Genomic DNA, 70,879 nt, shown 5'->3' with positions numbered 1-70,879 from the left:
TGCTGGGATTACAGAGGTGAGCCACTGTGCCCAGCCTGAAATCTTTAATACTAGTAATTCCATTATTAGGTTTGATGTTTGCATATTCATTTGTGTAAAACACAAAGGTGGCTACAGATCCAGTTGAGCATTTGCGAGGTGTTTTCAAGGCACTTCTTTCTTGTATTGCTTTGAGAGAAAGGATGAGGGAATGAAAATAGCAGAATGAGCAATGGAAAAAGGAGTGAGTGGGGTTTTAACCTTGTCCCCCAAGAGGCAGCAAAGGAAAAGCAACACAAAGAGAATGAGAAATCTAGACAGTCATTGAAAGGAGAGGGAAATGCCTCAGGAAGTGCAAGAGAATGAGCAAAGGCTGAGAGGTAGGAAATAGAGACTGAGAGTCCCAAGCATGGGCACTAAAGGGACCAGGACAGTTTCAGTTGGAGATGGAAGCATTTTCCAGAAAGCCTAAAGCCCATTATTGCCTTTAGAAAGGAAAAGGACGTTGGAAGCAGAGAGCACAGTGGGGTGAGCTAGATGTGGCCCATGAGCTAGATGCCAGCTAAGGTAAAATTGTTGGAGTAAGAGCTGAGACGGGAAACATCCTCCACATGGGCAGATACATGCTGCAGAGTCTGGAAATCATCCCAAAGCAGATCCCTTTGAAAAAGCCCACAAAACAGTGCATGCAGGTACATTTCTAGCAATTGACTAGGGCTTCGTGGTTGCAGCTGCACTGAGTTGGGAGTCTCTACAGATTCAAATGGACCAAGCCTTTGACCACAAAGGAGAGGAGAATGCACATTTGTTGAGCACGGTAATGCTGTGAAGAGGGTGCTCTTACCTCATTTTGCAGGTGAGCAGAGATGGACTATACAGTGACAATACATTATTCTCCCTGTCCAAGGTCACACGCAAGAAAGTGTGAAGCTGGGATTCAAACCCCAACCTTTCTGTCCTCAAGCCTCACCACTTACGTCATGCTGGGCATCATTTCATATTCTGAAATCTCACCTTGGGCCAACTTCTTTATATACTTTCTCTGAGCTATAACAGGAACCAGCCATGCGCTTGAGTGTCAGCATGTCAGCATTTCAAAAACCTGCCACTTCCACATGACTCTAACACCTAGAGCTAAAATTGGACAGAATCTCAGGGCCCAGGCATCTCTTTCCTTTTCTGATGATTTCATACAGTGTGGGGCAGGGAGCCCTGAGTGGGTAGAGTCCCGATTAGGAAACATTTCCTTAACTGGTCCTTAGGCGTGTGCATGTATGTTTCTTTCCTTATATTCATAGACTTATTTAAGAAATACGGACCACAGAAGATGAACACATTCAATAGATTTTCCTCCTGTTATTTGGAGGAATTATGTAATATAATAATTGATTTCTATGTTTATTAAAACATTTAATTACATCTGAAAGATGTCATCTTAAATTATTTGAAAATAGAAGCATTTTTAACAAAAATGGCTGTTAGGGAAGGTAACTAAGATTCACTGTGAGCCTATTTGTGTCAGGTGCTTTAGTCTAGATGATTTCCTTTACTAGGGAAGGTATTACTATCCCCACGTCATAGAAAAGGAAGCTGAGTTTCAGAGACATTATCAAAATAGTAGCTGGTCAGAGCTGGGATTTGAACCCAAGGACACTTGAATCTTAATGAGGCAACATGTCAGGCTTTAAGAAGGAAGTCTTGGGATTAAAACAAATAAAATATTTAAGGAGCTTAGGACAATATCTGGAACATACTAAGCTTTAAATAAATGTTAAGTATTCTTACTGGTGTTATTATTATTAAAAGATAATCTGTAAGACCACCTTGAACTTTTTAAAAAAATTTTTTGAGACAGGGTCTGGCTCTGTCATCCAGGCTGAAGTGCAGTGGTGCAATCATGGTCAGTGAAGCCACAACCTCCTGGGCTCAAGTGATCCTCCCATCTCAGCCTCCTGAGTAGCTGGGACTACAGGTGCATATCATCAAGCCCAGCTAATTTTTAAAAAATGTTTTGTAGAGATGAGGTCTTGTTATGTTGCCCAGGCTGGTCTTGAACTCTTGGGCTGAAGTGATCCTGCTGCCTCTGCCTCCCAAAGTGCTAGGGTTACCAACCAAAGACCACATTTTAAAGAGAATCTCTGATGTATTAATTTTCAACCACATCTGGCAGATGAATGAATACCTGGAGATACAACGGTGATTGTTATTCTGATGGCAACACTGGCAGGTTATATTTACACAGTGATTTGGGCTTTGCAGTCTTTCCACGGTGTCCCCATTCTTCGTGGAAATGGACTGTCCTATAGGATTCCAGAAGGCTACTCACTTGTCTTTTGATAGTCAACAGCTGGAAGGAAAGATAGAGGGATGATATGAGTTCTGAGTGCTGGTGGCAGTTGTAAAAAACGCAAGCTCAGGCCTTCCTTGTCAATTAGCAGAAAACAGTCATAGGTCAGAGATAAGAGACAGAAGGGCTGAGTTTGTTGCAGGAAGCTTGCCTGGAACCCTGTCTGCTAAAGTATTCCCAAGGTTGGTGGAGAGGATCAGGGTGAGCTTCTTACTGAAGACTGTCTAAAAGATCAGAGGAACGGCTGATATTTAAGGAATATTTGTCTCCATTTTCCCTCTTGGAACTTGCTTCATGTGGGCTACTGGTTTGCTATTTCATTTTTCCCGTGTTTAGAAAAATAAGTTACATTTTGGTGACTATTTCCTTCCTCTGGCCCATGCTGTTTACCTTTTCTGCCTGAGCACCTCCTGCTTGCTCCTCAGGGCTTATGCAAGCATCTTAAGCCTCCCTGAACTGGCTGCTCCTCCTCCTCTCTCCCCTCACTCTTAGCAAAGTACCCCTCTCAAGGAGACCCCAGGCATGCTTCTCTACCTATATCATAGCCCGTATTACTATGAAGTGATCTCTCTTTCTGCATTGAAAATATTTGGCATGTGTCTGAATCTTCACTTAGAGAGAAACACCTGGGCCTTACAGCCTTCATCAGCAGAGCAACTGGTATGCAGTAAGTGCTTAGGAAAGAGGAGTCCAATGGAAGTACCTCCAAGAGAGAGTGGACCCAACTCTCAGGCCACCATGCAGGTGACAGTCAGAATCACATGTCTAAAAACAACCTATGTTCAGTATTATTTAGTTATTTTTCTTAGTGTTCTCAAATTGCCAAATCCTCTTTTGAGGGATAAAAAGCTGGAAAGGTGAATCTGAAAATCTAGGTATAAATATAGATGACAAAATGACCACGGATGACGAGGATGAAAGTGTGGGTGATGGGTCTTCTCTTTCCCAGAGATAGACTTCCTTGGGACTGCCTAATGTTGTCTCTATTCATTTAATGTCCCTCTAGGTCAACAGCCAGAAATGGAGACACATGCTGGCTTCCATAGCAGCAGGCTGCATCTAGCAGGTCTTTTTCTAGTTCTAAGCTGGGATCCAAGCCTGTTGTGGGCTACAGTCTGCAGGATTTGAACTTCCCTGGCACGTGGATAAAACATTATGATCCAACTGGTAGCTGGAATTCCGTGTTTATGCGGAAGAACATCTGTAGATTTTTGTCTCCAGCATAACCCGGTTACAGCCAGACTTGGTATTTAAAGAATGAAGCAAAGCAACCACAGAAAGAGATAAAATGGCAAGAACTCTCTGCCTGGACTTTCTGTAGTTGTTTCAAATATGAATAGACAGGAAAAGAAAATAGGAAGATAGAGGGTGGGGGTGGGGACAGAGATATGAGCATTAAGCTACCAGAGCTGGCATATGACCAGCCCTGTGTCAGCTTTGGAGTGGAGGGGACATAAACTATTTAGATCCAGAGAGATGTGGGCTCCTGGCTCTGGCATATGCATGATGACGCTGGCACAAGGTTATTCATTGCAACATTGTTTATAGTAGCAAAAGACAGGAAACAACCCTATGTCCACCAATGGAAGAATGTGCGATTAAATTATGGTATGTCTATACAATGGAATACTGTGCAGCTGCAAAATGAAAAGAATGAGGAAGCTGTTTATGTGCTGGTATGAAAAGACCTCAAAATATTTTGTTGATCTCAAGCTCTTTATGTGCTGAAAGAAAAAATAAGCAAGGCATGGAACAGTATGCAGAGTATGCCATGTTTTGTGTAAAAATGGAGAAAAAATAAGACTTTGTACTCTATTAACTGGAATATGCATAAGAAATGCTAAAAGTATACAAGGAACCAATGGTGGTTACCTGTGTTTGTGGCAAGGAGACAGGTGGGGGAAACTGGGGGTCAGTGGGACAGGAGACTTTGTATTGTGTTGTCTCACTCTGTTGCCCAGGCTGGAAAGCAGTGGTGCAATCTTGGCTCACTGCAACCTCCAGGGTTCAAGTGATTCTCCTGCCTCAGGCTCCCAAGTAGCTGGGATTATAGGTGTATACCACCATGCCCAGCTAATTTTCGTATTTTTAATAGAGACAGGATTTCACCATGTTGGCCATGCTGGTCTTGAACTCCTGACCTCAGGTGATCCACCCTCCTTGGCTTCCTAAAGCTGGGATTACAGGCATGAGCCACCACACCTGGCCCCCTTTCTACAGTTTTCATTTTTGAATCATATGACTATATTACCTACTTACAAACCAAATCAAATGAACACGTATCGTAGCTCTATCACTTTGTTACCAAGCTGACCCTGGCAAGTTACTTAACATCTTCCAGTCCCACTTTCCACATTAGGAAAATGGGGATATTTATATTTGCCCCACTGGGCTGTGAGGTCACTGAACAATGGAACATAGAAAGTACTAAACACCGAGCGAGCTGGGGCGGGGAATAGGTGCTCCCAAACGGCGGGTCATACCCCTTCCCTACAGCAATGCCAGCCTCTCTCAGGCATGGGCCTGATTGTGATGCGTTGGCTCACATTTCTCAAGAAGCACTTCAGGAGCCACTTTCTCCTGCTTGCCTTGTTATCAATCTGTCTGAGTCCTCACCCAGTTAAAAATGTCCAGTGACCTTAAGAGTTCAGGTACCTCTGAACCCTCCTCTTCTAGGTGGGGCAGCCTCCAGAAACTTCTGCTTCATTTTTCTGTTTGGCTGATTTCTCTCCACTCGGCTCCCCTTGCAGAGTCAAACCACTCACTGTCCCGGGGAGCAGTCCTGCCTCAGGTACCTCACTGTGACAAAAGCTGCTTCACTGAACACTGAATATTTGGACAGCATTTGAGTCCATTTTGTCTCCGTCTCGCTCAGTCGCACTCTCTCTGAATCAGTTCTCTGGGCTTCAGAATCCTAGTCAAGTAAGAGGACAGTTGTCTCTTCTCAGAGAACCAAAACTTTCTGCCCCAGCCAGTCCCCCATAGGAGGCCACCTGGCACATCCAGCCCTCCCTTGGTGACTTAGGGGCCCTGGGGTGCTCTAACTTCCAGGCTTGCCTGTGATTTCCTGCAGGGCTGTGCAGAGAGCCCAGTGGGGCAGGAGGATGAGAGGAAAGAACAGGGTGTTCCGGGCTGATGAAAGCCAGCTGCAGATTTGCTCAGGCCATTTTTCTTCTTCCACAATGAAACCAAGTGCAGCCTCTAGCGGCTGCTTCTCGACATGGTCCCCAGAGTCAGACTAGTGGGACTTGTGGGGCTTGTTCACCGTTGGCTGAGGCACTGCTCCTGAGCCCTGAGCAGGAGGCAGCAGGACTTTATGACGTTGTTCTCTGAAAACCTTCACCAGGCAGAGTTATGTTCCGCCATGCAGGTGAGTGTGTGAGTCAGACTGAACCTGTACGCAACGCAGCTCAGGTCCAGGGTTCATGACCAGGCCGAGATCTGCAGCGAGCCCAGCTTCCTAACCCAGAAGTGCACACAGAACAGCTGCTCCTTCCTGCAGCTGAGCCCTCGCCCTACCCTCCTCTTCCTCAGGTCTGTTCCCCTTCCCACCTCCATTGTCGAGGGCTGCCTGCCGCGATGGCAGGGGTTTGCAGCTGTGAGTGGCTGCTTTCCTGAAGTTCTTCGCACAGATCCCAAGACTTGATATTTGTTGAATAAACAAAATCAAGCCAATTTGCTTACGTTGAAAGCAGACCTGACATTGAAACTGACCCAGTTGCCTTAACCTATTTTCTAGGTTATTTCAAAACTTATAACATCAACTCTTCTTACAAATGTTGGTATTGTGGAGTGCTATGTTGGAAATACTAATCAAATAGATCTCTCTTATTTCATGGAAGACTGGTATAAATTCTCTGTTCCCTAATGAAAACAAGCAAGCCCCCAAACAAAAACACCAAGCTCTTATGATCCCATCGGGTACATGAAATTATTTCAGGGACTATATGCACAGCATTTCCTCTAACCCAAAGTCAGTTCCTTTAGGTCACTCAAAAGCCTGTAGCACAGCATTTACTTTCATTCACATACTCCTTCCAATTTCTGTTTTCTGTATTACCAGCTACCATCCACAGAGAGCCATAAACCCCCTGGAGGAGTCTATGTGACCCCACGTGATTAACTTTGCATCTGTTTTGCAGCTGTTCACTTTGCAGTTTTATTTTGCCTTTTGGAAACCTTAGAGCAGTGCTTCTCAAATGTTAAATGTGCATGCAACAAATCACGTGGGCATCTTATTAAAAATGCAGATTTTTGAGTCAAGGGTCTGGAAAGGGCTGAGATTGTATAGTTCTAAGGAGATGCCAGGTGTTGCCAATTCTGCTGCACTGGACACCACACTTAGAGTGGCAAGGTCACTAAATAATCAGAGCCAAAGGATTGTGAGAATACCCTGACATTAGGGAGAAGGAGGCTCACTGTAAAGACGATGGTAGGAGGAGTTTTCCTTGGTGATTCTGGTCTTCTCCTCCCTTCATCCTTTCACTTTCCCTTTCCTTGTAAATATCCCCACTGTGGTCTTTCTTTGATTAAGGAGAAACTATGTGAGCAGAGCCACAGGCCACATTGGGTAGCATCCATGCTACTTCAGGTCTTCTGGGCTTGAAGAAAACAAAAAAGTTCTGCAGCCAGTGGTAACTGAAATGAGTGAGACTTCTGCAGTCTGTGTGTGCGCAACCAGAAACAGACCCAAAGCCATGGTTTCACTTCCCTAACTTTATTTTACTAACGTGATAGAGAGGCAGCGAACATCTGTAAGGAACCATGATCTGCTTCTTCCTTTACATGTGCTATAATGTAAAACAATTTCTCAACCGTGGTGCTGCTGACATCTTGGGCTGTCTAACAGTTTGCTGAGGGGGAGGCCGAGTGTCCTGTGCATTGCAGGCTGTTTAGCAGCATCCCTGGACTCTACCCAGAGGATGCTAGCAGCACTCCCAAGCTGTGACAACCCAAAATATCTTCAGACATTGCCAGATGTCAACTTAAGGGGAAAAATTGCCCCCTGGTTGAGAACCATTGGTGCAGGATAGGATAAGGTATAATTGGTCAGTTCTACAGAAGGTCTGCCTTCTCCAGCATTACCTATCTGCCTTTTCAAATTCCATTTTTTTTCCACTTTCTTAGTGAAATGTTTCTTTTTTTTGTTTTGTTTTGAGACAGATGTCTCGCTCTGTCACCCAGGCTAGAGTGCAGCACAGTCTTCTTGGCTCACTGCAACTTCTACTCCCCTGAGTTTAAGAGATTCTCCTGCCTCAATTTCCCAAGGAACTGGGATTAAAGGCATGCACCACCACTCCTGGCTAATTTTTGTATTTTTAGTAGAGACGGGGCTTCACCATTTTTGTCCAGGCTGGTCTCAAACTTCTGACCTCAGGTGATCCATCCGCCTCCGCCTCCCAAAGCATTGGGATTACAGGCGTGAGCCACCACACCTGGCCCTTGGTGAAATGTTTCTCATTGAGACAACACCAAGTGTAATTTCCAGATAAGTGAAGCTAAGACTGTGGGTTTGTGTTCTGTGCCTCTTCTAACTAATTCATTCTGGCTTCTAGGGAAAAGATCTGAGGATGTTCATATGCAGCAGGAAAGAACATTGCCTATCATGGTTCTGGGTGTGGGGTGGAGGTGCCATCATGCTTGCTGTGGATTTGTCTTTTTTTTTTTTTTTTTTTGAGACAGTGTTTAATTCGTGTTGCCCAGGCTGGAGTGCAATGGCGTGATCTCGGCTCACTGCAACCTCCACCTCCCGGGTTCAAGGGATTCCCCTGCCTAGGCCTCCCAAGTAGCTGGGATTACAGGTATGTGCCACCATGCCCAGCTAATTTTGTATTTTTAGTAGAGACGAGGTTTCTCCATGTTGGTCAGGCTGGTCTGGAACTCCTGACCTCAGGTGATCCACTCTCCTTGGCCTCCCAAAGTGCTAGGATCACAGGCGTGAGCCACTGCACCTGACTGGATTTGTCTTTTTAAAAACCGAATTGACATCTTTCCTTGCACCCCAACATTCAGTTTGCTCTCAGTGGGGCAGTAGCTGTGGTCTAATGGAAAGTGTGTTGGCCTCGGGCCTAAAGATTTGGGTTGCAATCTCACCTATGCCACTTACTATGACCTTGAATGAGTGGGTCATTGACTCCCCTTCCTGAGCTTGGACTTCAGTCTATTCATTCCCAGCTCATAAGGTGTGCATGAGGATTAGAGGAGATGACAGATGAAAGCATCCACTTAGCACTTGGCTTATGGGGAGTGCTCAATCATTTATATGCGTTTATACAACCCTTATTGATGTATCCATCCAATAAGTAGGTGACACAAGTTTTGAGGCAGGGACTATCACTCTATACTGAATACTTAGAAAATTTCAGAAGATGAAAATAGGGCCCTAACAGGGCTTGTTCAGAAAGAGAAAGGAAGCATCCTTTCCGCTAGGCCAAACATCCTCTCCAAGTGAAGGTATATTTAGAAGCCTTCAAACTGGCTTCTTGCACTAAGGAAAGAAATATTGGCATTTGCAGAGATGACTCCTTAGGGAAGCTCTAAAAAGTTTTCAAAGTGTGGTTCCTTGACCTGCAGCATCAGCATCATGTGAGAACTTGTCAGGAATAAGATGTCCAAGGCCAGCCCCTAAAACTCAATCCATCTGTAGGTAAGATACTCAGGCCTTTGCTCATAGGCTTGGTTCTTACAAACTTTAGATGCTTTTAATCCATAGCAGAGAAGAAACAGCAAATGAGAAGTGAATGAAGCTATTAGAAGGTGGACCAATAAAGGCAGAGATAAGATGGCAATTGATGTAGAATATCCAAATACTAAGCCCAGACTTGGGCTCTTTTAATGTAGGGTAAACAGCAGCATACTTCCTCAATATCCTATGGTCATTACTTAACATTCTAAAGGGAGAGTTCTGTACTGCTGACCTAGAATCATCAAGAAAAACTTAACCCATGCTTTTGTGTTCTGTTTAAAATGGTAGAATGGTATAGATTTCAGAAATACTTTTTTTTTAAATAAAAAATATACTTCAAATGACATTTGATTGCTTTAAGGAGTTAGCTTTACTTATTTGGGAATTTCACTTTGTGGCATGCTTCCTTCCCCAAGAAACTGATCAATGAGGCATCACTGTAACTTGTTGAGGTCAAGAGCCATTCCCCATGCTTTTACCCACTCCTGTTGAGCACACGGTAAGAACTCAACAAATACGTGTTGGCTGATTAAGCTTCCCTGTAGGCACTGGGAAAAAAATGGGGTAAACTCGATTGTTTTGTTGTTATCATGCTGTTGCCACCATGCCCCATTACTGCTTTTGTCTTCAAAGCCCAATGTTTCCTGCTGATTTCTGTACTGTTTGCTTGTTTTCTTCTTTGTGGAAAATGAAATCTATGCATGAAGAGTGACCTTGCTGAGAACATTTGTCTTCTTTTTATATTGTCTCTCCATGACCTGCTGGCACCTTTCAGGTACTAATCATAATTACAGCTTTTCAAGAGTTCAGTGAATTTCATCATTTCTTGTCACCAGCTATGAAAATCATTGTTTGTTTCAAGGATTGGCTATTTGTTGAGATGTCTTATTAGGGAAGCCCTAACGAGTTCTCAAAGCATGGTCCCTGGACCAGCAGCACTAGAATCACCTGGGAGCTTGTCAGTAATAGCCCCACTTAGACCTACTCAGACCTACTGAATTAGAAACACAAGAAATGGGGCCCAGCAATCTTAGTTAATGAGCCTTCCAGGTGATTCTGATGCCTGGTCAGGTTTGAGGTTGCTGTTCTGGAGCACCATCCTTTATCTCGCCCCTTACTGTACCTGAGGAAGTGGGGTAGGGTAGTGAGGAGACAAGTTGTCCTCAGTTCAGAATATTTGGAATTTAAATCTACAGAGATAGCTTAGTAGAAACAGCAAAGGCTGAGATAAATCTCGGCTTAAATTCTGGCTCTGCCATTTATTACCTCCATGTCTTTGAGCGTAGTGTTAATACACCCTAAATGTTATTAACCATTTTGTGACTCAGTGTCCTTAATGCTTTGCAGAAGCTAAATGTTAGGTCTCTTGCCCTTACATTGCTTAGGCACTAGAGGTGTTTCCACTTGGAAAAATGTCTCTTCCTATGAAAAACCACAGTTAGTGCCCAGAACCAAATGTATCTGAAATACTAACTTGGCATTATACTTTAGGTATATCATGGGTTAAAAACACACTTAACAGGCTTTTGTGTTCTGACTTTATTATCCATTTATTTCATCATTTAGTCATGCCTTTAAAAAAAGCACAATACAATTTCCCTATGGGGAGATATATTCCAAGTTCCAAAAATGTAATTTACACATAACTTGCGTGACATGCTCTGTTCATTGGATGTCTCTATGCATCCATTATATCTTTAATGTAATCCAGATAGTCAAACTGAAGGAGCAGGGATTTGGAGGCTCCACAAAATGAGTATCTTTCCTCAATACTAGTAAATAGTCTTTGAAACTAAGTAAAACTCAAAAGCTGTGACTTGTTTTCAGTACTGACTATGTCTAGCTGAAATTGAAGAATAAGACATTAGGGGCAAAGCTGGGCTGACTGAGGCATAGAAGAAAATGGAAACTCAGAGTTTGAGCACCTGTTTGGCCATGAAGCCACATCCATTGTCTGCAGGGTAAGTTTTCACTGAGCCTCCTAGCACCTTAGTCACCAATCATAAGGTGACTTCGGTGCTGTAATTCAAGGGCAAAAGCTCTAGATTTTTGAAATGGACCACCATATTTTTTTTTTCTAAGAGGAAATGCACAAATTGTGAGAAGGGACACCTCAGCTTTTCTTCTAGATCTATAAGTTTTCTCCTCTTTAAAACTGGCCTGAGCCAGGCATGGTAGCATGCCCCTGTGGGCCCAGCTGGTCAGGAGGCTGAGGCGGGAGGATGGCTTGAGCCTAGGAGTTTCAGGCTGCAGTGAGCTATGGTCACACTGCTGCACTCCAGCTTGGGTGACAGAAGAAGATGCTGTCTCTAACAACAACGAAAAAAAATTGGTTTGTGAGAAGTTAAATGAGGACTGCTAATTTGTGTGAAGTAGTGTGGTATAGTAGGTAGTGTGTGCATGAGGGGCAGAAGATCTGAGTAACCCTGACCTTATTTTTTGCATATAATCTGATCTTATTTATTTTTGAGATGGAGTCTCACTCGGTTGCCCAGGCTGGAGTGCAGTGGTGTGATCTCGGCTCACTGCAACCTCTACCTTCCAGGTTCAAGCAATTCTTCTGTGTCAGCCCCAAGAGTAGCTGGGACTACAGGTGCATGCCACCATGCCCAGCTAATGTTTGCATTTCTAACAGAGATGGGGTTTCACCATGTGGGCTAGGCTGGTCTCAAACTCCTGACCTCAGGTGATTCACCCACCTTGGCCTCCCAAAGCGCTGGGATTACAGGTGCGAGCCACCGTGCCTGGTATAATCTGATCTTTGACAAGTTATGGAACCTCTTTCAGCATAAGTTTTCACATCTGTAAAGGAGTAATAATAATACTGATGATACTCACCTTTCCTAATTCCCAGGGCTATTGTTGTAAGGAACAAATGAGATGATGTATATAAACATCTTAACTAGTCTATGCAGGCATGGAATTTAGAAAACAAACCTAGAAAGTCATCAAGTGGAGCTTTTTTGACCACAGAGGGCTCCTTTGATAGCAGAATGAATAGGAAGTAACCACAGATGGAACAGACTTGCATAATGAGAGAGATTTTTCCAGCCAACATGTAACCCTTTTTCCTGCTTACAGCCAATGACTCTCGATAGCTGGAGAAGGTGTTCACATGTTTCTCACAGGCATTTTTAGGGGAGTTTCTGCAGAGGGCCTTTGTGTGGAACTTCTCAACAGTTAGTGGGAATAAATGAGGGCAGCAGAAATACAGTTGAAGAGGCTGAACTTGTCTTGTTCCTCCAGCCAGAATGTTGGTACCAAGGCTATTACCAAGGCAGGAGGATAGAAGGCTTACTTTTTTTTTTAAGAAATTGACCAGATCAAGGAAAAAATGCCTAAGTAGATGGCCAAGAAGTACTAGTTATCTGAGAAAGTCTCTAACCTGACAGGTTGGGATGAAACAAGCAAAAAATCCACAACAGCTTAGAGAATACATAGGTAAGACATGGAGAAAAGAAAGTAATAGAAAATAACCTATTATTAAAACCTCCAGAAAGAAAGGAGAAAAAGGAGAGGATACTCCATGTATCAAAACAAAACAAAACAAAACAAAAAACCAAGATGCTATCTATAAAAAAAAATATATTTTGGAGGACAAAAATGTGCTTCTGGAAATTAAAAACATGATACTAGAAATTAGAAACTCAGTAAAAGAAAAGGAAATCACCTAGAAAGTAGAATAAAACATACAGAAATAGAAACTAAGCTAAAAATGCAAGAAGGTTAAAGGATCAGGAGATCTACTATCTGAATAATGTGAGTTTCTAAAGTGAAAGAGCAGAGAACACAAAGGGGAGGAAATCATCAAAGAAATAGTTTAATAAAATTTCTTTGCATTAAAAGACATGAGTTGTCAGATTGGAAGGTTCTACTGAATTTACAACAAAATGAGTAAAGACAGATTTACAGCAAGGCACATGTTGTGAAGTTTCAGAACATTGGGAACGAATAAGTTTCTACAAATTTCCAAAGAAAAAATAATGATAAATATAAAGGATTGGTAACAAAAGTGGCTTTGAACTTTTTAATCCCAATCCTGAAGACAAGAAAATAATAGAGCAGTGCCTTTAAAATTCAGTGGCATGAGCCTGTAGTCCCAGCTACTTGGGAAGCTGAGGTGGGAGAGTCGCTTGAGCCCAGGAAGTTGAGGCTGCAAGTGAGCTGAGATTGCGCCACTGCACTCCAGCCTGGACAACTAAGTGAGATCCTGTCTGAAATAAAAGTGTACATACACATTTTATACATTTGTCTCTATTATATATATGGTAATACAGTTTTTAAAAATTATTTTTAATTTTTGTGGACATTTAATAGTTGTGTGTATTTACGGGGATACATGTGATATTTTGATAAAGCATGTAATGTGTAATGATCAAATCAGGGTAATTGGGATATTCATCACTTCAAACATTTATCATTTCTTTGTGTTAGGAACATTCCAAGTCTATTGCTTCACTGATTTGGAAATACGGAATAATTATTGTTAATTATAGTTGCCCTATTGTGTTGCCAAACACTGCATCTCATTTTTTCTACCTAACTGTATTTTTGTGCCCATTGATCAACTCCCCTTTGTCCCTGACCCCACTACCCTTCCCAGCCTCTGGTAACCCTCCTTTTACTCTCTATCTCCAAGAGTTCCACTTTTTCTGCTCCCACATCTGAGTGATAACATGCCATATTTGTCTTTTTGTGCCTGGCTTATCTCACTTAACATAATGTCCTCTAGTTCCATCCATGTTGTTGCAAATGACAGGCTCTCTTTCTTTTTTCATGGCCAAGTAATATTCCATTATGTATATGTATCATATTTTTTAATCCATTCATTTATTGGTGAACATTTAGGTTGATTCTCTACCTTGACTACTGTGAATAGTGCTGCAATAAACATGAGTGCACCTAAGAGCACACAAGAGCGTAGCCATCTCTTCAATATATTGATTTCCTTTCTTTTGGTTACATACCCAACAGTGGGATTGCTGGATTATATGATAATTCTATTTTTAGTTTTTTTTTTGTGAAATCTTCATACTGTTCTCCATCTTGGCTGTATTAATTTGTATTCTCACCATCAGTGTATGAGGGTTCCCCTTTCTCCACATCCTTGCCAACATTTGTTACTGCCTGTCTTTTGGATAAGAGCTATTTTAACTAGGGTGAGATGATATCTCATCGTAGTTTTGATACACATTTCTGTTATGAGTAATGAGATTGAGGATTTTTTCATATAACTGTTGATCTTTTGTATGTCTTTTTTTTTTCCTTTTCTTTTTTTGAGACAGGGTCTTGCTGTCTCCTGTTGCCTAGGCTAGAGTGCAATGGCGCGATCTTGGCTCACTGCAAACTTCACCTCCCAAGTTCAAGCAATTCTCCTGCATCAGTCTCCTGAGTAGCTGGGATTACAGGCATATGCCACCACACCCAGCTAGTTTTTGTATTTTTAGTAGAGATGGGGGTTTTGCCATATTGGCCGGGCTGGTTTTAAACCTCTGACCTCAAGTGATCTGCCCCTCCTGACCTCCTAAAGTACTAGGATTACAGGCGTGAGCCACCATGAGCGGCCTTTTTTGTATGACTTATTTTGAGAGATGTCTATTCAGATCTTTTGCCCATTTTTAAACTGGATTTTTTTTCTATAGAGTTGTTTGAGCTCCTTATATATTATGGTTATTAATCCCTTGTCAGATGGGTAGTTTGCAGATTTTTTCTCTGCTCTGTGAGTTTTCTCTTCACTTTGTTGATTTTTTCTTTTGCTGCACAGAAACTTTTTAGCTTGAGACATTCCCAGTTGTCCACTCTTCTGCCCAGAGCAATGTCCTGGAACATTTCCCCAATGTTTTCTTTTAGTAGTTTTACAACTTCAGGTCTTAGATGTAAATCTTTAATCCATTTTGATTTGATTTTTATATATGGTGAGAGATAGGGGTCTAGTTTCAATCTTCTGCATATGGATATCTAGTCATAATAGTTTTGAAATACAAATGGACCCAAAGTTATGCAGCAGATATGGGATTCCTGGAGTGGATGCTTGAGTTACGTTGAGCCACAAGCCCCAAGGCTTAAGGTAGAATTATTTTGGTTCTGATAGAGGGGAGAAACTCCCCATTACCTAGTATTAAATTCTCCCAGGAAGCTATTTTCTGACTTGCAGTGGCCTGTTTTGCAAGGATGGAGTCATGGAAAACATCAAGAAAGATGTGGTTAGTTCTTTATCAACTGCTGAACTGCTGTAATGTTCTCTGCCTTGATTCAGGTATTACTGGGGTGGGAGGGAAGCCCCTAATTATAGTCAGTTACTGACTCACAACCATAATTTGCTCATGGTTATTTCCTCTGCGAAGAAAATATGTGGTATTTTTGCCTAATGCGTGTGTGTGTGTGTGTGTGTGTGTGTGTTATCTCTCCACAACATCTTTACGTGACCTTTAGCTGTAAGGTTGGGCCTTCCTAGGAGCTCTTAGGCTCCAGCTGTGCACACCGCTGCTGGATTGCTTTCACAGACACACCCAGAATGTGGGTGTGGCTTTGAAATACCCAGTTCTCTGGGGTGTCATTTCACACTACCTGCTGTGGTCAGTAGTAACTGAACAAGATCTGGAAGCACACCTGCTCCTAGGAACTAGTCAGGACTCCCTAGGTTACAAGCAGCAGAAACCCAATGCACAGATTTAAATGCAAAAAAAGACTTACTGGCATACTGAACTGCATAGCGTTGGAGGAGATTCAGGTACAGCTGGATCCAGGTGCCCTCACAGGATCATTGGAAGCTATTTCTATTTGCTTTCTTCTGTATGGGCTTCTTTTCAGGTGCACACTCCCCCTTCTGGTGGCCTGGGGCAGTTATAAGCTTGTATTAATATTTTACTTGCTAGGCTGGGTGCCGTGGCTCATGCCTGTAATCCGAGCACTTTGGGAGGCTGAGGTGGGTGGATCAACTGAGGCAGGAGTTTGAGACCAGCCTGACCAATATGGTGAAACCCCATCACTACTAAAAATACAAAATTTAACTGGGCGTGGTGGCAGGCACCTGTAGTCCTAGCTACTCAGGATACTGAGACAGAAGAATTGCTTGAACCTGGGAGGTGGAGGTTGCAGTGAACCGAGGTCATGCCACTGAACTCCAGCCTCGGTAACAGAGCAAGACTGGTCTCAAAAAAAGAAAAAAATTTTACTTGCTTATTAACTCCAGTATTTTTTATATGCTGAGTTCATTCTGAACTCTCTCTTTCTCAATAATTCCAGCAAAGTTTCGAAGACTTTTAATGGTCCAGCCAGGGCTATGTAACCATCTCTGAAGCAATCACATTGTCTAGGGTGATAGAGTGGTCTCACCAAGAGGACACACATGCCCACCCCATTTCTGAGGGAAGGGGCTTAGGAGCACATGACATCGATTGAGAAAAGAAAGGTAGCTTTTGTTATAACAACTATTTGTACATACAGACTTCTCTGGAGTTAATTTTGGATAATTAATTTCTGAATACAGCGATGTCTGAAATGATAGATTGTAAATCTGATTTGTGAACATTGTCTTCCTACCTAACCATATTTTATGAATTCACACACTTAATGAAAACATGCTTTAATATAATAGAAGTTTTCAAATCAAATGAGTAAGAAAGGTTTTGTGCTGGGCATGGTGGCTCACACCTGTAATCACAGAATTTTGGGAGGCCGAGGCAGGCAGATCACTTGACGTCAGGAGTTTGTCACCAGTCTGAACAACATGGTGAAACCTGGTCTCTATGAAAAATACAAAAATTAACTGGGTGTTGTGGCTCAAGCCTATAATCTCAGCTACCTGGGAGGCTAAGGCAGAAGAATCACTTAAACTGGGAGACAGAGGTTGCACTTAGCCGAGATCCTGCCACTACACTCCAGCCTGGGCAACAGAGTCAGACTCCATCTCAAATATATATATATTTTTTAATAAAGCAATTGGGCAGCAACAGAGCCCTTATGTCTTTATAGTGAATGGTAGAAAAAGTCAACCGAAGAAATCTGCTGCTTCTGACATATTTTAGAGCATAATGTATTCTGACTTGGGGCCTTGAGTTCAATTTGATTCATTGAAAGCTCAGGAAACATTTTGGTTTGGTTCAAAGGCTTACCCATTTAGTTTTCTTACTGAAGGGATTTCTAGACAGTACCTGGAAAAAAAAAGTGTTGCTAGATTGAAGGAGTTTGCTCCAAAGCTTCTCTGTTATTAAGAAATACATTTCTGACTTCATATTTTCACTTCTCTGAGGGGGCATTTTGGAGATGCATTGCTTGATTTTAACAGCAATGTTAAAGGCTCTGTTTCTCTGACTGTGACTTTTTCAGAGAGCTAGTCACTCAGTGCCTTTCTATGGTTCCATTTCCTCATCTATGAAAACCTACATAGGATAACCTACAGAAACTACTTAGGACAGTGCCTGGCCCACAGTAAGCCCTTTATGAGTGTTTACTGCTATTATTGTTATTTCATGAGCTTTCAAAGCACACAGCCACAGGCCCGTTTTACTTCTGTTTGAGATGAAGCTTGGAGGGCAGAGGGCAGATGCCTAAAGCTAAGCAGCTCATTAAAAGTAGAATAGAAATAGATGAGAGGAAACCAAAGTACTTTTCTCTTTAGATAGTTATCAAACCAGGCTTCACTGCAGACTATGGGCTTGCGTATGGCCAGAGATCAAAGGCTCTCTTCTGTGCAGTGACATTTCTGAGCACAGGGCTGAGTTATAAAACCCTTGAATGGAAGGTTTTGGCACTTGGAACATGGCTTGAACTAGAAGGGCAGGGTTTTTATAGAGGCGATTCATGGAACTGCTTATGCTGGTGAAGAACCCAGACTCTTATGACTCATTTGTCTATTCATTGCTTTGGACCAAGAACGGTTGTTTCCTTTTAAGTCCCTCTGTAGGAGCTGAGCTACAGACTAGGGCCAAGACAACTCAGGAAGACAGAGTGGCTTCAGTGAGTGTGAATGGGAATACCGCCTTGTTGGGCTCTGGGTCAAGTGCCCTGGACAAGCGGAATAAGGATTTTATTTTACCAGGGCAGAATTGCTTTTGGAAACTGGCAGCATCCTTAAAATCTTAAACTTCAGATAAGCTTTCCTTTTGTCTGTCTGCCATTTTCATTCTCTGAAAGCCAAAGCTAAATTTGATTGTGTGACAAATAGAGGACAGAAGAATGACTTTGGAAAGTAGAAATTAATGTGTCTGGGCTGGTACATATAGAACTAAGGATAGCAGAAGGGTCATTTGGAGTCCAGTTTGCCTGAGGTCTTGCTATATCTCCTGGGAAAAACTGAAGGGGACTTTTGGACTGATGGTGAGACCTCGTGCAGTAGGCAGACTTCTAAGCTACAGTGCAGGGCTCTCCAACTTCTGGCTCTTACTCCTTTAGGTAACCTCCTCCCCTTGTGTTGGGGCCAGACCTATTGACCTGCTTCTCATGAATGGAATATGACAAAAGCAGTGGGATGTCACTTCCACGATTAGGTGGCAAGATGCTGTGATTGCTACTTTGCTAGGAATCTCTCTTGCTGCAGCTCTCTCCTTCTCTCTTTTGCCTTCTTGGCTTGTGTGCTTTGATGTTTAAAATGGCTACCATGTTGGAGGAACCTGAAAGGCAAGAAATCAAGGGTATCTCCTAGTCAATATCCAGCAGAGGACAGCCCACAAGGAAATGAAACCTGCCACCAGCCCACAAGGAAATGAAACCTGCCACCAGCCACCAGATGAGTTTGAAAGTATATCTTGTCCCAGTTGATCTTTGTGTTGACTGTAGCCCAGCTACAGTCAATTTTCAATGCTTCAATAAATAAAGAATATAATAGGTCAGGCCGGGCATGGTGGCTCATGCCTGTAATAGCACTTTGCGGGGCTGAGGCAGGCAGATCACAAGGTCAGGAGATTGAGACCATCCTGGCCAGCACGGTGAAACCCTATCTCTACTAAAAATAAAAAAAAATTAGCTGTGCATGGTAGTGTGTGCCTGTAGTCTGAGCTACTAAGGAGACTGAGGCAGGAGAATTGCTTGAGCCCAGGAGGCAGAGGTTGCAGTGAGCCGAGATCATGCCACTGCACTTCAGCCTGGGTGATAGAGTAAGACTCCACCTCAAGAAAAAACAAACAAACAAACAAAAAAAAATATATATATATATATTTTATATATATATATATATATACATACTAGGTCAGTATACTTTACTGTCTTGAACAAGGAGGGAAACAAAGATTATCCTCAAACTCTGGAGCTTTGGATACTCTTGGTGAGTTTGGAACTTACTCTGAAGTAGCAGATCATCTGGAATTCAAGGAGACAGTGGTTCTTGGCTCCTGAGGGATCCTAGCTAATGTTACGGTCTCCAGTACAATGCCTAGTGGTTATTCCAAGACATTTGAGAAAGGATGCTAAAACCAAGAGCACCAGGATTTCTTTGGGGATCTTAATTGAAGTTGAAGTCACTGGTTGGGAGAAAATCTCCTTTTTTATGAACAGGAGAAGGAAGTATTAAGTGTGGGGAAAGACGGAGGCAAATCCAAGTCTTTATTTATTGATAATTCCAGCTTCAGAGTGGGGCTACCACGTGGTCAGGAGGAAAAGACTCACAAAGAAAGATGAAAATTGTAGAGGTGCTGTGGAAAGAGCACATGCTGAAGGAATCCTCTGAAAAGCAGCCCAGAGGCAATGACATACTGGTGCCAGCAGAGGCGGAGAAGCACACTTTAGCACAACAAAAACTTAAATGAATCATGCTCAATGTGGAAAATTTGAATAGATATGGCTAAGGATAAAAGACAACACACACCTAATCTCTCTACCTAGAGAGAAGCAAGGTTGCTATATTTCTCTTCCTCAATGCATATTTATATACTGTTGATATTTTTACTGTCCATGAAATTTTGCTTTAATGAAACCTTTAAATTATGAAATAATTCAAACATACCAAATAATATGTCACCAACTGTAATAGTTTGGACTAAGATTCTACACCAAGTGTAATAGTTTGCCACTAAGACTCGTGGCAGCAGAATGAGTTCCCCTTCATTCTGTGCAGTAACATTGGCTTAGACAAGAAAGACATTTATTTTTCTCTCACGTAAACTGCATCTGTAGATGGTCAGCCCAGGGCTGGTCTGGCCGTTCTACGTCATCATCATCATTGGGGGTGCAACTTCCAGCTCTCTGCTGTGCCATTCCTGGGATGCCTTTGCGTTTGCAAGATGGTTGTTAGAACTCCAGAAATCTCATCCACATCCTACCCCACAGGATTCCTCTTTCTCTCTAAAGAAACTCCCAAGAACTCTTATACCACACTTTCATTCATACCTTATTGGCTAAAATGTAGGAACATGGCCACATCTAATTGCATGGTAGGTGGGAAATGTTTTAATTCAAGATGATGTGACCAGCTAAAAAATTCTTTGCCAGGCCATGGAATCATCAACCAGATTTAACATATGATACTGCTTTGCTAATTTGAATCTCTTTAAAATTTTTGAAATTAAGAAATGAAGAGTTAGGCCAGGTACGGTGGCTCATGCCTATAATCCCCGAACTTTGGGAGTCTGAGGGGGGTAGATTGCTTAAGTCCAGGAGTTTGATACGAGACTGGGCAACATGACAAACCCTGTCTCTAATAAAAATACAAAAAATTAGTCAGGCATGGTGGCACATGCCTGTAATCCCAGCTGCTCAGGAGGTTGAAATGGGAGGATCACCTGAGCCCAGAGTTTGAGGTTGCAGTGAGCTGTGATTGCGCCACTGCGCTCCAGCCTGTGTGTCAGAGTGAGACCCTATCTTGAAATAAAAAAAGAAATGCAGAATTAAAGATATAGATAGACTTTACTTTCACCAAAGACATAGAAAGCTAAAAAGGTATTACCCCCACATAACAAGAAAAAGCCAGATAAACTACAAGATTACAACTTTTCTTAAACCTATCCGAGAACTGAGTTTGGAGCCTGAAAACCAAGCAAAGACAGGCCCTTCCAAGAAGAGAGAAAATCCATGCATTGGCTTCCCTTTGGGCAGCATGGGCAGAAAAAACACTGGACATCGTACTAGTAGGTAAGAAGAAGTCAACTACAATTTTCAATGATTTGGTAAAAGCTAAGTATGGACTACAGTGACAGTACAAAAACCTTGGGATCCCAGACACCAGGGAAGTTCACACTTATTAGCAGTTTCTCCTCCATGGACTTCTGTTGAGTGCCCACAAGAAAGATTGAGTCAGAAGGGAGAACAGAAAGTTCTCTAGTTTGTTAAGACCTGAAAGAAGGAAGAGATTGGGGCCTGCCACAGGAGACTTCTCCCCTACGGAACCAAAGCTGTGAGCTATTGAAGGAGAAGTGGCCACTGAGAGGTAGCACCACAGTGAGGACCCTGGGAGCTGGGGAAAAGGTCAAAGACAACATTCTTTTTCCGCTAGGGAAAGGGGTAGGAAAACATTCTAAGCATGAATTTTACAACAATACAACTAGCAGCCTCCTACTGGTGAAGAAAGGGCAGGAAGCTATGTCTTGCACAAGAGCTAATGAAAAAGCAGAATTTGGCTTACAGTGGGGAAGAAGGCAGGATCAGTAAGAAAGTCACACCTCTGAGACCCAGGCACAAATGACTTACCAGTTTAACAGAGAATCTTCTTCCTTCCAACAGAGAATTCCCTCTTCTGTCACTCTCCCTGCCCCACAACATTGGGTGAACAAGCATTGAGTTACAAGCAACGAAGCTTACTACTGCGGAAGAGACAAGAGCCTGGGAGGAGATCCTGTGCAGGAACACAGGAAGGCAGAAAGCTAAGGGTGGAGGAGAGACACTGAGAAAAACCCTCCAGCGTCCAGCCCCCACACCAAGCACAAGGTCACTCTACAGGAATCTGAGCCACAGAGCAGTCACTGAAGGTAACTATAGCAACAAAATCCCCTTCTCAGTTCCTGACCAGATTGATTCATCCTCCCTGCCCCACTAATGACCTAATTTTAAAAATGTGTAAATGTGGACGGGCACAGTGGCTCATGCATGTAATCCCAGCACTTTGGGAGGCTGAGGCAGGCGGATCACTTGAGGTCAGGAGTTTTTGACCAGCCTAGACAACATGGTGAAACCTCATCTCTTCTAAAAACACACAAATTAGCTGGGTGTGGTGGTGCACGTCTGTAATCCCAGCTACTCGGGAGGCTGAGGCATAAGAATCACTTGAACCCAGGAGGCACAGGTTGTAGTGAACCGAGATCATGCCATTGCCCTCCAGCCTGGGTGACAGAGCAAGACTCTCTCAAACAAAAAAACAAAAAAATGTGTACCCATTTTCAGTCATAAGTACTATTTATCTTCATCTTTTTTTTTTCAGGAAAACATTCTCTTACGTTATTTGCATCTCAGCAAAGGTTCTCATTTGGCACCTGAGTGGCATCAAACCAAAGTTTGTAGGCCAACAAAGCTGGGCCACTCACAAGCTTGCCATTTGTAGGTCTCAATGCCTACATTGACAGTAGTCAATGAGTATCTGATACCTGTTCCTCTCTTCAGTCTCTTAGGGAGGCTTAAATCTGTCTCAGGTGTGCTAACGGTGCCAGCCACAAGGCGGTGAAAAAGTCCATAAAACTGCAGTCTTTGCTGGGATAGGAAGCCAAGCAGCGCCTGGACAGCAGAGTTCTTTTCTTGGACAACAAATAACTAGACAAGACCCTAATTGTGATCTTATTCAACATTCTTCTGTCTCTGCCTAGACTGAAATAAAGAGCCAACCTCTCTCGTAGCACAAGGGAGGAGATGCAAGCTCGTTTACATTTGATAGACCTGAAGAACACATCTACCTAAGTCTGGTTCGGATGGACTGTGCAGGGAGCTCTTAGGTCAGCGCTGCTGGTTGCAGGACATCCCTGAGTCCAGCTTTGCAGCCTTTGTGCAGCAGTACTTTCCCAGGACCCACAGGAAATACTCAGAGTCCACCTGAACATTTTACTTATATTCAGTTTCTGAGTGTCAGAGGAGTTCAGGACTGTCTGGCCTGGGGCCCTCCTCAAGACAATTCAGGATTACCTACTCAAAGCATGAAATAAAAGGAAATACATTTTAAGGACGAAGGCTGCTCTTTTAAGCCCTGCTGAAGAAACCATTTCAGACATGATTGGAATAGAAAAACCCGGCACTCAGCTCGGCGCAAGCAGGAGTTGCCTTCCCACCAAAGAACCTCTCCTCCGGTGCAACGCAAGTAGGACCTCGACTTGAGGTCGGCATTCTGGCCGTCCAGCGCTCTCTCTCCGGCACCTCGAAGAGGCTAGTTGACCCGACAGGCGTGGATCATGAGCAGCTGCAGGAGAATGAAGACTAGGACGTGATGAGGCCGAACCAGAGCTTCCGAGGCTGCTCCGCCAGCTTCTGGCACAATAGCGTCTCGAAAACGAACTTGAAACTCAGGACCGTGAGGACCCAGAAAAGGCGGAGCACCGCCAGCCGCTTCTCTCCGTCCTGGAAGAGGTGGACGGACACGATGGTGGTGAAGTAGGTGCTGAGCCCATCAGCGGCGAAGAAAGGCACGAAGACGTTCCACCAGGAGAGGCCTGGTACCAGGCCATCCACACGCAGTGCCAGCAGCACGGAGAACACCAACAGCGCTAGCAGGTGCACGAAGATCTCGAAGGTGATGAAGCCCAGCCACTGCACCAGCTCTCGGAGCGAGAAGAGCATCGCGCCGGTTGAGCGCGGGCCGGGGCCCGGTTGAGCGCGGGCCGGGGCCCGGCCGAGCGTGCCACCCGCGGAGCTGCGTCTCCTCTTCCCATGGCCCTCGCCCGCGCGTGCTGACGCTGCTGCGAGCGAGAGGCGGTGAGCGTCCCCGCCAGCCCCAGCCCTAGGCCCTGGTTCGCCGCCAATCTCCCGGCCCCGGCCCGGGATTGAACACCGGCCGCTCGCGGACGCCTGCCTCGCTCGGACGCCTTGCCCGGCCGGGCGCGTCCCTACTGTATCTTCATCTTTATTCTATGCACACTGCACAGCAGTCAGTTAAAAAAAAAAAAAAGTATAGGGTGGGCAGGGTGGCTCACGCCTATAATCCCAGCACTTTGGGAGGCCGAGGTGGGTGCATCACTTGAGACCAGGAATTCAAGGCCAGCCTTGCCAAATGGCAAAACCCCGTCTCTACTAAAAATACAAAAGAAATTAGCCAGACATGGTGGCAGATGCCTGTAATCCCAGCTTCTTGGGAGGCCGAAGCACAAGAATAGCTTGAACCCGGGAGGCGGAGGTTGCAGTGAGCTGAGATGGCGCCACTGCACTCCAGCCTGGGAGACAGAGTAAGGCTATGTCTTAAAGAAAAAAAAAGTATTGTTTTAGATAACAAGTTATATGGTCAACATGTTGATGAGAAAACTGAGATTCTCAGAAGTTAAGTGCCTTTTGTCTTTGTCTAACCTTTTCATTAATGGCAACTGGATAATGTTTGCAACAGAGTTCCCCAACTTTTGCCAGTAGGAAATGTATTCAAATGCAAAATATTTAAAAATATATTTTATTAAGTATGATATGAATTTGAAGTCTCACTAATAACACACATGTGAAGCGGAAATTACTATTTAATTGGTTTTAAGACACATAATGGAGTCACCAAATAGTTGAAGACAGGACTAAATTGAACACTAGAAATTAAGTAATTTTTAAAAGATCATGCGAATACTAAGGCGCTGTCACGAGGGCAGGGTTTGACTACCTTAACTATTTGTTGTTCTTTTTATGTTGCTTCCCTTTACCGTCTTTTTTTCCCTAGCTTTTATTTTAAGTTCAGAAGTACAAGTGCAGGTTTGTTGCATAGGTAAACTTGTGTCATGGGGGTTTGTTATACGGATTATTTCATTAGCCAGGTATTAAGCCTGGCATTCACTAGTTATTCTTTGTGATCCTCTCCTTCCTACCACCCTCCAAAGGGCCTCAGTGTATACTGTTTCCCTCTATGTCTCCATGTGTTCTCATAATTTAACTCCCACTTATAAGTGAGAACATGAGGTATTTGGTTTTCTGTTCCTGTGTTAGTTTCCTAAGGATAATGGCCTCCAGCTCCATCCATGTCCCTGCAAAGTACATGATCTCATTCTTTTTTATGGCTGTATAATCTTTTTCTTTTCTTTCTTTCCTTCCTTTCTTTCTTTCCGTCTTTCTTTCTTTCTTTCTTCTTTTTTTTTTGTCAGAGTCTCACTCGGTCACCCAGGCTGGACTACAGGATGATATCATGGCTCAATGTAGCCTCAACTTCTCAGCCTAAGCAGTCCTCCCACCTCAACCACCTGAGTAGCTGGAACTACAGGCATGTACCACCATTCCTGGCTAAGTTTTAAAGTTTTCTGCTCTGTTGCATAGGCTGGCCTTGAACTCTTGGCCTTAAGTGATCTTCCCACCTTAGACTTCCAAAGTGCTAGGATTACAGATGTGAGCCGCAATGCCTGGCCTATGATCTTTTTTTTTTCTTCTTCTATTTTTTGAAATGAGGTCTCATTCTTGTCACCCAGGCTGGAGTGTAGTGATGAAGTCTCAGCTCACTGCAGCCTCAACCGCCTTGGCTCAAGTGATCCTCCTTCCTCAGTCCTCCAAGTGACTGGGACTACAGACTTGCCACCAGACCTGGCTATTTTTTATTTTTAGAGAAAAGGTTTCACCATTTTCCCCAGGCTGGTTTCGAATTCCTGAGCTCAAGCTATCTACCTTAGACTCCCAAGGTGCTGGAATTACAGATGTGAGCCACTGCGCCTGGCCCCCCCTCCCCCCGCCCCTCTCTCTCTCTTTTTAAATTTAAATTTATTTTTCTCTCTTTAATTTTTGTGGGTATGTAGTAGGTGTATATATGTATGGGGTACATGAGATATTTTGATACAGGCATGTAATGCATAATAATTACATCATGAAAAATGAGTTATCCATCCTTTAAAACATTTTTTCCTCTGTGTTATATACAATCCAATTATACTCTTTTAGTTATTTTTAAATGTACAATTCAATTATGATTGACTATAGTCATCCTCTTGTGCTATCAGATACTAGGTCTTATTCATTTTTTCTATGTACTTTTTTGGTACCTCTTAACCATCCCTGCCTCCCTCATCATCCCCCACCCCCCGCTACCTTCCCAACCTGTGGTAACTATCCGTCTAATCTCTATCTCCAGAAGTTCAATTGTTTTCATTTTTAGATCCCACAAATAAGTGAGAACATGTGATGTTTGTCTTTCCCTGCCTGGCTTATTTCATTTAGCATAATGGTGTTGCAAATGACAGTATCTCATTCTTTTTTATGGCTGAATAGTACTCCATTGTGTATATTTACCACATTTTCTTTATCCATTCATCTGTTGATGGACACATAGGTGGCTTCCAAATCTTAGCTATTGTGACTCGTGCTGCAATAAACATGGGAGTGCAGATGTCTCTTCAATATACTGATTTTTTTTCATTTGGGTTTATGCCCAGCAGTGGTATTGCTGGGTCATATGGTAGCTCTATTTTTAGTTTTTTTGAGGAACCAAACTGTTCTCCATAGTGGTTGTACTAATTTATATTCTCACAACAGTGTACAGGAGTTCCCTTTTCTCTACATCCTTGTCAGCATTTGTTATTGCTTGCCTTTTGGATATAAACTATTTTAATGAGGGTGAGATGATACCTCATTGTAGTTCTGATTTTCATTTCCCTGATGATCAGTGATGCTGAGCACCATTTCATATGCCTGTCATTTGTGTGTCTTCGTCTGAGAAATGTCTATTCAAGTCTTTTGCCCATTTTATTTGGATTAGATTTCTTTTCCCATAGAGTTGTGTGAACTCTATGTATGTATTCTATTAGTCCCTTGTCAGATGGGTAGTTTGCAAATATTTTCTGCCATTCTGTGGGTTGTGTCTACACTTTGCTGATTGCCTTCTTTGCTGTGCAGAAGCTTTTTAGCTTGGTGTGATCCCATTTGTTCCTTTCTGCTTTGGTTGCCAGTACTGTGGGTTATATTACTCAAGAAATCTTTGCCCAGTCCAACATCCTGGAGATTTCTCTAATGTTTTCTTGTAGTAGTTTCATAGCTTGTGGTCTTAGAATTAAGTCTTTAATACATTTTGATGGAATTTTCATATATGGTGAGAGAGAGAAATCTAGTTTCATTCCTCTGCATATGGATATCCAGTTTTCCCAGCACCATTTATGGAAGACATTGTTTCTTCCCCAGTGTATGTTCTTGGTGCTTTGGTAAAAAATGAGTTCAGTGTAGGTGTGAGGATTTGTTTCTGGGTTCTCTATTCTGTTCCACTAATCTATGTGTCTGTTTTTATGCCAGTACTGTGCTGTTTTGGTTACAATAACGCTGCTGTATAATTTGAAGTTAGGTAGTGATTCCTCCAGTTTTGTGTTTTTTGCTTTGGCTGTTCTTGGTCTCTTATGGTTCCATATAAATTTTTGGATTTTTTTTTTCAAATTCTGTTAAGAATATCATTGGTGTGTTCATCAGGATTGCATTGAATCTGTAGATTGCTTTAGGTAGTACAAGCATTTTAAGAATATTAATTCTTCCAATCCATGAACATGAAATATTTTTCCATGTTTTGGTGTCCTCTTCAATTTATTTCATCAATGTTTTATAGTTTTTGTTACAGAGATCTTTCACTTCTTCGGTTAATTCCTGGGTATTTCATTTTGTGGTGATTGTAGATGGGACTACTTTTTAAATTCTGCTTTCAGATTGTTTACTATTAGCATATAGAAATGCTACTAATTTTTGTATGTTGATTTTGTATCTTGCAACTTTACTGAATTTATCAGTTCTAATAGATTTTTGGTGGAGTATTTAGTTTTTTCCAAATATAAGATTATATCATCTGTAAACAAGGATAATTTTACTTCTTTTCCAATTCAAATTCCCTTTATTTCTTCTCTGGTCTGATTGCTCTAGCTAGGACTTTCAGTACTGTGTTGAATAATAGCGGTGAAAGTCGGCATCCTTGTTGTGTTCCAGATCTTAGAGGAAAGGTTTTCAGTTTTTTCCCCATTCAGTATGATACTAGCTGTAGGTCTGCTGTATATGGTCTTTATTACATTGAAGTACGTTCTTTCTATATCCAGTTTTTGAGGGTTTTTATCATGGAGGGATGTTGAATTTTATCAAGTGTTTTTTCAGGATCAATTGAAATGATCATATGGTTTTTGTCATTCATTCTGTTGGTATGATGTATCTGATTTGCATATGTTGAACAATTCTTGTATTTCAAGGGAAAATCCCACTTTGTCACGATGAATGATCTTTTTAATGTATGGTTGAATTCAGGTTGGTAGTATTTTGTTGAGAATTTTTGCATCAATTTCACCAGAGCTATTGGCCTGTAGTTTTCTTTTTTTGATGTGTCGTTATCTGGTTTTGGCATCAGGGTAATAGTGGCCTCGTAGAATGTGTTTGAAAGTATTCCCTCCTCTCTAAGTATCTGTCGCAGCTAAAAAAAAAAGAAAATACTGCCTCCTCATCTGTTTTTTGGAATAATTTGAGTATGATTGGTATTAGTTTTTCTTTAAATGTTTGGTAGAATTCAGCAGTGAAGTCATTGGGTCCTGGGCTTTTTGTTACTGGGAGACTTTTATTACCATTTCAATCTCATTACTTGTTATTGGTCTGTTTAGGGTTTGAATTTCCTCATAATTCAATCTTGGTAGGTTGTAGGTTTCTAGGAATTTCTCCTTGTCTTCTAGATTTTCCAATTTATTAGCATATAATTGCTCATAGTAGCCAGTAATGATCCTTTGAATTTCTATGGTATCAGTTGTGATGTCTCCTTTTTCACCTCTAATTTTATTTCTTTCTCTTTTTTTCTTTTAGTTAGCCTGACTAAAGATTTGCCAATTTTGTTTAGCTTTTCAAAAAACCAACTTTTTGTTTCCTTGATCTTTTGTAGTATTTTCTTCATTTCAGATTCATTTCTTTCTGATCTTTAATATTGTCTTTGTCATCCATGAGTGTTAAAAATTTAATATTATTTTTTATTTTAAAAGTGGTGTTATTATTTATTTATTTATTTTAGAGACAGAGTCTTGCTGTATTGTCCAGGCTGGAGTGTGGTGGTGAGATCTTGGCTCACTGCAGCCTGCAAGGCTCAAGAGATCCTCCTGCCTCAGCCTCCGGAGTAGCTGGGACTACAGATGTGCACCACCACACCCAGCTAATTTTTATATTTTTTTTGTAGAGATGGGGTTTTGTCATGTTACCCAGACTGGTCTGAAACTCCTGGGCTCAAACCACCCACCCACCTCAGCCTCCCAAAGTGCTGGATTTACAGGAATGAGTCACCACACTCATTCTAACATTTAAGATAAGAAAAAAAAATCTGTCACTTTGTAAATGGTTAGGGAAAAATAGCGAGAATTAAAAAAAAGATACCCTCCCTTTTCCAAAAAAGGGCTAGGGAATGAAAAGCATAAGTAGAAATAACCAAAATAAATAGTGAAAATATATTTCAGCATATTGGCAATCACAGGGTATGTAAGGATCTATGAAACAGAAAACCATATAGATGTCAAAACAAACTAATCAGATCTACATGTACCAACAAAAACAAGTCTCAGAAACATTGTACTGAGTTTATAAAATAAGGTACAAAAGGATATCATAGTATGGGACCAGTTTGTAAATTTTAAAAATGACATAAAACAATGTTATATATTGTTTATAGATACAAATATATGTAGGAAAATTATAGATGGAAGAATACACACTGACTTAAGATAGTGTTTATCTCTGGAGATGATGAGAGAGGGGAGAGATGAGAGGGAGACATGAGAGTAATTTTTTTTTTTTTTTTTGAGACAGGGTCTCATACCATCACCCCAGCTGGAGTGCAGTGGCACAATCTCAGCTCACAGCAACCGCCACCTCCCAGGTTCAAGTGACTCTCGTGCCTCAACTTCCTGAGTAACTGGGATTACAGGTGTCTGCCACCACTCCTGCTAATTTTGCATTTGTGTTTTTTTTTAGTGGAGACAGGGTTTCACCATGTTGGCCAGGCTGGTCTCAAACTCCTGGCCTCAAGTGATCTGCCTGCCTTGGCCTTCCTAAGTGCTGTTATTATAGGCATAAGCCACTGCACCTGGTCTATGAGAGTGATCCTAACTGTATCTGCAATTTTTCCTTAAAAAAAAAAAGCCCTGAAATGACACATAACTAAAAGTTAATGTGTTACATCTGGATTGACCACAAATGGGTATCTGTTAAATTTATTTCTGATTTTTCTGTACATTTAAAGTATTTAATAATTAAATCTCCATATTTTCTTTCTTTCTGTCTCTTTCTCTCTCCCTTCCTTTCTTTTCTCTTTTCTCCTTCCTCCCACCCTCCCTCCTCTCTCTCTTTCTCCTTCCTTCCTTCCTTTCTTTCTTCCCAATTTTGCTCTTGCCACCCACAATGGAGTGCAATCGCATGATCTCAGTTAACCACAACCTCTGCCTCCCAGGTTCAAGCAATTCTTCTGCCTCAGCCTCCCAAGTAGCTGGGATTACATGCATGCACCACCACACCTGGCTAATTTTGTATTTTTAGTAGACACGGGGTTTTACCATGTTTACCAGGCTGGTCTGGAACTCCTGACCTCAGGTGATCTGCTTGCTTCAGCCTCCTAAAGTGCTGAGATTACAGACATGAGCCACTGTGCCTGGCCTTTTCTATTTCTTAACTACATTTTTCTAAGGACGTAAGAGATGACACAGTCCTGCTCTCACAGCTGGTGGTGAGATGAGATGCTGGTGATTCTCTGAGCCTTGGGTCCCTGTCAGTTTCCTGCTCTGCCCTGCTTCCCTGAGGCCAGGGGACTGGACTGTTCAGGCTTTATTCCCAGCCAGCTTTCAGGTTCAGCTAGTGGGAGGTTCCATGAGGAGATGGGAGGGTGGGATTCACCAGAGGTCAGAGAAGCTCTTCCCAGCTCTCTTCCCACTTTGCCATGGTATATCCAGCTGTAGCTGCATCCTAGGTACAACTCTTGCCCACTGGCCTTTGATAAGTGTTTCCTTCCCTTATGTCAACAGGCCCTGGAAGTGGGACAGTGTTAATAGCTTCTCACCACTGCTAGGCTCTAGATATCCCATCATACCTTGTTTATTACCTTATCTAGGCCAGAAACTCTGTGAATAATTCTTTCATTAAAGCCTTTTTGTTTTAACCATCTGGGATGACACGAGAAACACTGCAAGAGGTAAAAAATGTTTTTGTTTGTTTCATAACTCCTTTGCTGTGGGTGAGAAGACTGACTAGGTGACTCGCTCCAAGTTCAAAGCCTGTTTGCATAAAACAACAATGACTTGTCTTTTTGTTTTGTTTTGTTTCTTTTGAGACAGGGTCTTGCTCTATCACTTACATTGGAGTGCAGTGGTGCAATCATGGCTCACTGCAGCCTCAAGCTCCTGGGCTCAGATGATTCTCCCACCTCATCCTCCTGAGTAGCTGGGACCATGAGTGCACACCACCAAGCCCAGCTAGTATTTTAAGATTGTTTTTTTAGAGACGGGATCTCCCTATGTTGCCCAGGCTGCTCTTGAACTCATGAACTCAAGCAATCCTCCTGCCTTGGCCTTCCAAAGTTCTGAAGTTAACAGGTGCAAGCCACTGCGCCTGGTAACGAGTTGACTCAAGAGCGTATGGTTGACAACATCTTGATGAAAAGGGATATGGCTGGCCAGGCATGGTGGCTCACACCTGTAATCCAGAATTTTGGGAGACTGAGGCGGGTTGATCACCTGAGGTCAGGAGTTCAAGACCAGCCTGGCCAACAAGGTGAAACTCTGTCTCTACTAAAAATTTAAAAATTAGCCAGGCATGGTGGTGGGTGCCTGTAGTCCCAGCGACTCAGGAGGCTGAGGCAGGAAAATCACTTGAACCCTGGAGGTGAAGGTTTCGGTGAGCTGAGATCACACCACTGTACTCCAGCCTGGGTGACAGAGTGAGACTCAGTCTCAAAAAAGAAAAAAAAGGAATATGGCTGATATACACAGAACAATCTACTCTCCTAAGACCTTGTGTCCCAAGAATCTTATGACTTCTCAGATAGCATTGTGTTTTCTGATTTATTTATTCATTTACTGAATAAGTTTTGATCGAGTGCTGCTCTGTACCAAGAACTGTGTCAAGAAATGGAAATGCATGGTTGTGTGAGAGGAAGTCCTCGTGTGCCAGGAGCTTCTGGTAGACAGGGGAAGATATGCAAACCCATTACAAAGAAATAGGGGAAATTCGAGGGGAATGGAAGCAGAGGATGCTCTGGAGTACTCAGGAGGGTTGTTCAGTCCAGCCTTGTACTATCAGGGATAGTTTCCCAAAAGAAAGGACATCTAACCTGAGAGCTGAAGAATAAATACCTGTCAGCCAACTTAAGGAAAATGCGTAGATGGGAGGGAGTGAGTTTTAGTTTTATGATAATCTAGGTAGAGAGAAAGGCAATTTGGGCAAATCCAGGAAGGATAAAAATCATTTGGGAAAGTGAAAGTCAGTTTCTTGAGATGATTGCAGGAGGAGATGGTGAGATAAGTTAGGAGAAGAAAAATAGGGATCAGATCACAAAAAGCCTTGTAAGTAAGATTAAGGGTAAGGGTATGATGATGAGGTCATTAAAAAGCCATTACATCTTTTGAGTAGGTGGTGTGCAGTGTAATTGCATTTGCGTTTTTTAAAGATTACTTTGTCTCTACGGTGAGAATTAACTGGAGGTGGATCAGAGCAGAGGCTGCTCCCTTAGGAGGCTGTAGCTGTAGCTGAGGCCAGAGATGGTGAGTTGGACTTGAGACTGGGGCTGGAGAGAAGTGGCCTGAGAAGAACATATGGTTAAAGCAGGCAACCTGAAAAATTCAGGAAATTATTGTCATTATAGGACATCCCAGCAAAATGCAAATTGTTGTGTCCTTATTTGATCTCAGCTGGACTGTTAACTCCGGGAGACGAGGGACTATTTTGTATTCATCCCGTTTCCAGTACTACGGAAGTGCTCAGGAAATGAATGTTCTTCCTAAATGAATCACAGTGACATGGTGTTTTGATAGAGTGGTAACCCTCATGCCTTTGCAGACCCACCTTTATTAGGAAGTTCAGTAGCAATTGTGAAGTCAATGTGTAGAGCTACTGCAGCTGGACATAAGGTGCAGAACCTTTACCCAGTTCACCGTGCTCGCTGAAATACCCAGGCTGGTTTTTCCCTGACTCAGTTCTCTTCTGCCATCTGCTGGACAAGCCTTTTATAGCACACCAAAGCAAGATCGTCAACCAAGATGAGCCTAAAAGCTTTGTGGGAGCCACAGTGGACAATGCCTTGGATAAGTTTACAACTTAGTGGGAGATGCAAGTGTCACATCCACACCACTGTCCATTTGAAGCTAATCTTACGTATTTATTTCCCAAAGACAAAGTGTCTTTTTTAAAAGAATAAGTTCGTGTCCTTTGCAGGGACATGGATGAAGCTGGAAACCATTATCCTCAGCAAACTAACACAGGAACAGAAAACCAAACACTGCATGTTCTCACTCATAAGTGTGAGTTGAACAATGAGAACACATGGAGACAGGGAGGGGAACATCACACACTGGGGTCTGTTCAGGGGTGGGAGGCTAGGGGAGGGAGAGAGAGAGCATTAGGACAAACACCTAATGCATGCGGGGCCTAAAACCTAGATGACGGGTTGATGGGTGCAGCAAACCACCATGGCAAGTCCTTTTTTTTTTTTTTTTTTTTTTTTTAAATAAAGTCTTGCTTTGTCACCCAGGCTCCAGGCTGGGGTACAGTGGCCTGAACATGGCTCAGTGTAGCCTTAGCCTGCTGGGCTCAAGAAATCCTCCCATCTGAGCCCCTCAAAATGCTGAGATTGCAGGCGTGAGACATCACCCCTGGCCCATGCAGACTATCTTAAATATCTGTATTCTCCTTTGAGTTTTTGCAACAACCTTATGATAGCCATATATTATAACATTTTTTAAACAAGGAAACAGAAACACAGAGGCTTAAATGAAAAGCCAACTTTGAACAATAAATAAGTAGCCGGAGCCAGGACTAAAGCTTCCTTGACTCCTGGTTCCACAGTTTTCTCACAACATCTCAACATCTCAAACACCACGAGAGAGAGTTCCCATAGGCTGAGAAAGGCTGCTGATCTGTAGCAGGGCCAGGACAGGCCTAGTGTGAAGGCTGCCAAGGCCGGTGGCTCCCTGATGCTCAGCACAGAGATTCAAAATGTTGGCATGGGGTGGAGGAGAGCAACAGAAACAATTCTCCACATTCCATGTTCCCCAAAGGTGTGTCAAGGTGATGTTTCCAAGGGAATTTTTTTTAACTATATGAAAACTAATAGAACTCGAACCTTTGGTGGATGTTGTCAAATAAAATAGACCCTACTATTTTTGTTAACATGTGTGGTTAATACTAAGAAACTATTGTGCTATCCTTTTCTCTCTGTTTTTTGGAGACAGAGTCTCACTCTGTTGCCTGGGCTGGAGCGCAGTAGTGAGATCACAGTAGCTGGACTACAGGCATGTGTCACCATATTTGGCTAATTATTTTTGTAGAGACAAAGTCTTGCTATATTGCCCAAGGAATCTTCCTGCCTCACCCTCGCAAAGCACAGGGATTACAGGCTAGGAGCCATGGCACCTAGCCAAGTTTTCTCATTTAAACTTAAGTTATTCTTGTATAAAAAGGCCCAGATATATTCTTGGTGTTAAAAATTCCATTCAGGTAATGCTTAAGATTCCTTTCACTACAGGTTTCAAGCCTTTCCCCAAAGACAACCACAGTCAGGAGTAGGCTTCTAGATCTTCTTTTAGAAAATATGAGTGTTCCCATGGAAGCAGAGTCTCATTTAGCGTTTCATCTCCCTTACATGAATGAGATCTTGCTATACTGTCCTGCCTCTTCAACTGAGTGTCCCATACTCCCCTGCTTCAGTGGGATGTGTGCTTTGACTTGTCCGGGCCCCTCCTGGGATGCTCCACTTTATCCCCTGAGAATTAGCGCCCTCAGTGCCCTCTGGCTTGCATACTGTGCCTCCTAGCTGCGAGCTCACCACAGCTCTTACCCAGCTTCCTCACAGCTTGCTTCTCCCCCACTTTTTTTTGCATTGTGGCAGGATAAATATAACATAAAAGTTGCCATTTAAACCATTTAAAAATATGTAGTTTAGTAGCATTAAGTACATTGTCATTGTTGTGCCACCATTACCATCATCCATCTTTGGAAATTGTTTTTTTTTCTTTTTTCTTGAGACAGAGTTTTGCTCTGTTGCCCAGGCTGGAATGCAGTGGCACGGTCTCGGCTCACTGCAACCTCTGCCTCCTGGGTTCAAGTGATTCTGCCTCAGTTTCCTGAGTAGATGGGATTACAGGCAGCTAATTTTTGTATTTTTAGTAGCAACGGAGTTTCACCATGTTGGCCAGGCTGATCTTGAACTCCTGATCTCGTGATTAACCCATCAGCCTCCCAAAGTGCTGGGATCATAGGTGTGAGCCATCACGCCCAGCCTGCTTTTTCATCTTCCTCAACTGAAATTTGATTCTCATTACAGAATAACTCCCCATTCCCCTCCCCAGGCCTCTGGAAACCACCTTCTACTTTGTCTTATGAATTTGACTACTCTAGGTACTTCATGTAAGTGAACTCAGGCAGTACTTTTGTGACTGCCTTATTTCACTTAGCATCATGTCTTCAAGGTTCTTTCCCATGGTAATCTGTACCAGGATTTGTTTCTTTCTTAAGCTGAAGAGCACAAGTCTGTCAGCTCCTACTGCATTGGCTTACAGTATACTATTAGAAATCCTCTGAAGTCTCCAGCCCCCACGGGCCGGCACGGTGGCTCATGCCTGTAATCCCAGCACTTTGGGAGGCTGAGGCGGGTGGGTCACGAACTCAATAGATCGAGACCATTCTGGTCAACAAGGTGAAATCCCGTCTCTACTGAAAATACAAAAAATTAGCTGGGCATGGTGGCGCGTGCCTGTAATCCCAGCTACTCAGGAGGCTGAGGCAGGAGAATTGCCTGAACCCAGGAGGTGGAGATTGTGGTGAGTCGAGATCGCGCCGTTGCACTCCAGCCTGGGTTAAAAGAGCGAAACTCCATCTCAAAAAAAAAAAAAAAAAGAAATCCTCTGAAGTCTCCAGCCCCCACATAAGAAGTGTTGCGCATGACACCTGTTACATACGGCCCACCTCCTTGCCTCGGTGACCTAATAGGAGTGGACCCCTTTTCTGTACATGACTCTCTACTACTGCACACGACCCTCTCTGCCCAAGTGACATAATGGGGTGGCCCCCTCACTTGGGACTCACATGATTATGTATGCCCTATTACTAAGCCTATAGATGATGACGTCACTTACGACCCTGCCCCCCCTGCTTGTACCTAATAAATACAGATGCTTCTGGGCATTTGGGGCGCTCGCTGATCTCTGCTCACAGATTGCAATGCCCCCCGCCCCCGGAGTCCAGATGTTCTTCACTAGTTCTTCAGTGTCCTGTTTCTTTACTTCTCTGTCTCCTGTACCTCAGCACAGCATAAGGGACACCCCACGACCCTGTGGGGCCTTACAGCCCTACATCAAGAGCCACCCACTGCTCGCCTGGGCGTGGCGTGGCCGGGCGAGAATAGCTAAGAGTCCGTGCCTATGGCGCCACAGTACCCTCATTCCTTAGCCCGTGTGGGACTCCCGGGCGGGGCCCAGTCACGTACTGGTGGGCCTCGTGGACTGGTGGAGGGTGAGGGGGGCAGGGAGCCTCCTCGTGACTCAGGGCCTTTGGGCTTCAAGGCGCCGCAGCCTTGCCCGGGGTGGCCGGTGGGGCCTCCGAGCCGCACTACGGCCTCCGGGCGCCCACGAGCGTCTGTCCAGACGGGAGGTGACGACAGAAAGGAGCCCTGGGGCCCAGAACACTTCTTTCTCACCCTGCCGTCACACCCGAAGCCGCTAGCGCTGGAAGCTCACGCCCCACTATGGGTCTCTTTCGCACCCGCTGCGGAGTGAGGAGGAAGCCGGGCGGGGCGGGACGGGGCGGGGCTGCTGACGCCATAGACCTCGCGCTGTGTGGAGCGCCCCACGACGGCGGCGGCCTCGGCCCCTTTAAGGCGGAGGGATCAAGCCCCTCGTGCGGCTTCCCAAGCCCGGGAAGGTCACGTGGCTTCACACCTTCGCTTGGCGCGGGAGTCCTGAGGCGAGGCTGGCGGAGTAGTGGGGCGCGAGGGCGGAAAACTGGCGGGGCTTCGCGTCCGCGAGACCCAAGGGGCTGTCGGCTTTGAGGTGGGCTCTGGGGTCGTGGGTGGGAGAGGGGTAGGCGTGCAGGCCGTGGAGGTGGCGCACACGGGGAGAGGTCGGAGCCCGAGTCGGGCTGTGCTGTGCAGACCCTGCGGCCTGGCGAGCGGGTGCATGTGGTCTCGGCGTTCTGGTCATTCTTCTCAGTGCCGGAGGAGGCCAGGTCTCCAGACTCAGGTCCGGCCTCAGGTTTGGTGGAGCAGCGGCTGGGGCGCTGGACGGGCCGCTTCCCTTGACGAACTGGTTGGGCGGGCCTGTGCCCGCCTGGAGTCACCCGGGAGTTGTGGGGACTCACCCACAAAGGGGCTCTCACCTTGGGGTGTCCCAGCCGGCGTCATTCCCCGGGGCTGCTGCTTCTCTCGTGGGTTCCTGTGCGGTCGAGTCGACCGAGGCTTTGCTGCCTCATTCCTAGGGGGCCCCGGGAGGCCAGAGGCCCCGTGAGCGGCCCCGCTGGCCCCGGGACCCGACCGAGAAAAGCCAGGCGGGCTCCTGGGCTTTCGGGCGCCTTCGTGGGCGCGCGCTTGATTTCTCGGTGGCACTTTGCTCCCTGCAGGCTTGGCCCCTTGCACCGTGCTGTCAGCTAGGGTTCCTCCCGTGGGGAAGAGTCGGGAGCGGAATCCGCCCTTAGAAGCCGGATTGCCTCGGGCCAGGCTGGCCCGGGAGGAGGCGGCGTCCCTCCTCCCCCGCCCCGCGCCTGCTGCCCGGCCCTGACTGACGCCCTATTTCTCTGGCAACTGCTTCCCTTGGTCTCCCTGGCTACCGCCCTGCCTCCCTGCACTGTCTCCTGGCACCTGAGTCAACCACTGGGCTGCGTGGTTGATGGGGACGAGGGGAAAGTGGGTGGGGTTCCTATTGTGGAAGGCACAGGTGCACCGCCCGCCTCTTGGCTGCCCCTCAGGTGACGGGGCTGTCCCTTGCCAGCGGGAAGAGTGTCTGCTGAGGACAGTTTGCACCCTGAGGCTCGTGTTCCCTTTCAGTCTAGGTACCCACGTGGGTTAAAAAATAAAAAATTCAAACAGAACCTAACCTTGGAAACCTCAAATTGGTGATTGTTTTCCTGATTGTTTTTTTGCACAGTTAGAAAAACTTGTGGAGCTCAGGGGGATGTTGGAAAACCCTGGGGACCGTGTTTTTGGGACTCATCACGGATTTTTTACTTGTCCCCGTTGAACTGGCTTGGAGCTGAGCTATATTCCCAGACTACGTTGCTGTAGAGTTTGGCTTTGTAAATTTTTTGTCATGGCGATTTGAACTCTGGGTGGCCTGGTAGCGCCTGCTCAGTTTATAGAAATAGGATTTGGAAGTTGACTACCCTGTGTGTAAGTCAACCTTTGTAGTATAAAAATACTTTGCTTCCCCCCTTCGAACGGCTTGTCTTATAAACAACTCCCTGGCCTAGGCTCCCGCGAGCGGGAGGGAGGTTGTGCCAGCCTGTGCAGAACTTTGGGGGGTTGGAGAGCTGATGCCTGTGGTGAATGATGGTGGGAACACTGGCACTTTGGGTTAGGCCATAGGCGTTCCATGGGCTTTTCTTTCACTGTAGTACACAAACCAGTGCTGGTGAAGGGGAAAGTGGAGGAGCATGATAAAGTACTAGGACTCCAGGCTCAGCACCAAACTTAACTAGTGAGCCAATGATAATAGCTGCCTTAATAAGCGTTTTCACTGAGCACAACCATTTATCTTTAATATGGGTTGCAAACTCAAACCCTGCAGGGGCCTGAGATAACATAAATGAGCAGAGGAGGAGGAGGAAGGAAAGGTAATGGCTGCTGAACTACAGAGTATATGCCTCTCTGAAAGAAGTGGTCACTAGCTGATTGTTGCCAAGAAAAAGCATGGGCCCAGAGTTGATGGATCTTTTGACTTGGAGGGGAGCTGCCATGTTGGTTTCATGCTGTCTTTTCATTTTGATTAATCTGACTTTTAAATGTATTATTAAAATTTTTTTAAACACTATGGACCAAATGTAACATGTCTTTATTGTTGGATTCAACCTGAAGGCTAGTTTGGAATCTGTCTTAAAACATCCCTGTTGGATTTCCCTGCTATTTTGCAGAAAAAGAAACAGGCTTAGAAATGAAGTCACAAGGCTGGCAGGACCTGTCATTGGAGCGCTGGCTGCATTCCTCCTCCTTTCTTCTTGCTGTCCTCCATCCTCCATTCTGTCCTCAGGGAGTCTTCCTCAGGCCTAAGAGTCTGAACCCCAGTCTGCTCTGGGTGTGTGGATTTGTTTCAGCTACCCTGATGTCTGCATTTCCAAGTCCTGACTCTTTTGAGCCATCCCAGTGGATTTCTGCCACTGGCCCACAGGAGTAGAGGGCAGGCTGTGACTGTGTGACCAACAAGGTGTGTGATGTGTGTGTGTGCACACATGAGTGTGAGAGTGTAAGAATGGCCCCCAGCCCCGGGCTAGAACAGAAGCAGCTGGGGAAGGAGCCTGGGGGCCGTAGGCAATCTGATTTTTTCCCTCCACCTCACCGCCCCTGCCCCTCCCTACCTGGTCTACACCGATGTGCTAGGGGTGGCTGCAGGGGCAGAGATGGGAGTGGCTGAAGCCTTCTCCACTCCCAAAGATTTCTAAGGAAAAGCGTTCTACTGCACCTTTTGGCTTGGCCCTGTTGACCCATGGCCCTCTTTCAAGGAGGGCCTGTTTGCCCCGTTTGAATGTGCCCAGTGTGCCCTGTTTCCACTGGCCACAATCTCTATGGAAGAACAATGGCATCTGTTTTTGTTTCCAAATGGCTGGAGGGTGGGGCTGTGGGTCCAGCGCCCATATAACCAAAACAAGGGGGGATTGGGGCTTGCCCTAGGATGTGCAGATGTCCAACGTAGATGGGTAGAGGCAAGCAGCATGGTATTGGGCAAGAGCACTGGACTGGGAGTCCAGAGATGCTGCCTCACGCTGGGCCTTTAAGCAAATCCCTTTCCCTTCCACAGCCTCAGCATCTCTTCTATCAAATGATGATGTTCTGCCTTTCTCCCAGGGTGGTTATGAAGATCAAGGAAGACAGTGGCCATAGGGATGCTGTGTTAACAGTAGATGTGGCCATATGAGCACTTTGCTAACTGCCGATGTGAGTTCAGACTCTTCAGAGTTGGTGCCCAGGTCTATGGTGAGGTGTGACATATGGGATGTAAGGTTTGATGCCTGCCCCGGCTCCAGTCTTGGTAACACACATGAAATGTTTCGCAAATCATGGCCCTGCCTTGGGGAAAAGAGCAGTCTGGGAGAGTTTCTTCAAGGCAGCCTGACTTCTCTGCGGTCTGGGGCATGACTGAGATAGGCTTACATGGCAAAGAATTGGAGGGTATCTGGATAAAGAGCTGCAGTGTGGGCAGAGGTGTAGTGTGGGCCGCATGGAGGACAGCCACTGGCCAAAGCAGGGAACAGAGACAGAATGAGGAAGAGCTCTGTGGGGAGGGTGAGGCCTAGGGTGAACCTTCAAAGTCCAGAGTTTGACTTGTTGGGGCTCAATCCTGTAGGTAGTAGGGAGCCATGGAAGGCTTGTAGGTGGAGAAATGACAGCTGGACATTAGCGAGCAAGTCCTGTCTCCATGAGCAGCATGGGTGGTCCTCTGAGCATGCCAGGCACGCGTGGGCAGTCAGCTGGTTCAAATGCCTCTGTGTGCGGGTGTGCTTCTGTGTCATGACTCTGCCCACGCTTGTGCTTCAGTGTACCGAGTAGCTGCACACCCCAGACCTGTGTTTCATGTGCAGGCCAGTGAGGGTGCTGGGCACCAGGAGGTGGAAGGGAAGGAGGTGTATTGTTTGTGGTGTTTGTGGGCATGTGTGTTAGCATGTGCATGCGGGCCATGGGGCCTCACAATGCATGTGTGCACACCTGGATGTTTGCATGTGTCCCCTCCAGCCAAATCCACTGCAGAACAGGTGCTAGTCAGGGTCCCATCTCCTCTATCTGCTGGTAATAATCCAGTGATGATCTCGGGTAAAAGCTGGAGAGTCCCATACACACAGTCATCCCACAACACACCTCACAGGCCAGGCAGGACACACAGCTTTCTTCCCTCCCTCCCAGGTGCCATTATAGCTGCTAGTCTGTGACTGAAGGCAGGTCCCTGGCCCCCACCAAATAATGTGGCTAATTAAGAGTGGTGCGATTTCTAGCCCGAGGTTTCAAAATGGACGTAAAGTTCTGTTCTTGCCCTTTCTTTTCTGAACTTGCCGCTTTTGCATTCTTTGAGTTCAGTTTAAAGACAGTACTTTTAAGTCCATTTTAAACCTCAGGCTAGAAATTGTGCTACTGTTCAGCCACATTATTTGGTCTAACATTTTTTTCTTGATAATTCTGAAACTGGGTTTATCTGATACATTGTTAAATTCATACAGTTTGGAAGAATCAGTTGAAGTCACCAGGACCCAATATTTGCATTCTTTCAGTGAATGCAGGGAAATCTGTTATTCCATCTGTACAGTCATATTATTGCTCTGTTATTAATGTCATATTTATAAAAGTATCATGAAGAGGCCAAATGCTGAAAATGGAGATGGTCTAGTAATTAGAAATCCCCACTCCAGGGAGCACACATACATATCTCCCTACATCCTAATCATGGGACTTATTTTGGAACAAAGACATTAGAACTTCATGAAGTTTTAATTGTTGATTCTTTCTCAAGCATCATAAAGTTATGAGTTAGGCTATGCATGACTGAAATAATTCATTCATAATGTATAGGCACATTACCGTAAATATTGCACAAAATATGTCTGTGATGCTGTTCTCCCTGTTCTTGGCAGCCCGGTAAAACAATGGCACATAGGGGTTGCAGCCCAAGCCTGGGTGCTTCTGGAAGGTCTTCATTTCACAAAGCGGCTGCAGGATGTTTCCTACAGTGGGGTTGTCCTGGGGAGAACCCTCCCTGGCGTCTCTTGCAGGCTCCATGCCATCTGCGAGGCTCACCTCACAAAGATCTTTGGAGAGAGGGAGGTGGGGATCTCAGCTCAGGGTGAGTCTCCCCTGCTCCTGCCTGCCCACTCTGCCTGAGGGCTCCACTCACCACCCTGCTTATTGACAGTCCCAAGCTCCTGGGGGGCTGGGGCCCCTGGAGTGGGCTCATCAATGTGGTAATTGGCTGTGGCCAGGAATTTGGCATGGCCCTCGTTGTCACCCAGAATTGGAAACACTGGCTTCTGCAGCTCCAGCTGGAGAGAGAGGTGCTCAGCTGCCACGCTGGTGCCGGCACCCATGCTCATGCCCACTCCCAACCCCCTCACCCCCATAGAGATGCTGCTCGCCTTACATTTATCTCCTGCTTTTCCCCCTTCTCCTGGTGCCGGGTTTTTGGGACTGCCCTCTGCTGCTCACATGATTTGATGTCCTTTCCTGCGAAAGGACAGGGCTCACACAGGCTCAAACGCTGGGGACCCTCTGACCACCCTGCAGCTCCCCCTGCCATGCCCTGGCCTCCTGCTCACTCATTGTGTCTGTCTCTTCAGAGAGCCTGATGAATAGAAGCTCTAGTTTCTCCACCCGCTCCTTCAGGTCCACCTTCTCCTTTCGGAGGGTCATAAAGCTGTTCTGAAGTAAAAATAATGGGGTCACATCTCAGCAGTGACCTGCCCTGCCCCCACCCTTCTTGGCCTATGCCAGGACTCACCTGCGGCTTCTCTATGGCTCCCTGCAGTGCCTGATTGGTCTCCCCACACAAAGACTCACTCTCAGTCCCTGAGGCTGGGGCCGGGGCCACTGCCTCTGGCTCCTGCACCAAGGCCACTGGGTGAGCCAGGTGCTGGTAGCATACCTTTCGTTCCTGAGGCTGCACACACAGTTGTTCCTGCTCCTCCTGGGCACTGGCCCCAGCCGAGTTGGAAAATGCAACCTGAAGAGGTGAACATTCTTGTTGCGGCATACACAGAGCAAATGGGCATGGAGGTGGAGTGCAGCCCCTTCCCTTGGGGCCTCAGAGAATGCACTGTCAGTCACAGGTGAAATGGTGTCTGAGCACTGGCTCCTGGAAGAGGTTAGTGTCCAGAGAAATCAGAAGGTGAAGAAACCGAGAGCATAAGGGGACCTGGGAGGGACCACAGAGGAAGGTGGCAAAGGAGGAGCGGGGGGAGTCAGGCTCACCATGGCCTCTCGGCTCTCCAGGATCTCTGCAATGCTGGGCCGAGGCACCTCCTCCTCCTCACTGTCCATATGTCCTCCTCCATCTCCTGTGGGGTGTGGCCAGAGGGGTCTGCACACAATCCAACAAGGGAGGTACTACTGTGGGCCCACCTCTGCCTCTACCTTCACTGTGTAACCCTGAGCCAGCCCCTCCCTACAGAGGAATGAACTACTGTTGTTTTTTTTACTTTTAAGAACCAAGTTCTTGCTATACTGTCCAGGCACAGTCCCACTACCAATCAGTGTGGGAGTTCTGAACTGCTCCCTTTCTGATCTGGGCCAGTTCACCCTTCCTTAGGCAACCTGGTGGCCCCCACTTCCAGGAGGTCACCATACTGATGCCGAACTTAGTGTGGACACCTGGTCATCATAATGACTAGCTGTTCTAAAGGTGTCTTCCAACGCCTCAATCTTATGCTGCTAAGAGTCCCCCCTTCCTCTTGGGGCTCTCTCCTCTTCCTCTGAGTGGTCTCCCATACCTTCCCCAGGAAGAGTCATGAGGCCCAGCTGGTCCTGTGGCTGCTGGTTCTCCTGGGTGGCAGCTTTCAAGTGCTCCTAAGGGGCCAGGAAAAGAAGCAAGAAGGCACAGAGGTTGCCAGGTCATCCCCCATGGGACCCATCCTCAGCAACTCCCTCCCCTGGGTCTCCTGCAACTTTTGGTGGGCCATCTCGGCTACTGCTTTGCCCCTAGCTTCCTGCTGCTGCAGCTGGTTCATGAGCTGGGTCCGTAGCAGGAAATGCCTGTGCAGTGCCTTCTTCTCAGAGGTCAGCTGCTGATAGGCGGCCACATACTTCTGCAGGTGACCCAGGTACTGGTCTCACTGCTGCTGCAGACTCCGAGCCTCTTGGCTTTTCAGCTCTACCTGCAGGAAGACCCTGGGTGTGAGGGTATGTGGTGGCTGGCTCCCAGATTTGAGTCCTTTTGTGAAATGAAAGAAACAGGGACTTAGAGATGCAAACAAGTTCAGTGGTGACCAGCAGAACCGATGCCAGAATCAAGTTTGAATCTAAGAAGGCTTTTTTGTGTTTTGTTTTGAGACAGAGTATCACTCTGGACACTCTGGAGGGCAGTGGTGCAATGCAATCTCAGCTCACTGCAACCTTCACCTCCTGGGCTCAAGCAGTTTTGTGCCTCAGCCTACTGAGTAGCTGGGATTATAGGCATGCGCCACCATGCCTAGCATAAGGAGCCTCTTATACCACTGCCTCTTTTCCTGTGATTGGGGGGCTCCATGCCTCTAGCTAGGATGATAATGTGTAGACCTGGGAGGAGCCCAGGGCTACCCATCTCTAAAAGTCAGAGGACAGAAAACAAGAAACGGTGACAGGACTGTCCTGATGGGTGCTGGGGTCACCTGCCCTCAGGCTGGAGCTGCCTTTGGCTTTGCCCCTCCCCTACTTAGAGGCTGCTGCCTACCTCCCAGCGCTTCTTGGATGGGGCAGAGGTTACTGTCACCTTCTGGTTGTGCAGCTTCTCCTGCAGCTCCTTTATTTGCTGCAACAACTGCAGTGCCTTGTTTTTCTCATTGTTCTGGACAGAGAGAAGCAATCAGTGGACACCCACTGCAGTTAGAGACCCCAGAACTTGGTATCTGCCTCCCAAGGCACCGGGAAGGGTAGAGTCAGGTTAGAAAAATCATCCCCTTTCTCCCACAGCCATCAGAGCAGGACTCTGGTTCACAGGTGCCTTTAGAAGTACCATTTCACATGAGGGCTACATTCCCCCATTTTACAGGTGGGGAAACAAACACATGGAGGGCTTGGAAGAACAGGCTCCACAGGTGGGTCAGCCTACCAGCTCCTCCTTCTGCAGCCACATTCTCTCTTTCTCCTCCTGCAATGACTCCTCCTGCTGCCACAGCCTTTTTTTCTGCTCAGAGCTCAGGCGATTCAAGTTCTCATTTTCACCTGAGCTTGCAGCTGCTCTGTCAAACTCTCCAGATTTTTCCTCAGGAGGTTGGTCTCAAATTTTAGCTATTGTTCTGCCACCGGGGGCCCTGCTGGGGGCTTAGGACATGGGGCTTCAGCTGAAAAAGGAAGCAAAATATAAGGGCCTCTGGATTCTAAACAAACAAACAAACAAACAAAAAAACCGCTCCTTTTGGTGCACAGCTCCTTTCACGCTCCCTAAACTTGGTCTCACCGCTGATGATTCTTTGCACCCGGTGGTAGCCAGACCTCCAAGCCACTTTCAGATAGAGAGAACTGTGGGTGGCTGACAACAGGCACTCCTCCCTCTTTGCTGATAGGGACACTGAGGCTCATGGAGATTACAAGACTTGTCATCTTCTGGCACAGACCTTTTTTCCTCTGTCTCAAAGCCTATCCATCCACCCACCTCCCTAGGGCATTCTAAACTACCCCCACAGCCCTCTGGTGCCAGTCCTGCTCCCAGGTTACCCCAGCCACATCTTACCCAGCTCATTCCTGAGGTGGGCAAGGCTCCTTTCCAGCTTCTGCATGTGATGTGCATCCTGCCTCTTCCCAAGCTTCAATGTGCGAACCTGCCCAACGCAGAGGGGGAAAGGGTCCTGAAGAGAGGGGCTAGTGGCTGGACAGGCTACCATCTCCCTCTCTGCCCCACCTCCACAAAGCCACACATCTGCTGGTGTTAAAAGTGCACCAGTACTGCTCACACTTTATATCGATGTGTCGTCATGGCAGAAGGCAGCATTTCTGTTAAATCTGGGTATTTATCAGCAAGATGACAACCCAAGCCCCATTTCAGAGAGAAGTCGGGTATATACTTAGAAACCCATGTGACTCATCCCTCAGTACATTATTGTTTTTTCCTCTCTCAAGAGACTCAAGGGAAACTGATACTTCAGAAAGATGTCCCATAATTTTCCTTTGGCACTCAAAAGTACCCCAGGTTGAGATGATATGAGGAAGATTCAAGCTGTCAAGTTCAGTTTCCCAAGATCTATTCAATAGAAGATGAGGAGATCTCATTCCAGAGACCCCTGACTGAAGGGTAGTTGGTCCCAGAACTATGGAGAATTCGAATATGAGGTGGCGAACTCAGAAAAAAATGTTGTAGTCTCTCTGGAGAGTAGAAGCCTGGAAGAAAACCAAGCCAAACCCATTCTTCCATTGCCACTCAGAGATACTGTTAACATTTTGAGCTCACAGGGGAAGGTAGGCTTCTCACACTGTCAATGTCTATGTTAAGGGAGTGAGGCAGCCTGAAAGCTCTTGCTCCTAGGTCCCATAGTCTCCATTCCCCTGCCAGCTGGACATGTGTTCTGTGACCAGATGAACCAGAAATGGGATGGGAACGCTTAGGGGACTGGGTCATTAGATCAAAGTCAGGTCTTGCCCCAGTAATGACAGTTAACAGAGGGATGGTGACATCACTACATTCTCCTGGGGGAGGGGACCACATTAGTGCCACGCCCAAGTTGCTGCTCCATCACTACATTCTACTCCTGGGGGCGGGAAACACAGGGTTGGGACCCAGGTCTTTGGAGACTCTAGCTGAAACAGCCCTGGGAGGTGGAGGTTGGAGCAGCAGGAGGGGAGCACAGAGTCTGTAGCAGGGAGCCCCAGGAGTAACCAGCCCAAAGTGACCCAGGGATGACTGGTGAGGGTGGGGCCTAGGGCTGGGGGACCCAGGTCCTTAGAGACACAAGCCCAAAGAGCCCAGAGAGGTTGATCCTGGGGAGGCAGGAGGTGAGGGCCACATATGGAGTAGGGAGTCCCAGGAGTCACCCACCTAAAGTCACTCTGGGGTGATTGGCAATGGCAGGGATGCTGCTCCTTGCTGAAAGGATGGGGTTGACTGACAAGACTTTGGTGGGGGGGAGCTCAGAGGCTCCAAGGTTGGGGGGCCCAGTCCAGTGTGCCTCAGGAGTGGCATGGACTCTGGCAGCAGTCTTGCCATTGGAGGGGATCTGTGGCTGGGTTGGGGGGCCATGACCTGGTACGTTTTACCTTTTTTTTGGCTGCTGCCAATTTGCTCTCTTGAGACTCTGTGGACGTTGACATTGCGGGGTGGGGAGGGAGGTGGGGTTAGGGTCACATCAGCAAAATCAGACAAGCACTGGTAAATAGCTCCAATCACCTACCAGGCAGCTGTGTGACTGAGCTAGGGGAGGCATAACCCGGGCTCCTCTAGTACATAGAATGGGGGGCGTGGCCTTAATGCTCCAAGCCCATTGGTCAATCAGAAAGATGAAAGGGACCACAGGATCTGTTGTGTCAGAAGGAAAGCTGCCCAGGCAACTGCTGTTTCTGCCCACTCAGAGAGGGGAGGGGCCGCCCACTCCAGGAGGGGGGAGGGGTCAGCTTTTCCTTTAAAAGCTTTAAAAAATAAACTTTAAAACATATGTCTGTATACTTTATATATCTGTGTATCTGTGTGTGTCTTAAAAGCTGTCTTCATTATCCAGTTTCAATACAAAGTCTGATTTTGGCCTCTTTTTCATCTTCAAATCGAGTACAAGAATGACCAATATTACCTTAACTGAGATACAAACCCTATAAAAATGGAAAATCCATAGCATGCCTGATGATTAATAAAGTAGACTGTGTCATCCAACATTCCAGCAAGATAAAATAATCACAGTGATTTACCTTTTTTGGAAAAACGTTTCTCCTGCATTATTGTTAAGATTTTTTTTTTCAACAAGAAACATGTCTAACATCTTTAAAAACACAAAGCTTTTTGGAGGGTGCAGTGGCTCACATCTGTAATCCCAGCACTTTGAGAGGCCGCGATGGGTGGATCACCTGAGGTCAGGAGCTCCACACCAGCCTGGCCAACATGGTAAAACACCATCTCTATTAAAAACACAAAAAATAGCTAGGCGTATTGGTGGGTACCTGCAATCGTAGCTACTTGGGAGGCTAAGGCAGGAGAATCACCTGAACCCAGGAGACGGAGGTTGTAGTGAGCCAAGATCATGCCACAGCACTCCAGCCTGGGCAGCAGAGTGAGACTCCATCTCAAAAGAAATAAAATAAAATACAAATACATAAAAACACAGTGATTTCAATTTAATAAACACTCAAAGCTCTTTACTGGCTTAAAACAAATACAAGGCCCATTTCTCTAGAATCAACTGGCCTAAGCCTTGCAAATAAAACTAATTTCTCACTTGATACTTGGCTATGACTTGCAATCATAAAAACCAAGGATTCTGTGTGCAGCTATGTCACTGTGTAGAGCTTGTTACCTGAATTCCACACTAGGCTGTGATCAAGGGTTGAATCTTTCATGATTTGCTCCATCATCAGTGTGCTTCTTATCCCAGACCAAACTAAGCTTTTTTCTAGAGTTCTATAATTAACAGTTAGTAGACAAGAGTGGTTCTCAATAACACAGTCTCTGAACTAGCAGCACCCGTAGCACCTGAGAACTTTTTAGAAATGCAAGTTCTCAGGCTGCACTCTGGGCCTGATGAATCAGAAACTCTGGAGTAGGGCTTGGCAATCTATGCTGCAGTCATCCCTCCAGGTGTTCAAGAACTTCTGGCATACAGCAGGTAGAAAAATGTGTTTCCTTCTGTAGGTCCAAAGGCAGGGATACTCTATGTTCTGCCTTGATATGAAACAATGACATGCAATGAAAACACAGAAATCTCTTTCCTACTCCCACCCTCCATCCAATGTGTTTTCTTTTTATGAGTTCAATAAGAAAACAAGGGGCAGGAAAGATTTAGTCTAAAAAGTATATTTATAAATATCAGTTCTCATCCAGCCTGATTTCATACAAAACCATTTACGTCCTCTTACATCTAAAGTTTTAAAAAAGTATCCTCACAATGTAAATATTGGACACACAAGGAGTTCTGTAATAGAACACTAAATAGATCAGAATGTTCAAACTTACTAGAGAAGAAAAGTGAAATTATTGTCAATATTTTCAAATTGCATTCAACTTAAGCAGGAAATTTAAGTTTTGAATTTTTTCACCTTCATACTTCCAAGTTAATAGAATTAAACCAGAATACTCCATTCTTTCAAAGCCTCTAGCCAGGCACAGTTTTACTGTATTACTTCTTGCTTTCAATGGATATAAAGCAGACTCCTGGTAGGCACATTTTGTATACCTGCAAAGACAAAGAAGGAGGGAGAGAGAGAGAGAGAGAGAGAGAGAGAGAGAGAGAGAGAGAGAGAGAGAGAGAGAGAAAGAAAGAAAGAGAAAGTGAAATGATAAATTACTTACTGGGAGAAAGTTTTTGCAACCTCAATGACAGATAAAAAATGTTTGTATCCTTCGCCTATAAAGAAATCTTTAAACTTAGAATAAAACAAATGATTTTCAACAGAAAATTGGCAATGGAAAAACAGACACGTCCCACAAGAATAAAAATGGCTAACGGGCATATAAAAAAGATCGAAAAGCACTAGAAATGCCATAAAAGCAATGAGATTTTCTGTATAAAAACCAGCAAAGATGACAAATGGAAGGGGAACCTGGAGTTCTGTCCCTGTTGATGGGAGGATGAACTCAGCAACTTTTCCTGCAGGATAATTTGAACATTTCTACTAAAAATCCTAAAGCTATTTTTATATTATTTTCCTCCAGAAATTCTAATTCTGTGAATTCAGTCCAAAAATGCTTGCTCGAGTCCATTAAAATGTATATATAAGGGGCTGGGCGCGGTGGCTCAAGCCTGTAATCCCAGCACTTTGGGAGGCCGAGGCAGGTGGATCACAAGGTCAACAGATTGAGACCATTCTGGTCAACATGGTGAAACCCCGTCTCTACTAAAAATGCAAAAAATTAGCTGGGCATGGTGGCGCGTGCCTGTAATGCCAGCTACTCAGGAGGCTGAGGCAGGAGAATTGCCTGAACCCAGGAGGCAATTGCCTGAAACCAGATTGTGGTGAGCCAAGATGGCGCCATTGCACTCCAGCCTGGGTAACAAGAGCGAAACTTCGTCTCAAAAAAAAAAAAAAAAAAAAAGTACATATAAGAAAATTCACCTCTGGGGTGGGGTGGCAATGATTAACTTAATATACATCCAGCTATTAAAAATGATGATGCCGGGATGTATTTACTGCCACAGAAATATGCACAAAATATAGTAAATGACAAAAGACTGTATATTATGATTCAACTTTTAAAATGTTTATATGCATAAAAAAGTATAAAAAGCAACAAACCAGAATGTTTTGAGTGCAGAATTAAAGCTTTTTCCTAATATTTGTCATCCAAAGTATTACAAAGAGATGTGATTTCCTTTGTAATCAGAAAGAAGTTATTTTCATTTATTTATATTTAAATCTCTTTTTCTTATTTTTTTCTCCTGTATGTATCCCATGTAGGCTAGAATCCCTGCCTCTTGAGGTAAATCAGCCCATTTTTGGCAAGTGCCCTACATGAAGCTGCCCCATCTTCCTTGTGTTTCAACAGATCTGGACACATTTTTGTTCCCCACTCCTGCCCCTGATGAGTTTATATCGAGGCTATAGCCAAAAGGAGGACTCGGAAATTCCCCAGCCTGGGAGGAATGGAGCTAGCGGGAGGACTAATTCTCAATTCCTGTAGTTCTTCCAGAGCCTGGGAGAATACGGGGAAATCAAGGCAGATGCAACATGGCACAGCAAAGGGCGTAATTCTCAGCCCTGGCTACATGTTGCCATCATCAGGTGAGCTCTGAAAACTCCTGGTGCCCAGGCTGTCCCCCAACCAATTAGCTCAGAATCCCTAGGGTGGGGCTTGGGTATCAGAATGTTTTCAAGCCTGCAGGTGATGCCAAGCTCTCCAGGTGCATCCAGGTTAAAAACCACTGTCTTAATCGGCCCCTCTCCTGAGACCCACCCTATCTCACTCTAGACTTATCTTAATCTGGGTTTAGAGCCAAAATTAATATCTTAGGAGACCCATGACACTGCAAGAATGATTGTGCAGAGCCCCTGTTTGTTTTCAGACAGGGTTTCACTCTGTCATCCAGGCTGGAGTGCAGTGGCACAGTCAAAGCTCATGGTGGCCTTGATGTCCCAGGCTCAGGTGAACCTCCCACCTCAGTCTCCTGGGTAGTTGGGACCACAGGCATACACCACTTCAACCGGCTAGTTTTTGTATTTTTTGTAGAGATGGGGTTTTGCCATGTTGCCCAGGGTGCTCTTAAACTCCTGGGCTCAAGCAATCCTCCTGCCTTAGCCTCCCAAAATGCTGCGATTATAGGTATGAGAAACCGCGTTCAACTCCCTCTTTTCTTAAATAATTCTAAATAAAAACACGACTAAATCATACAATATAATTTGTGTCTTGGGGGGAAGTGACACAAAACTTCCATAACAGCTAAAAATAAAATAGATTATTTCTAGATTTTTTTGCTGTGCCTGTGCGTGAGTGTGCACACATGTGCACACTTGTCCTTGGTTGGCGCTGTGTGTACTTGCTGTATCTACTGGATCAATCTGCTCAGTGACTGACTGCACAATTTCCAGGATACGAAAGCTCTACATAGCCCAATTTCCAAGCAGTCAAAACTGAAGCAGCAGTCTCCTGGGTTTAATTTGAATTAAAATGCCAGGCCATACTTGTACAGGAAACTGATAATTTTCAGCAAGAAATTTCCAGGAGAGGCCTGTCACCCTCCAGTGTAACTGTGGGGCCTGCTTGGCAGGGGGACTGGCTTTGGCTGGAGGCTGGGTCAAAAGGGCTGCCCTAGAATGGCACCTTCCCATCCCGTGGAGGGAGGTCTGTTGGGAGCATGAGATGGACCAAGAAGGCCCCTCCATTAAGAAAGTGACACTTGGTCTGTCCACTTTTAATGGAAGGGGGTGCTTGGTGCAAGGACCAGCTATGATGGGAAACTAGTGGGGGGCATGGACATTGTCTTTCCCACATGTGCCCCACCTGGGACCCAAACTGGAGAGGTGGAAAGTTCCAAGAGATGGCTCAAGAGTGGTGTCCATGTCTCGGCTGCCCAGGCAGGGCTCCTCCCACACCGCTCAGTCCTGCCCTCTGGAACCATGAGCACACTGGCAGGAGCCCTTTTCCCAGTCTGGGCTTCTGGTCAGGATGCCTCTGGCTTCCTAGCATCCACATGGGCAGGCCTAGTTTGAAGATCCTGAAACTAGGAGCACAGCAGCTGATCAAGTGAACCCAAGATGTGACTAAAACTGTCTCTGATGGCAAAGTCCTTGATGATGAAGAGATTGGCTCATAGAAAGATGGCTCTGAGCATGGCACCTCTCAGCATGGCACCTCTGACCAGACCCCTCACTCTGACCCCCTGAGTGTCTGAGGCCAGCCTGGCTCGCAGTTAGGGCTGGAGGAAGACCTCATGAAGGCCACATAATAACTGCACTTTTTGTGTTCTTGTCACAGCTGATTCCACCCACACCATCCTCTGCCCCAGCCAGCCCAGCCCTGCCATGTCCTGCCACTGCAGTATAGGACTCTTTGAATGTGTGTGACAGAAAATTCACTCGAGTTGGCTTGGACAGAAGGGAGATTCATTGGTCAGTAAGTTTGCCACGGGCAGGGCAGGGCAGGGCAGGGAACAGTTGGGGCTCAGGAATACCTGGACTCAGAGTCCCCAGCACTGTGAGAATTTACAGGCTCCTTCCCTTGTCTCTGTGTCCACTTCAGTCTGCAGATCTATTCTGTGCTTTCACAGCAACTTTCCCCACAAGGTTGGAATCAGGCTGTTGGCAACACGAGGCTTCCATCTTCCTGGCTTTGCCGCCAAGAAAGGATGAAGCTCCCCTCCATAAGTTCCTATTCAGAAAATTCCAGAAGAAAGTTTCTGCTTGCTCTCGTCTGGGTTGGCTGGGTAGCTGGGACACTAAAACTGCCAAGCCCTCTATGTCATGTGGTTGAAGTCGGGTGAGGAGATGTATTAGCCAGTTCAGGGTGCCATGCCAAAAAGTGGACTGATGGCTTAGACCACAAACATTTATTCATTTATTTTTCACAGTTGTGGAGGCTGGGAAATCCAAGATCAAAGTACCAGTAAGCTACGTTTCACTGTGAGGCCTCTTTTCCTGGCCTGTGGGTGGCTGCCATATTGTGTCCTCACATGACCTCTAGTTTGTATGCATGTGAACAGAGAGAGTAAATGCACTCTCTGGTGTCTCATCTTAAAAGAACATTAATTCTACGGAATCAGGGCCCCACCCTTAGGACCTCATTTAACCTTAATGACTTCCTGAAAGGCCTTATCTCCAAATGCAGCAGCACAGAGGGCTAGGGCTAGGGCTTCAATGTGAATTTGGAGGAGACAGAGACATTCAATCCATAATGGGAAGAAAACACTGTTCAGGGAAAAAAGGGGTTCAGTGGCCACAAAAAGGGGGCAGACAAAACCTCAGATGCTCTCCCCATTTCCCCTGATACACAACACACACACAAACACACACACAGGGCCCTGCCTCCGCCTCTCTCCCACAAGGCCACTCCCCACCCCGTGATTATTTACATCCCTCCTATTCTGCCCTCTGGAGCTGCCCCCTCCCCTGCGTTGTCCTGTGGCCCACTGAATGCTAGGTGCAGGTAGGTGCCTGTAACTGTAGCCTGGGGCTGGGGCCTCCTGGACCACGTGTGTCCTGAGCCCCAGCATGGGACTAGGCAGGAAGTGGGTCTCACTTGTATCTATTGTTCTCAGGCAGAGCCTCACCCTAGGACATGAGTTGGTGCCAAAGGTTTGTTGGATTCACCGCAGGCCCCCTTTCCCCACATTCACTGATAAGGTTCCCAGGGCCTTGATACCTCTGTCCTTGGAAGAAAAGAGTGTGATTACCCAGCTCACACAAACCTGCTGGTGGCTTCCCACAATAGGAGGACATAGTTTTCTAGTTCAAAAGCATCTACAAAGTGACTAGCACAGAATGAAGAAAGACACAAGGCACATCACTGGGAAATTCCAGAAAACCAAGGATAAAGAGAAAATCCTAGAATCTTCCAGAGAGAAAAGACAGGTCGTATATAAAGAGCCAAGACTCAGCATGACACTGACTTCTTCCCAACAACACAGGAAGCTAGAAAATAATGGAGCAATATTTCCCAATGTGAGGAGAAGTTACGTTTGCATGAGAGCATTATTTCCTGCCAAACTATTGATCAGGAGTTGGGGTAGAAGAGTGGCGTTTTAAAATAAGTGGAGTCAGAAAGCTTTCACTCTTTCTCAGGAAGCCACTGGAAGATGTGCTGCAACACGATGAGAGTAAACCAGGGCAAAAGAGGATCTGGGGGGCTGGGTGTGGTGGCTCACGCCTGTAATCCAAGCACTTTGGAGGCCAAGGCAGGCGGATCACCTGAGGTTGGGAGTTCAAGACCAGCCTGACCAACATGGTGAAACCCCGTCTTTAAAAAAAAAGATCTGGGGCCAGGAAACAGGAGACGCACACAGAAAAGACAGCAGCAGAAAATTCACACGGTGGTGCAGAGATGCCAGGATGCCGGCTGAGAGAGTTGAAAAACTTTTTTTTTTTTTGCAGACTAAAGCTTTATGTGAAATTCTGTAAATGTGTATAGAGCTGCGTGTGGCCCCCTGTGCCGGAGGCCTTGTCTGTGGTGATGTGGAGGCTCAGCACTTGCTGTAGATGGCCATGCTGCCCCGCTCCTGAAACTCTTCTTGCTGACCCAGAGCTGTTGGAAGGCCTGCAGGGAGGCCAGGATGGAGCCGCTGGTCCACACAGAGATCTTCCTCTCGGGACTGGCAGCCACCACAGGGCTGTCCCCGGTGCAGAGGAGGCTCAGCTCCCTCTGGAAGTGCTTGGGGAAGCCATACAGCATGGTGCAGCCGCCACACAGCAGCACATTGGCGACCATCGCCTCCTTGAAGCCCGTGTCCTGGCAGTGGCCCAGGCAGGTGGCCGTGAGCTCCGGGAGGCCAGGCTGGGTGCTGCCTGCCAGGGAGGGCTTGAAGAGCATCTCAGAGCAGCAGAAACGCTCCTGGCCGATTCATGAGCTTGCCGTCTGGGAGCTCATAGTCCACGAGCAGCTCCTCTGGGACCAGGGCCAGCTCCTGCTCAGGCAGCAAGGCCTCATAGCAGCACTTCTTGATGTGCTCTATGATGTGCAGGTGGTCATCCGTGAAAGCATGGCCCGCCTCGTTGAGCAGCTGCATCAGGTAGTTGGTGAGGTCACCCCCAGTGTAGTCAGCGCGGCTGGTCAGGCCTGGCAGCATGTGCGAGACGCCGTGCCTGCTCTCCACCACGAGCCCCGAGGTCTTGCTGGTCGAGTAGATGGACAGCAGCGACTGGGACGTCGCGTGCATGGCAGGGATGCCGAAGGCCTTCAACATGAGCTCAGTGTACTTCTACGGTTTCTGCTGGGGCTGAGGGGATGGTCCAAGACCAGCACAGCGTGCTCCTCGGGGATGATCTTTGTGACTGTGTCCTGCATGCAGTCCCAGTCCACCACGACACCGTGCTTCAGCGGGTTCACCAGCTTGAGAGGCACCTCTGTGCTCAGCAGCTCATGGCCCACCAAGGTCTCCTTGCGGGTGTCACTGGCGTCGGCCGCCTCGGGGACCTCATCCTTCAGGAAGTGTCTAATTATCACCCAGAGAGGGTTCATCAGGGCAAAGTCTGGATGGCTCCTTCATAGACTGTGTGATGTCCTTTTAGTTGCTTCCTCTTGACAACTGAATATTATACCAGATGAACATTTCGAATTCAACTTGCATGGTTTGTGAGAACCCAGTCATTGTACTGTTTTTAATTGTTCACATTTTTACAAATAGGGAGAGTCATTCATATTTGTCTTTGAACTAAAAACAAAAGGTCTAATGTCAGATTAGGAATTCACTTTGTGTTTACCATTTAGATGCTGAAATTGCTTTTAAGGATTTTTCTTTTTAAAATTGGCTTGTTTTTTGATTCATCATGTCTTTCTATTCAGATTATTGGGTATCAAAGATTAATGAGAGGACACCACACTCCTGGTTAAATAGACAAGTGATATCATTACTTAATAAAATCTATACCTGCCATCATTAAAAAAAACTTGCCTTTTTTTTAGTAAACAGAGAATATTATCAAATAATTTACTTTGGCTTTATTGAAAAGAGAGTATCTGATCTTAAATGTGCCACCATAGATGTTAGATTCTCCTATCTGCAGTTGTCTTTATCCTATTTTGTGAGTGTTTTTTTTCCTTATAATTTACTTTGTGGTCTGTTTCTACACTTTTATCCTGTTTTTTAATCCTGTATATTCACCAGGAAATAATGATTTTATTCTTAACATTTTGTCTTTTGGTGATAAAAATCAATACTGTGTTCATGGTACATTTTTTCATTCTGCATTTGCTTATAACTGTCGACTTATAACTCTACTACATATGTGTATATACTTAGAAATTTTAACACATTTTAATATCAGTTTTTAGAAGGTCTGACTAGTCTAGCAAATTGTCAGTCCAACATCATTACTTTAAGAAGCAGTCTTATTCTGGTAGACCCTGTTGGTACTTCTAAAATAATTTTGAAGGTCTTAAATTCTTCCTTTGTAAAGTTTTAAAGTTTTTAGGTTGGCCTGGAAGCAGAAGTTGGTGATTACTTGATTTAGAATAGATTTTTTTCCAGATCATACAAAAGGCCATACAGTAAGTGCAGAAGTAGGAGGGGGAGGGCTTACTAATATCAACCAGGCAAGGCCTCAGTGAGTGGGCAGGATACCCCCTGAGAATGGCCAGACTGGGGGAGATTACTCTGCTCTGGATGCTCTCATTTGCAAATTGACAAGGATACAGTAGATTATTTTGAAACATTTTTTTAAGAAACAGAATTCTTTAATAATTCCTTCCTAGACATTGAATATTGAATATACTTAAACAATTAAAGGCTTGGGGAAGGAGACACTGAGAGACCTTCCAGTTTGGTCCCTCATGAGCAGAAGAGACAGTTTGATAACTACTGAAATAGAATATCCCTAGTTTTAAAATACTGAGAATCTCCGAAGTTCATCAGCATCTTAAGATGTACTTACTTGAAAGTTTGAGATTCTGTTTATCATTTGAAAATACATTTTGCTTCAATTCTTTCTTTGGCATGTTGTTTTTTTATATCAAGAAATACATGGTGTGAACAAAATAGCCTTTTGACCCTGATCTTGCTGGATGAATTAGCTCTGAAACGCCCTCTGCAACAAGTAACGTATTTGTCCCATGTTTTGTTCTGATGGAGAATTATGAACACCATAGTACCAAACAAAAATTCGAGGGGTTAGATAATGTCTAGATTAAATAATTTAAGACTCTGGGATTTTGGTTGTCATTTTTTAATTTAGAACTGACTTCAAATCACTTTCTTTCTTTTTTTTTTTTTGAGACGGAGTTTCGCTCTTGTTACCCAGGCTGGAGTGCAATGGCGCGATCTCGGCTCATCCCAACCTCCGCCTTCTGGGTTCAGGCAATTCTCCTGCCTCAGCCTCCTGAGTAGCTGGGATTACAGGCACGCACCACCGTGCCCAGCTAATTTTTTGTATTTTTAGTAGAGACGGGGTTTCACCGTGTTGACCAGGATGGTCTCGATCTCTTGACCTCGTGATCCACCCGCCTCAGCCTCCCAAAGTGCTGGGATTACAGGCTTGAGCCACCGCGCCCGGCCTCAAATCACTTTCTATTGCCTCATAGGTCACATTTGAGACAGGTTTGTGTCTGTTCCTTGCATCTAAATTCCTGTTGGTAAAAACATCTTTGAGGTCTCTTGCTTAGTTGTCTTCATTCATTATCTTGGTTTATCACCCCTCTCTCCTTTTTTCCCCTGACTATTAAGCAGTTTCATCTTTGCTTTATTTAAATATTTATTTTGAGAGCAGCTAGTTTGTGTTAAGCTCTGGAAACTTGTGATTGTATTTTCTGTGTAGATGTATATGTAATTATTTTTATTTTTCAATCATAGATTCAAGCTTCCTTTTTATTTACCATAAATCACTAAAGTTACTTATGTTTTCATGTATCTGTGTCTTGTATAAAATTGGCTTATTCTGTGCTATTGAAGAATGAGGCTCAACATGACTTGTGAGGAAATTTGTCAACTAACAAATGGTTATCTTTTTGAACATAGCACTTTTAATTTTGAATAAAAATATTTGACATGTACTAGAGACTTTATTACATTAAATTATTCCAAATACAATATAACTTTGATAGTTTGGAATCATCATTAAGAACATCAGTTACACAGTGATTCTTTTGTGGCTCTATACAAGTGAGAAGTTGGTAGCTTTTTTTTTTCCCAGCTGAGGATTTATTGGAGTAAATGCAACCATATAAAAACATAAGTTATGAAAAACACAGTCACGATGTGCCCTCCCCATCCCCCCAGCCCAGGCTCCTAAAACCCTCTTCTTCGGGAGGGAGAGAAAAAGGGAGCCCCAAAACCGCCTAGGAACGGTCAGCCCCTGGGCTGGTGTAGGGCGGGGAGAGCCAGGCCTCAGCGCATCCAGTAGTCAGTGGAGCAGGACAGCTCACACAGCTGGCCCTTGAAGTCCAAGTCGATGGTGAAGTCCAGGGCCCGATGGTTCTTGGCGTTGGGCCACATGCCGATGGTGCCGAAGATCTCCTCACCTATTTTCATGGTCAGGTAGTCCTCCATGTAGAACACCGTCTGCTTCCAGTGCGTGTACAGGGATTCCGGGCTGGTGGAGAAGCCGGTCCTCTTGTGGCAGTTTGTGAACTCGATGTTGAAGTAGGCCACCAGGGAAAGCACGGAGTCATTCCGCTTCACTTGCAGGCAGAACGCTGAAGTGAAGGTTGGTGACCAGCTGTTTTGGGTCCACCATGTCCACTAAGGGCTGCTTGATGGCCACATCTTTGATGCAAGACATGTCGAAGCCATACACATTCTCCCACCAGTGGATCTTGTAGTCTTTGTACTGCCGGTCCTCTATGGCCATCACGTACAGCGTAGCTCGGTCTGGGAAGATGAGGTCATCGGGCGCCAGCCACTTGTCTTGGGCATAGAGCATGGTGTTGAGCATGGACTTGTAAAAGAGGCAATAGCCCATCCACTCACTGATGATGATGTCCACCTTCTCCACCGGGAGCTCCACCTCCTCCACCTTCCCCTTGATGATAGTCACCACGTGGTCTAACTTGTTAGCTTTGATGATCTTCACTGCATAATCAGAGATATTAGAACACTCGATCCTGATGACCTTTCGGGCCCCAGCCTTGGCAGCGAACATGCAGAGGATACCAGTGCCTGAGCCCACGTCTAGCACCACTTTGTCCTTGAAGAGGTGCCGATTGTGAAACATGGAGTTGAGGTAGGTGAGGGTGCGCATATCCTTCCTCCTTGACTCACGTCACTGTCCTGGAGGCCGTGGTGTGCTTCTTCTCTGTCTGGTCCATCATTGGCCTCTCAGGATTCTACACCTGCTTGATCAGCTCCAACCAGACGACAAATGAGGACGTTAAAGGATCCTGGTCAAATAAAAGAGGTAAAGAAAACTACAATCCCTACAGTTATGGAAACAGCTTCACCAATTGCTGTGTTGCTCTGTGTGGGCCAATCTCGCCAAGCCTGATTGACAGAAGAGGGTACATCCAGCCGCAGCCAGCAGCACCCTCCAACGGCATCACCATATATGGGCCATGCAGTCACAGAGCGACATGTGTGACCAAGACCAGTGCTTTCAGAGCACCAAATTTGTTTGCAGGCCACGGCCATGCTCCTGCTGCAGAGCGAGCCTAGCCTCACCAGCGACGAGCTGCACCTGCCCGGGAAGCCCAGCCTGGGCACGCCCTGCCCCAGCCTCACTCTGGGCCTGCCCACACCGCCCGCCTCCATGCTCAACCTAGCTGCGTCCGCCCTCGCAGACGTGATGCCCCGGAAAGACGAGCACATGGGCCACCAGTTCCTGACGCCCGATGAGGCGCCCTCGCCCCCCAGACTGCTGGCGGCAGGCAGCCCCCTGGTGCACAGCCGCACCGTGCACGTGCTGGGCCTGGCCAACCAGGACCCCCTGCACAAGGACTCCATGCGCGGCCTGGTGTGAAGCTCAGCTCTGTGTGACCCACGTGGCCCTGGGCCGGAGGGCACCAGAGGCTCCTCCACGAGCAGCAGGAGTGAGCAGAGGGTTGTGCCCCACAGCGACTTTCCCAGCCACTGCCACGGTGGAGATGATGGCCCCAGGTCTGGGATACAGAGACCACTTAGAATGGCACAGGGCGGCTGGCCCCGGATGCTGAGAGCCTGGTTTCATTTGAACTTGCTTCCCCAAACCTGAGTGCTTTGACAACAATGAAAATAGAGAAGTGGCTGCTTTCTTATGATGGGCCTTCTGATGGGGACCCTCCAGGGCGGGGAATTGGAGTACATCTGCCGCCCTTGGGACAGACACATGGAAGGCTTCTGATGCTTATGGCCTGAGTGCAATTGCACTTACGTGTGATGCTACTAATATTTGAAACAGACATGCCATTCCATTTGTTAATTAAAAACAAAAATCCTAACGGGAAAAGCCGAGCAGGTGTGGATCTGCATGCCAAGCTACGGTCTGTGTTAAGTGGTGTTGCTGATTCCAAGGAAGTGCTGCTTCCGCTTTTTTTAATTTTGTGAAATTTTTAGTGCTGTTTTGTTGGAAGACAGTGCAACGAACTGAGACTCATGGATAGTGTCATCACTCAGCTTATTGGGCTGAGGCGTCTGTGGAGAGGGGGCACTGGGGCTGCAGAGGGCAGCTGGGGTCCATCGTGTCGGGGGTCATTTCACCTGCTTGGCTGCCCGATGAGTTCTTGTGTTGACATATTGTGTGAGACCCCAGCACGGTTTTCACCTCCACGTGTGATGAAACTTCCTATGGACAGCCAATAAAATCACATCCTCTGTTATTTTGAAAAAAAAAAAAAAAAATTTTTTTTTTTTTTTACAGGCTATGAAATTCTTTATTCTATTTGTAGCAGCTTATGCAGGTGCAGCCAAACACAAAGTTTTAGGACAAATTGTACAAATTTTACAATGTGGGATTTAAATTTAAAATATGAAACATAAAAGTCGACACATAACTGATAAAAAATCAAGCACAGATACCAGGATTGAAAGTTATAATCCATGTGTGAAAGGGAGTCTTGCTTCCTTTCAAGTGCTTTATTCTGCTATGGAACAGTCGAAATGTAAAGCCTTGTGGTTAGTTTAAATTATACACTCTGTAGATACTATACCAATTTTAAAAGTTACACATAGACCAACAGATGTCTCTCAGTTCGTCTGGATTGATAAGACACTCCAACTGGATTGCTGAGAACAAATCAGGCAACTGTGAAAAGAAAATCCACCTATGCAATTTGCCGAGTTTATTGATGGGCACACTGCACTCCATGTCCATGATGGCTGCTGCTTTCTTCATCAGAGCTATCATTATAGGCTTCACGCCTCTTACTACCTCCTGAGCCTTGAGTGCTATCAAATTCCTGAAGCTCTACCTCCTCTGTGTCTCCAATTACGTTAAGAACTTCTGGTCTAGATGGCAGAAGATCTTCTAGTTCAGAAAGCTTGTCTGGGATGATCCAGTTGTTTTCAGGAAATTTTATGTAAAGATCACCTTTTTCAAAGGGATTACGATACTGAGGCATCCCTTCACCTCGAACTACCCGAACACATCCTGGTGCAATTACTTTGCCAGGAGGGTAGTTCACCACAATCTGAGGGCCATCAAGGTGCTTAAATGTGAACTGAAATCCACACAGAGCTTCACCAAGTCCTATTTTATATATCATATGCAAATCATTCCCATCTCTCTGAAATACCTCATGTTCTTTCTCCTGTAGCAACAGAGCAATGTCTCCTGGTTCCACTCCCTGCAGACCAGGGAAGCCTGGTCTGCTTCCCCAGTAAATGTAATCCTCTGTGTGAATGGTGCTCCATTGACAGTAGCATCGTGCTGCCCCTGGCCCGGGGCTCCCCGAAGGCGCTGGCCCTGGAGCACGCTCTGTTCCTCACAGGTGACAGCCTAGCCCACCTGCAGGCCACGACCCCCAGCAGCTGCTCCACCTCATCCCCCATGTGCAGGTGTTTGCCCATGTGGCCCCCAAGCAGAAGAAGTTCATCATCACCAGCCTGAAGGAGCTGGGCTACGTGACCCTCATGTGTGGAGATGGCACCAGTGACATGGGCACCCTGAAGCATGCTGATACAGGTGTGGCACTCCTGGTCAATGCCCCTGAACGGGTTGTGGAGCGGCGACGGCGGCCCTGGGACAGCCCAACCCTGAGGAACAATGGCATCAGAGCCACCTCCAGGACAGCCAAGCAGCCAAGCAGCTGGCCTCCCAGAGGGACCACCTGAGCCAGGTGCTTCGAGACTTCGAGGATGAGAACACGCCCATTGTGAAGCTGGGGGACGCCAGCATTGCAGCACCCTTCACCTCCAAGTTCTCATCCATCCAGTGCATCTGCCACGTGATCAAGCAGGGTCGCTGCACGCTGGTAACCGCACTGCAGATGTTCAAGATCTGCTTTTATTGTAAGTAGTTGTAGCTGGGGAGGGGGAGGGGGCGGGCAGTGGACAGTAAGGCATACTGCAGTTGATTTGGGATTTGCTAAGTAGTTTTACAGAGCTAGATCTGTGTGCATGTGTGTGTGTATGTGTATATATACATATCTAGGACTAGTACTTAGTTTCACACCGGGAGCTGGGAAAAAAAAACCTGTACAGTTGTCTTTCTCTTATTTTTAATAAAATAGAAAAGTCGCGCACTTGTGTGTCCCCCCCCACTTTTTTAAAACAAGTGTTACTTGCGCCGGGAAAATTTTGCTGTCTTTGTAATTTTAAAACTTTAAAATAAATTGGAAAAGGGAGAAAAAAAAACTTTTTTTTTTCTTTTTTGAGACGGAGTTTCACTATTGTTACCTAGGCTAGTGTGCAATGGCACGATCTTGGCTCACCGCAACCTCCGCCTCCTGGGTTGAAGCAATTCTCCTGCCTCAGCCTCCCGAGTAGCTGGGACTACAGGCACGCGCCACCATGCCCAGCTGATTTTTGCATTTTTAGTAGAGAAGGGGTTTCACCATGTTGACTAGGATGGTCTCGATCTCTTGACCTTGTGATCCACCCACCTCGGCCTCCCAAAGTGCTGGGATTATAGGCGTGAGCCACAGCGCCCGGCCTTTTTTTTTTTACAAAAACCTCTGAGTCCTTTATTAACGTGTGGTACATACAATTAACAGATGTGTGGTACGTACAATTAACAGCATCACACCAGCTACAGAAGTACAGATAATCAAGATTGTACTTCAGAACACGGATCTGAGAGCAACTTATGGTGTTGCCTCCTCTGAACCTCCACAGAAACCCAGTTCTGACACACGCAAGACAGACGATATAACAATTTCACACGGGAATGGTTCTTTTAAAAAATGACAAGAACTAATAGTTCAAACCCTTTAGAGTGTGAGATGTGGCAGCTTGCTTGGTGCTGTGGCACTGCTGTAAAAGGCCAACATGGGCATTTGAAGGACAGGCAGAAGAACCGAATGGGGTGGGTGGAAGAGGTTTCATTTTCAGTGTAGAGAGACAACAGATGGTCCGAGTGGAGGCTTTTAGTCCAGGCTCGGTATGGGGCCTGCAGGATTCCACTGTATAAATACGGTCTATAAACCGGACAGCTCAAAAACACCAGCTAGCCATCCTTGTCATTGCTTCCAACTGGTGGACACTGATGCATCCGAAGTCACTTAGGACATAGAGCAATAGTAATTTACTTTAATTGTAAGTTTCCCATGATGCCTAATGAAGGTGCTCACTTCTTCATATTTTTATTGGCCATTTAGATATATATCTTCTTTTGTTACTAGTCTATTCACTTCATTTTATTTTCTTCTAATGGGCTGCCTGCCTTTTTCTTATTAATTAACATGCATTCTGTATAATCAGATGAGTGTTTTATCTATGACATGCATTATAAATACTAGCTCTAAAACTATGGCTTACCTTTTCACTTTATTTAAAAAAAAATTTTTTTAGAGACAGGGTCTTGCTCTGGTGCCCAGGCTGGAGTGCAGTGGTGCCATCATGGCTCACAGTAACCTCAAACTTTCGGGTTCCAGTTATTCTCTTGTCTACACCTCTTTTGTCTACACCTCTTGTGTAGATTGGACTACAGGCACGTACTACCAGGTTCGACCCATTCTTTTATTTTTTGTAGAGATAGGTCTTGCCTAGACTGGTCAGGATCTCTCGGCTTCAAGTGATCCTCTTGCCTTGGCTTCCTAAAGCACTAGGATTACAGGCATGAGCCACCACACCAGGCCTATACTTTGTTAATATTTTTAAAACTCAGTAATTTGTAATGGTTTCCCATTTACTTTTTTTCCCCCTTTCCTTTATGGCTAATGCTTTTTTTGTGTCATGTGTAAGAAATCTTTACTACCATAAAGCCATGAGGATACTCTTCTATGCTTTCTTCTGTAAGTCTTTCTTTTGTTTTTTGTTTTAACCTTTCATGTTTTAGACCTGTCATCCATTTTGAGTTTATTTTTGTGTTTGCCTTAAGGTGTAGGGATCATGATTTGTTATTTTCCAGATGGTATTTAGTTGTTGCAGTACAATTTATTGCAAAAGCCATCCTTTGCTCACTGTGTGATAAGGTTGCCTTTGTCATGAGTCAAGTAACCATATATGTATGAGACTCTTTCGGAATTCTCTATTTTGTTCCATTTGACTATTTGTATATCCAGTGTAATTCTACACTATTTTAATTACTGTAATTTGATATCTGATAGTGTAGTTCTGCACCTTTTTTTTTTTTTTTTTTTTGGGCAGAACTGGCTGACTGTTCTTGACCTTATTCAGAATATCCAAATGAAACCAAGTGTCAGTGTTCACTCAAGAAAACAACTTACTGGAATTTAGATTTTTTTTTTCCCACTGTATGGATGGATCTCTTTATGGAGAATTGAAATCTTTACAGTATCAAATCTTGTAATCTATAAACATGTTTAGATTTCATTTGGTGTTCATTAATTCTCACTATAATGGTTGATAGTTTTCAAAATAAGTCTTCTACATTTTTTGTTATATTAGTATGTATTTTATTTTCTAAAGCATTATTACAGTTCTTCTTAAATTTTATTTTTTGCGTATTTTCTGCTAAGTATATAAAAGTATACTTAAGAATTGTTAGATTACATGGTAACTCTAAGTTTAACATTTTGTGAAATGCCAGACTGCCAAAGTGGCTGCATCATTTTGCATTCTGCCAGCCATGTGTCAGGGTTCTAGTTTTTTCACATCCCAGCCAACACTTGTTATCGTCTGTCTTTTTTATTGTAGTACTCCTGATGGGTATAAACTGGTTATCTTGTGGTTTTAGTTCACATTTCTTATTTTTTTGATAGCTAATGATGTTGAGCATCTTTTCATGTGCTTATTGGACATTTGTATATCTTCCTTGGAAAAATGTCTATTCAGATCCTCTGCATAATTTTTAATTGTTTTTTAGTTGTATCATCATTTTGAAAGCTGTTTTTTTTTTTTAATTTTGAGACGGAGTTTCACTCTTGGTACCCAGGCTATTGGAATGCAATGGCGCAATCTTGGCTCACCGCAACCTCTGCCTACTGGGTTCAGGCAATTTTCCTGCCTCAGCCTCCCGAGTAGCTGGGATTACAGGCACGTGCCACCATGCCCAGCTAATTTTTTGTATTTTTAGTAGAGATGGGGTTTCACCATGTTGACCAGGATGGTCTCGATCTCTTGACCTCATGATCCACCTGCCTTGGCCTCCCAAAGTTCTGGGATTACAGGCGTGAGCCACCGCGCCCGGCCCTGAAAGCTGTTTTTACTGGTTGTAGAATTCTAGATTGGGAGTTTTATTCTCTTAGTACTTTGAAGCACTTGTCTTCCAACTTCCATTCATTTCTGCTGAGAGGCCAGCTTTTGATCTTTAAAAAAAATTTTTTTGGGCCAGGCATGGTGGCTCACTCCTGTAATCCCAGCACTTTTTTGGGAGGTCGAGGCGGGTGGATCACGAGGTCAAGAGATCGAGACCATCCTGGTCAACATGGTGAAACCCCGTCTCTACTAAAAATACAAAAAATTAGCTGGGCATGGTGGCATGTGCCTGCAATCCCAGCTACTCAGGAGGCTGAGGCAGGAGAATTGCCTGAACTCTGGAGGCGGAGGTTGTGGGGAGCCGAGATTGCGCCATTGCACTCTAGCCTGGGTAACAAGAGCGAAACTCCGTCTCAAAAAAAAAAAAATATTTTTTTAAGATAATATGTCTTTTGTTGCTTTAAAGCCTTTTGTTTTTTCCTTGTTAATAAACATTTTTACTGTGATGGACCCACAAGGGGCACGTGTCTTCAGATACTGCTTGTGTCCCATTTTTTTCCTCCTCTGGGATTCTAGTTACATAGAACTGTTTTATGTCCCATATGTTTCTTATGTATTTTGTCTTCCTGTAGTTTTTATTATTTTCTCTCTGTTTCAGTTTGAATGTTTTCTAGTTACCTGTTTTCTGGTAGTCTATTTTCTAGTAAACTGTTCTCCTGCTTTTTAAAATTTATTGATAAAACAGCCTAGTAAGTTCTTAATTTCTGATAATATAGTTTCAATTCTAGAATTTCTTATTGACTTTTCTTTTTTATGTGAGTGGCCCATCTTTTCTTGCATTTTCTCTATTTTTTACTTTTTTTTTTTAAAAGATATTAGCCATAGTTATCTTTAAGTTCATGTCTGCTAACAACTATATGTGGATTACCTTTAAGTCATATCTGATCCCTTTTTCTCTTTGTTCTCAATTACATGATTCAGTCTTTTGACATGTCTGGTGGTTTTTTAATGAGCCATCAGACCTTGTATGTGAAAGATACTATAGAATCTTGGCCTCTCCAGTCTTCCTACTTCAGCAGCTTTCTGATGTCTTTAAACAGATATTTGTTGTATTTCATCCTGTTTTACTAGTTGATTTCAGTAGGTTCTTCTGCTTTCCAACAGCTACTCCCTCTAACCTAGAAGCAGACATCCTCGTATACTTAAAAGAAAAAAAAAAAAGCAGTTTAAAAACAAGTTTTTTTTCCAAATATTCCAAAGGTAGAATATAGAGAACAATATTTGAAAGACTGCTATATTCATTATCCAGAGGTAACATATGTTAGTTCTGACATGTGTATTTTTATTTGTAAAGTGAAATAAATTAGAGATTTACTGGTCTCTGTAATTTTTCCTAGTCTCTTCCTAATTTCTTTCTCATGATAAGCATTATCATGAGTTGGCATTGTGTTTTCTTTATATTTGTTTTTTTCAGCAGGTATTATATAGTATTATTTCAGTGTGGGTTGAAAATTTTACATAATAGCATATTCATTTGCATACACTTTTTCACTCAGTGTAGTGTTTTAAGATCCATCTGCTCTTATTCATTCAGTACAGCTAGTTGTAGGAATAAATATTCTTCAATTCATTCATCAATACTTTTTTCAAAGAACATTTATGTTGTTTCTAATTTTTTACTGTTATAAACAGTGTTGCAATATACATCTCTTGACCTATTGCATTATGCATGGGTAAAAATTTCTCTGTGACAAATACTTTCGAAGGAATTCCTAGGCTGAGTATTGTCCATCATCACCTTTACCATGTTTTCAAGTTGCTTTCCAAAGTGATTGTACTAGATACACTGTAGTAATTTAGTATGAGAATTCCTATTTCCCCATATACTTTGCTTTTTCTTCTTTTTTCTGTCTTGTCTTCCTTTCTTTTCTCTCTCCTTTATTTTTTCTGTCTTCGTTCCCTTTTAAATTTTATTTTATACTTTTTCTGGTCTTAGGAAAGTGAAATGCAACCTGTTTTTGTGGTTTGCTTATTATTATTATTATTTGAGACAGAATCTTGCTCTGTCACCAGGCTGGAGTGCAGTGGTGTGACTCACTGCAGCCTCCGCCTCATGGGTTCAAGCCATTCTCCTTTATTAGCCTCCTGCGTAGCTGAGACTATAGGCATGCACCACCACGCCCGGCTAATTTTGTTTTCAGTAGAGACAGGGTTTCACCGTGTCGGCCAGGATCGTCTTGATCTGTTATTTAACCTCATGGTCCACCCGCCTTTGCCTCCCAAAGTGCTAGGATTACAGGCCTGAGCCACCGCGCCCGGTCGGTGGTTTGCTTATTTTGCACTGGGTTGATGATTTTGATTTTTTTCTGTTAGAAGTTCTTTACATATTCTGGATATTAATTCCGTATGTATTGTCTCTGTTTCAGATAGTATCTTTCAGTCTTTACCAGAACACTTTGTAAACACTTTTATGACAGGCTTATCACAGTACACAATAGTAGTTCCTATTGCCTTTATATTTCAGTAGATTGTGAGCCTTTTAAAGTGTGTTAAGATTTGCTTTATTAACTAAATCATGATTGGTTTTTTGAATGTTCCAAATGGAGTTGGATAAATACGTATTCTTTAAATTGTTGGATGCGTGTGTCTCCATGTATCTTTTAGATCACTCTCCTTGTGTTCAAACCTTCTGTATTCTTTGTGACTTTTTGTTTTTCATTCATTGAGACCTATTAATAATTGTACTTATTACAATGGTGGATTTGTCAGTTTCTCTATATATTTTATTGATTTAATACTTATTGTTTTATACATCTTAGGACTATTTCATTAGACTTGTACATATTTAAAGTTGTACCTTCTCGGCGAATTTTGCCATACATATTGACCATCCTTATCCTCAGTAAGGAATATTTGTCTTAAATCTACCTTATCTCACCTTGATATAGCTACACATTTCTTCCTTTCCTTTTATTTTTTCTTTTCCTTCCTCCCTCCCTTCCTCTGTCTTCCACTCCCTTTCTCTCCTCTCCTCTTTTCTTCCTTTTTTTTTTTTTTTTTTTGAGACAGGGTCTTGCTCTGTCACCCAGGCCAGAGTGCACTGGCATGATCGTGGCTCACTGCAGCCTTGACCTCCTGGGCTCAAGCGATCCTCTTGCTTCAGCCTCCAGAGTAATTGGAACTACAGGTATTGCACACCATGCCTGGCTAATTTTTGTGCTTTTGCAGAGATGAGGTCTCACCATGTTGCCCAGGCTGGTCTTGAACTCCTGAGCTCAAGTGACCCTCCCACCTGGCCCTCCCAAAGTGCGGGGATTACACGTGTGAGCCATGGTGCCCAGCCAGTATTTTTTTGGTAGGTCTGAATCTTTCTATTAACTTTCAACCTTACTGTATCCTTATGTTTTAGGTATGTCTTTTACAGACAGTATGAAAGGCTGGATTTTGTTTTTTTTATTTAGTCTGATAAATCTCTTGACTCACTAGTCTAGTTGATTTTTTATTCCCTATGAGCTTGTATATATTTGTACTAGTTTGCACCATCCCAGCTGATCATATAAATTTGTTAGAGGGCCCCAGGCATTAAAGAAGTACTAGTATATGAAAAGAAGTGTGATTGCAGCTACACACAGAACGACCCCCAACCCCCTACCAGGAGAAAAACATTGGAAGAAGATACTTTCTCTACCTGGTAATCCAGCAAACTTAGAGGATCTGAGTAAGAATGGTTGAGAAATCACACTGCTAGAGGTTAGTCAGTTTCTACCTGGTATCTTCAACTCATATCTCCAGCAGAGCTTCTGTGCTGCGCAGGTTTTATTCTGGAGGACATCTGTCTGCATCAGCATGGCTGCCAATTCTGTTGTGAGGTGGCAGGCATTGAGGCAGTGGAGGTGAGAAGCAGAAGCTGAACCTGAACTGCTTTTTAAAAATTTGTCATCTCATAGCTCCACCGGCTGTTTTCTTCTCCAGGCTGTGAGCCTCCACACCCCTAACCCTATACATTTTCCAGCATAACCTTTGGGGTTTCTCAGTTTTTCTTCATTATTCCTTCACAGATTTATTCAACAAAATTTTTTTAGCACTGACTCACTGCCACACAGTAGTTTTGTTTTAGAAGTTGAGTGTGCAGCATTGAACTTTTTTCAACTTATATTCTACTCAGATGACTGGGTTTTTTATCAGCAAGTAATGCTTGTTGGGTTTTTTGCCCCCTAACAAGAGCTTATAGCTGTTATAATTCTTGAGTTTCTTTTTATGTTAGAAAATGTTTATTGTCTTTATATTTGAAGTCTAACTTGGCTAGGTCTAACGTTCTAGGTATAGGCCCTATGCCTGAACCTTTTCCCCAGAACATCATAGAGATTTGGCCATCTGACTTTGAATATTGCCAGAATTCTAATACCAGACTGAGGTTTTTCCCGTCTTAAAAGTGATTCACTTCCTGCCTTGGTCCACATAGTATTCTTTCTTTGACCTTGACATTCAGTAACTTAATCTGAATATGCCATGAATTTTATTATTCCTTATCACTTTTTAAAGAATTTAAAAGAAATGCCTTTCAATATTTTGTTTTATTGTTTTAATAAATATTTTTCCTTTTCTAATTGCCCTGGGCTTTTTTGATATCTTCATTATCTGTCCACAATACAAACAACTTTTTCTATTTATTTTAATTTGTTTTCTGTTTTGATTCTTTGATTTTTATTATTGTGCTTTAACCTCTGTTGTGATTTGATTATTTTTCTCTTCTGAGCCATATCAGCTCACATTTTGGGTCTGTTAGA

General features: G+C 44.7%; 2 protein-coding genes and 3 pseudogenes across 6 annotated transcripts; 1 reads left to right on the top strand and 4 right to left on the bottom strand.

Annotated features, from left to right (window-relative positions):
- Window positions 1-19,864: 19,864 nt before the first annotated feature.
- On the bottom strand, window positions 19,865-25,707 carry LOC118154511 (transmembrane protein 203-like). Its single transcript, XM_054257315.2, has one exon. It carries the CDS (start codon window positions 23,694-23,696, stop codon window positions 23,337-23,339), a length of 360 nt encoding a protein of 119 aa, XP_054113290.1. The 5' UTR covers window positions 23,697-25,707; the 3' UTR covers window positions 19,865-23,336.
- Window positions 25,708-41,872: 16,165 nt separating this feature from the next.
- LOC118154510 (golgin subfamily A member 2-like) lies at window positions 41,873-47,491 on the bottom strand. Of its 5 annotated transcripts, none has more exons than XM_078329076.1 (11): window positions 47,341-47,491; window positions 45,824-45,911; window positions 45,203-45,434; window positions 44,825-44,938; window positions 43,887-44,270; window positions 43,369-43,477; window positions 43,043-43,120; window positions 42,717-42,819; window positions 42,542-42,624; window positions 42,299-42,443; window positions 41,873-42,212 (listed from the first exon to the last, which is right to left on the bottom strand). In XM_078329076.1, exons 5-11 carry the CDS (start codon window positions 44,009-44,011, stop codon window positions 41,935-41,937), a joined length of 921 nt encoding a protein of 306 aa, XP_078185202.1. In that variant the 5' UTR covers window positions 44,012-44,270; window positions 44,825-44,938; window positions 45,203-45,434; window positions 45,824-45,911; window positions 47,341-47,491; the 3' UTR covers window positions 41,873-41,934. The 5 variants fall into 5 exon arrangements, with proteins under 5 accessions (XP_078185202.1, XP_078185204.1, XP_078185203.1 ...); XM_078329078.1 differs by having other exon boundaries at window positions 43,369-43,454; XM_078329077.1 differs by having other exon boundaries at window positions 44,864-44,938.
- Window positions 47,492-54,896: 7,405 nt separating this feature from the next.
- On the bottom strand, window positions 54,897-55,891 carry LOC100415624 (actin-like protein 7B; annotated as a pseudogene).
- Window positions 55,892-58,751: 2,860 nt separating this feature from the next.
- On the bottom strand, window positions 58,752-59,385 carry LOC100385128 (protein arginine N-methyltransferase 1 pseudogene; annotated as a pseudogene).
- Window positions 59,386-59,503: 118 nt separating this feature from the next.
- LOC144582931 (palmitoyltransferase ZDHHC14-like) lies at window positions 59,504-62,791 on the top strand (annotated as a pseudogene).
- The last annotated feature ends 8,088 nt before the right edge of the window (window positions 62,792-70,879 follow it).

Source organism: Callithrix jacchus, chromosome 6 (assembly GCF_049354715.1).
Source record: "Callithrix jacchus isolate 240 chromosome 6, calJac240_pri, whole genome shotgun sequence".
Classification (NCBI taxonomy): Eukaryota; Metazoa; Chordata; class Mammalia; order Primates; family Cebidae; genus Callithrix; species Callithrix jacchus.
The sequence above is the reverse complement of the archived record's forward strand: the minus strand, read 5'-3'. Positions and strand labels throughout refer to the sequence as shown.

Coding starts and splice junctions, on each gene's coding strand:
- LOC118154511 (XM_054257315.2), bottom strand. CDS start 23,696: ATGCTCTTCTCGCTCCGAGAGCTGGTGCAGTGGCTGGGCTTCATCACC.
- LOC118154510 (XM_078329076.1), bottom strand. CDS start 44,011: ATGACCTGGCAACCTCTGTGCCTTCTTGCTTCTTTTCCTGGCCCCTTA. Junction 43,478..43,886: donor CATGACTCTTCCTGGGGAAG/GTATGGGAGACC, acceptor GATTGTGTGCAG/ACCCCTCTGGCCACACCCCA. Junction 42,213..42,298: donor GACTGTCAATAAGCAGGGTG/GTGAGTGGAGCC, acceptor CTCTCTCCAAAG/ATCTTTGTGAGGTGAGCCTC.